Source organism: Centroberyx gerrardi, chromosome 19, assembly GCF_048128805.1.
Source record: "Centroberyx gerrardi isolate f3 chromosome 19, fCenGer3.hap1.cur.20231027, whole genome shotgun sequence".
NCBI lineage: Eukaryota > Metazoa > Chordata > Actinopteri > Beryciformes > Berycidae > Centroberyx > Centroberyx gerrardi.
The window spans coordinates 12,636,263-12,702,795 of NC_136015.1; the positions used below are offsets into that span (position 1 = coordinate 12,636,263).

General features: G+C 40.5%; 3 protein-coding genes across 4 annotated transcripts in view; all 3 read left to right on the forward strand.

Annotated features, from left to right (window-relative positions):
- Positions 1-7,266, forward strand: part of fkbp9 (FKBP prolyl isomerase 9) — a 10,084-nt gene extending 2,818 nt beyond the window's left edge. The window contains exons 3-10 of the mRNA XM_071904606.2: positions 1,294-1,483; positions 1,593-1,738; positions 2,401-2,590; positions 3,838-3,983; positions 4,117-4,306; positions 5,829-5,974; positions 6,718-6,881; positions 7,062-7,266. Of these exons, the coding sequence (XP_071760707.1) occupies positions 1,294-1,483; positions 1,593-1,738; positions 2,401-2,590; positions 3,838-3,983; positions 4,117-4,306; positions 5,829-5,974; positions 6,718-6,881; positions 7,062-7,241 (1,352 nt within the window). The 3' untranslated portion in view covers positions 7,242-7,266. The remainder of the gene's footprint in view (positions 1-1,293; positions 1,484-1,592; positions 1,739-2,400; positions 2,591-3,837; positions 3,984-4,116; positions 4,307-5,828; positions 5,975-6,717; positions 6,882-7,061) is intronic.
- An 8,521-nt stretch (positions 7,267-15,787) lies between these two features.
- LOC139915865 (uncharacterized) lies at positions 15,788-43,093 on the forward strand. The gene is made up of 33 exons (XM_078290541.1): positions 15,788-15,921; positions 18,235-18,303; positions 19,793-19,817; positions 19,981-19,998; positions 20,137-20,202; positions 22,426-22,562; positions 22,654-22,770; positions 23,202-23,259; positions 23,586-23,654; positions 24,183-24,322; positions 24,985-25,113; positions 25,243-25,300; positions 25,418-25,498; positions 28,138-28,178; positions 28,291-28,359; positions 28,463-28,487; positions 28,582-28,602; positions 30,032-30,100; positions 30,219-30,358; positions 30,541-30,660; positions 30,879-30,936; positions 31,405-31,449; positions 31,564-31,620; positions 31,918-32,066; positions 33,417-33,521; positions 33,608-33,656; positions 33,761-33,841; positions 37,274-38,119; positions 38,211-38,288; positions 39,472-39,608; positions 40,234-40,335; positions 42,423-42,480; positions 42,654-43,093. Exons 1-33 carry the CDS (start codon positions 15,895-15,897, stop codon positions 43,091-43,093), a joined length of 3,684 nt encoding a protein of 1,227 aa, XP_078146667.1. The 5' UTR covers positions 15,788-15,894.
- An 870-nt stretch (positions 43,094-43,963) lies between these two features.
- On the forward strand, positions 43,964-57,449 carry LOC139915849 (uncharacterized). Of its 2 annotated transcripts, XM_078290591.1 has the most exons (20): positions 43,964-44,075; positions 44,169-44,303; positions 46,379-46,865; positions 46,971-47,092; positions 47,190-47,300; positions 48,045-48,102; positions 49,693-49,833; positions 50,137-50,238; positions 50,348-50,536; positions 50,635-50,715; positions 50,985-51,251; positions 51,340-51,420; positions 51,524-51,657; positions 51,779-51,919; positions 52,135-52,192; positions 52,304-52,384; positions 52,528-52,623; positions 52,950-53,021; positions 54,390-56,262; positions 57,097-57,449. In XM_078290591.1, the coding sequence occupies exons 1-19, from the start codon at positions 44,016-44,018 to the stop codon at positions 56,219-56,221; spliced, it is 4,248 nt and encodes a 1,415-aa protein (XP_078146717.1). In that variant the 5' UTR covers positions 43,964-44,015; the 3' UTR covers positions 56,222-56,262; positions 57,097-57,449. The 2 variants fall into 2 exon arrangements, with proteins under 2 accessions (XP_078146717.1, XP_078146718.1); XM_078290592.1 differs by lacking the exons at positions 54,390-56,262; positions 57,097-57,449 and adding an exon at positions 53,809-54,209.
- Positions 57,450-66,533: the final 9,084 nt, after the last annotated feature.

Sequence of the window (66,533 nt, forward strand, 5' to 3'; positions counted from 1 at the left end):
TTTCTCTGGACAGGGAGCTGCTCGCTGCTGTTTGTATTTCACTCAGAGGTTTTGATTTGTCTCTTCCTGTGGGCTGAGAAGTGACCGCACTCAACACCATTCACTATTTCATTTGGGCAAATAGAGTGAATCTACAGGGTCTCAGTTAGGGGGGATGGGATGCTCCTCTCTGTTTCAGGCAGCCCCACTTTGTGATTTAGGCTGATAAGACGGGTGTGTTTTTACATAAAAGTCTTGCATAGTGTAGTTGTAAGTTCAGGGAACAAGTCACACTGATGTTCTTATTTTGATGTGGGCCTGGGAAGTCCTTGAAAGTTTGTAGGTTTGAAAATAAAATAAAATAAGGCCTTGCAAGTTTTTGAAAATGAATGGATGGCCTTGAAAGTACTTGATTTTTTAATAAATTATAGAACCCAAATTTATCAATATGTCCCAGCTCTCTGAACCTGTGTCCTAGCATCAGCACTTTACATCCTGAGGGAAACCCTATGATAGATTTATTTCTCATGATGCAGCAGTTTTGATGAACGATTTCACCATGATATCTTGACAAGATCATGGATAAAACTACAAGGCCCAAACCTCCGCCAACGCTGAACAATTCTCCAACTTACTGTTACACACAAAGACATAATATCTGTCACTCAGATTAGATGTAAAATTTCTCGACCCTGCAAACATCCCCTTAGGATTTTGAATCAAGTCTCTGTCTCCATTAGTTTCTTAGGCAAAGGCTGATCTGTCCACCAAATTTAATGGAAATCAGTTCATAAGTTTCTGAGATATCCTGACAGACAAAATAACCGGGGTGAAAACATATCCTCCTTGGCACAGGTAAAAATGAGGCCTCTATGATGTCTAATGTCATGTCATCTAATGTCAAGTCTTACCCCAGAACTTGCCGATTTGATTCCTTGAATTTCACCAAACAAGACCTTGAAAGTCATTGAAAAGCCCTTGAATTTGACATCCGAGTGAGTGTGGGAACCCGGTTTTCTTTCGAACTGCACGCCAAAGTCGTTTCCAAGCTTCTTTGTAATATAACTCAAATACGGTTCCTCAAACAGCGGTGGTTTGTGGTTTGGGTTGTGATCAGATTGTAAACAAGAAGACAAAGCGGACTGGCCAGGGAGGGAGCGCAGAGAAACGGGAAATAACGAGAAACTGAAAGAGACCGAAACGATGTGCGGAGATGTAGGTGTGTAGAGAGACTGTTTTCACCTGTGTGTGAGAGAGAGGGAGATTGAAAGTCCAGAATTGAAAGGAATGGCCCGTTCTCCTCTCCTCCCCCAGGCGACATCATCCCCCCTGACTCCATCCTCCACTTTGACGTTCTGCTGCTGGACGTGTGGAACCCGGACGACGGCGTTCAGATCAACACCTACTACACCCCTCCCATCTGCTCTAGGAAGGTGGAGGTGTCCGACTACGTGCGCTACCACTACAACGGGACCCTGCTGGACGGGACGCTCTTTGATTCCAGGTGTGACGCATGGAAACACACATGCACGTACACCCTAAACAAACATATACACACAAGCATCACATTGCACATGACTGATATCTGTATTCCTGTCCCCTCTCTCCTCCAGCCACACCCGTCTGCGTACCTACGACACTTACGTTGGGATCGGCTGGCTGATCGCTGGTATGGACCAGGGACTGCTGGGAATGTGTGTCGGAGAGAGACGCATCGTCACTATGCCTCCGTCACTTGGATATGGCGAGAATGGAGACGGTGGGTGTTTACGAGTCCTTTCTTAATCTCTTCCAGTGGGCGTTTTAACACTAAGGAAGTCTTAAGTGTGTTCACAGTCCTTAAACAAAGACGTTCACGAGTAAAAAGCCTTCAGGAATTCCCAAGGCCTCGATGCTGCGGTGGAAAGCAACAGGTGCTGCAGTTGCACACTTGGAGCACATGGGAGCAGCACATCACACACATAGGCAGTGAAACCATACCATGTCACTTTTTTCACTCTTTCTCACTCTTCTTATGTATAGAGAATAGAGAGTTTCCTAGAGGTATTTTCATTTTCTCTAAAAAAAACAGCAAGGTTTTAGCTCATAAACTTTGACAAATTCGGTTTTCATGATTGTCTTTACTTTTACATCCATTTTCCAGCGCACCACACTTTCATTCAGTGGCATGCTGTTTGATTCAGAGACTCCTGTTAACTTGCTCACCAGATTTTAACCCATTCATGAAAGCAGGAAGAGTGTGTTTTTTAGATTAGTGACCAAAAAAGTCATTGTACATCTGTGATTCTGTCTTACCTCTTTCTCTAACCCTCCCTCTCTTTCCCTCTCTGTCTGTTTGTCCCATCTCTACACTCTCCCCCTTCTCTAATAGTAATATACTCTAATCTGTCTCCCATTTCCCCTCCCTCCTTTACTCTCCAGGCAGCGACATCCCAGGACAGGCGTCTCTGGTGTTCGACGTTGTGCTGCTGGACCTCCACAACCCCAGAGACGGGATCACAGTGACCAATCAGAAGGTGCCTGAGTCCTGCACCAGGAAGAGTGTCGCCGGAGACTTTGTACGCTACCACTACAACGGTTCACTCCTCGATGGAACGTTCTTCGACTCCAGGTGTGTGTGTGTGTGTGTTTTCTCTCATATTCATTATGTTTCTTAATAGTGCAGAATGGCTTAAGGGTGAAGCTTTGGATTATTCAATCTTTTTACCTGTTTTATGTCTGATATTCCTCAAGTATCCTGAGGGTGGCAGCATCTTTCCATGAACTAAATAGACAAGTTCTGAGAGATGACCTGAAACTTGAAAAACCACAACTGGAAACTTCCTGATTCCATTGTGTAATATCACAACTTCCTTTGCATAATATTGCAGTATCTTCTCTGGCCTGTTATTTTCAATTGCAAAAATGAAATGTTCAGAGTGCCATGTGACCAGGTATAAACATCAACTGCCAATTTGCATTTGCGAACAGATTTTTGTTTTAAACAAAAAGTACAGTCGAGACAAGGGTTCAAAGGGTGAATGTTCTCCTGTGAAACCCACAAGAGGAAGTGTCACTGTTATTTCCTTTTCCATCCTTTGTTTAGACAATTCACTAAGAGGGGGTGGGGGGTGGTGGTGGGGTTTGAGTTTGGTAGAAGATATGATTTGTGGAAGTTAGTTCTGAAGAAAAGGAAACGAAAATTATTAGAGTTATCTTTATAGACTTACCTTGCCTACCATGTGAGCACATGGTTCTCTTATACCTGGTTTGATCCTTTAGGGCCCTGGAAGTTTCCCATAGATTACTGAACACCAGCTGGACTTTCAATGCACATGTCTGATCGGCACACAAAGGGTGGTGATTTATAACCTCCATAACCTTGTGGAGTAAACCAATGTAGCCTCACTTGTTACTTTGCAAAAATTCTTCCAAACATTCTGTCTGAGCCTCAAGGATGTTCCCTTTGCACACAGATAAGACCCAGTCTGTTTTCCTCGGGGTCGCCTCCTCCCACTGACAGTTCCCAGCTTTTAAGAAAACCATAAATTAGCAAGAATCAGTGTTTACTTTCACCAAGTTAATTTGACTGTCTCTCACAACTGCTTTGAAATTCTGAAACTCAATAGATATTCATGTAACTCCTAACATACACACAAACACATGTGCTTGGGAGCAAGAATTTCTGAGTCTCTACTCTATAACTGAGTATGTACTGTGTATTGTAAGCAAATAGCAAACTTAGCAGATTGACTGTGATTGTTTCTGAAATGAAATGAATCATGTCCTATCATTTGTTGAATTACTGAACCCAGGATAAGCCAAACAGCTGTATGGTGCAGCTGAATAATGTTTGTCATAACGCTGTCTATTCTACAGCTACTCTCGTAATCGTACCTATGACACCTATGTGGGTCGGGGCTATGTGATCGCCGGCATGGACGAGGGTCTGATCGGAGTCTGCATCGGAGAGACGCGCACCATCACCATCCCCCCACACCTCGCCTATGGAGAGGAGGGCACAGGTGTGTGTGTGGAAAGTTTACATATTCTTGTGTGTACTAGCATTGTGATCCTTTCACATTTTATACTCCTTTGGGCTGCTGCCTTTTTGATATTGGATCCTTTTTTGTGTTTTTCTTGCCCTCTTCGTCTCAGGTTCTAAGATCCCAGGTTCGGCTGTGCTGGTGTTTGACGTTCACATCATAGACTTCCACAACCCATCGGACAATACTGAGGTCACCATCACTTACAAGCCGGAGGTCTGTGACAAGCAAACCAAGAAGGGAGACTTTGTCAAATATCACTACAACGCATCTCTGATGGACGGCTCGCCCATCGACTCAACGTGAGTAAAACTGCATGTCTGTGAGTTGTTGATCGGTCGGACCGGAGGGAAATGTCCCAGGAGACCGAAGAAACGTACAGAGAAATACTTTAAGAGATTTCCGCCAAAATTCAAGTAGCCGACCTCACCTCTTGGCACAAAATCACAGCAAACAAGCAAGGAGCATTTCGCAGAGAGACTAGCAGAGGAGAGCCGCCACTACCGGCACCTCAATGATTCAGTCTCCTCCAAACTTTTTCACGCAGCCATTCTCGTAGCGATCAAGTTCAAGTCGACTGCATTTTCCTCTGTGGGTTAAATACAATATATGGACCTTGTTCTATCTAGTGTCCTAATGATGTGCCCTGTGCAACCTGCTACACACGTATAAACAGGGGTTGCAAATTGGGACAGGGGTTGCAAATAAGCTCTGGTTAGAAACCCTCAAGCAATGCATGTGTTTCTTGTTTTTAACCTGTAACAATGTCTATTTGCATTGTCCCTGACAAATAAACAAATAAATGAATAAATATCTGGCACGCCCGCAAGTGCTGCACACAATGCAAACCACACAGTCGCAGTCCGCAAGTTCAACACAGTCTTTGCTGTTAAAGGTTGTACTTCCTCCCCACTCACCCTTCACCCCACCATCAGCTACCAGGCTGCCAGGCTGTTCATTTCCTCTGCAGGTGCAGTCTGTTGATTTTTCTCCATAAAAGGTTGTAGTCCTTTCTTGTTCTCCTCAGCTGACGGCGAGTCACAAGACCCGCTCCTCGTTGCGTCAGAAGGCCTTGAAGGCCTGCACACATCATGTAGGAGTGACACCAGTTTCACTCACACAAATATCTTACTATTTGAAGTTTCTGGAATCTGGATTTGGCACACTAACCCAATTTCCCCAAAGGGATTATTAAAAATATAATTAGATCTTTATGCATTCCTACCAAGCTATGGCTGCCTGACTCGTTTACAGCTGACCCATTCACTTGATGAAATGTCACCAGAGTGTTCTAGTGATGCCTAAACTCCTTTAATGTGCCATCACAAGTCGTCATCCTGACCGTGAGAAAGTGATCAGATGTTTACAAGGGAAGACGACCTTGTATCAAGCCTCCTGATGTAAATCACTTTGGGAAGACAGCTGAACAAACCTGTCCCATTCTCACTCGGGAAAACCAATGAATATGTAAAAAAAAAAAAGCATTTACTCAGTTATCTATCATCTGAAGGTTTGACATATTTATACAGGTGTGTTTATGTTGAGAACACACACACAATTTATGAAAAATGTGAACTTTATGCTAATTTATTTGTAAAACTGGTCTTACACTTCTTCTGTTTAACAGGATCTACAGGAGAAATAAGGAATAGGTTTTAAAGAGCACTATGAGAAGAAACATAATCTGTTGTGTCATGACAGGATGTTTGGTTGCTTCATAACAGATACTTCGATAAGAAACTGAAATGATACAATCATTGCTAATCTCTCTCTCTCTCTCTCTCTCTCTCTCTGTCATTCTCTCTCTATCTCACTTTATTTCAGGCATAATTATGGAAAGACATACAACATCGTCCTGGGAGCCAACCAGGTGGTGCCGGGGATGGAGGAGGGACTGAAGGACATGTGTGTGGGGGAGAGGAGACACCTTATCATCCCCCCTCACCTGGGCTATGGGGAGAGAGGAGTCAGTAAGTCACTCTCTCACACACACACACACACACACACACAAATACACATGGAGTATACTGTGATTGCGAGACTTGAGACACTTTCATCACACAAATACATGATGGCCAGATTGACAGCGGAGCAACAACACAACCTGAATTTGAATATATGAGTACTATCTCAACTCAACCCCAAAGATTTTGTGCAATAATAATACAGAATATATGTGGTTAAGGACATTAAAACAAAAACATCCATATAGCTCCATAAAGCTGAGATGGGTTCTTACTGATGAGGGGGACATGGGGTGTTAAGAGTAGTCTTATGTGTTTATTTCTTCCTCTGCTGGGCTCCTCTTTTCGTCTTGTGTTTGTCAAATATAGAATTCAAAAATAGGATTCCTCTCTTTTCTTGCACCTAGGCATGTATAAAATATGTGTAAATATGACCATGGGCAGCTGAAATGAACACAACCAGCAGGGGTGCTGCTGATCACTTTCCCTCGCTAGATGTCCATAGACATTCTTGCTCCCAGCTCGTTTGTGTGTGTGTGTGTGTGTGTGTGTGTGTGTGCGCTTGTGTGTTCTTGTCCCTGCTTTTTATCATAGTTTGTGTGGGGAGGGCAATGTATCCACCATTTTTAGTCAAGGTTCAACTAAAACCAAAATGGCAGAGAAGCGCAATTCTTGCTCAAAGTATAAAAATAATCTTTTAATTTGTTTCAACATTGCTCAAATTAAGGATGTCTTGTGTGTGTGTGTAGCTGATGAGGTTCCAGGTAGCGCTGTGCTGGTGTTTGACATTGAGCTGATGGAGATGGAGGAGGGGCTTCCTGAAGGCTACATGTTCATCTGGAACGAGGACGTCTCCCCCGACCTCTTCACTGAGATGGACAAGGACAACAACAAGCAGGTGGAGCCGTCTGAGGTACGCCTGCTTCCCCTCCTGATCCCTTGTTTCCATCTTCCATACAGCCATACTTTGAAATACCTGGATGTGCATCTGAACAACTTTCCCATTTGTGCCTTCTTCCATCTCTCTCCTCCATTTTCTCTCTTATCTTTTCCTCCCCTTCCTGTTTCCCCTTCCCTCCCTCCGCTCCCACAGTTCACCGACTACATCTTGCTGCAGGTGAACGAGGGCAAAGGTCGCCTGGCGCCCGGCTTCGATCCCTACCGCATCATCGACAACATGTTCTCCAACCAGGACCGCGACGGAGACGGAAAGATCACAGAGGCGGAGTTCAAACTCAAAGCAGACGAAGCTGCCACCCACGACGAGCTATGACGGGGTGCAAGACTTGGGTCAGGGAGTGGGGTGAGGGGTGCACGGGGAGGGAGAGGGGGAGTTAGAGGGTAGATTTTGTGGGTGGTATGGGGGTAACAGTAGAAGGAGATGGCACAGGGTTTTATGTGTACAGTAAGCCAAAAAGAAATGTGCTGAGAGGGATTTCTAATGTTGAAAACTGATGCGAGGATGCAGAATGAGATGAGAGTCAAAGGGCGTCTTGTCCTTTTAAGTATAGAGTCTGAGAAGAAAGTACGAAATCGAAGAAGAATGTAAGAATGACATTCAGAACTAAATGTTTAATGAAAAAAAAAAGAAAAAACACCTATTTTGAGGACATTGATGATGGTGATTGCCTTCTGTTTACCTCCTCTCACATCAAGTTCTTTATGTCTTTTGTGTCGTGTTATTTTTTGTGTGACATTTTTATATTGAAGGGTACAAAAGTGCTCGCATCTGAGAGAACAAATCAGTGCCTCACTCCATGCTCTCTGCGTTTGACACTCCTTGGGTCATTTGCCCCTCCGTCTAACTTTTATTGTTCTTAACATTTTGTGGTTGCGTGAAACTTTCATTCCACTTCATCGAGTCTCCAACTGTTTCTAAAAAGTCGTGACAGTCTCTTGGGTCTCACTTAGTCTCGTTACTCCAGACTATCAGTATATCACTCATTTATTTTAGTAGTGAAAACAAACAGGACAGATTGATCATTTAACATGAATTCCATATTTTCTCCAATCAGCTTTGTGCAAGTTGGGATAACATTTCATTCAGATGGTTTACAGCTGAAACTCACTACTGTTTTCACTTTTTATCTGTTCAGATGCCTTCTGTGTTTTCTGCTGTCAAAACCGACCTCCCACCTGACACTGAAACTCCCTAAATCCTGAAATATTATTGTGGCTATCTAGTTTTTAATTGCTAGTTTTTCTATCACTCGTCTTTGCCTCCACCCAAAACTCAACACCCGACCCCTGTTTAGGATTGTGTGTGTTTGTGTGTGTGTGTGTGTGTGTGTTTGTGAGAGAAAGAGAAAAGAGAGAGAGCGAGCGAGAGAGAGAGTAGGTTAGTGTGGTTTTTTTTTTTACTTTTTCATGCACGAGAATACTGAGGCTTGATGATAATGATGTCAACACAAAAGTTCCATTTGAATAAATGACCAGATCTACCTATATATGCTTTGATTGTGCCTGTTCTTTTCTTGAATGCATCTCTGTAGCACCTGTGTCTCCTGCCTGCTTCACTCCCCTGCCTGTCTGGTAGTAAACAGACTAGAGAGAGTTATCAATGACAGGCTGAGTCAGTCTCTTGCAGTTGAGTAGTGTTTATTGCGTGCACACGGAGACAATACAGTTCATCATAGCATCCCAAGGAGGAGAAAGTGATTTCTCCTTTTACACAGTGATACAAACAAGTTGATGTACATGAGCTAAACAGAGAAGTGATTATTTTTAATCATGCACTGTCTGGTTCTAACTGATTTCCAAGAACTGCTGACCTTTGAAATATACCTTGTCAGCAAATAATTACTAAATCAAGTTAACCAGCAGGAAGAAGTTGTTTTTAGGGACAGTTACAACTGTGTCAGCAAAAACGTTATAGGAGAAGTTAAAACAGTCAGTAGAAAGGTCACTTATGGGGCTATTTCATTAAATGTTATCAAAATATTACATTAGATATTAGTAAACTATGCATTATATATAGCAATTTTCGGTAACACTTTATTTGAAGGGGGGTGAATAAAGCTGACATAACACTGTCATAACTATGTCATGACAACTGACATGAACATGAATTAGACGTCATTAAGTGTCATTCGGTTGAGAATGTCACTTTCAATGCAAAGTTGACACTGTTCTAGATGTCTGCATTGAAAGTGACATTATCAACCGAATGACACTTAATGACAACAGTCGTAAACATTCATAACGTCTAATTCATATTCATGTCAGTTGTCATGTCATAGTTATGACAGTGTTATGTCAGCCTTATTCACCCCCCTTCAAATAAAGTGTTACCCAATTTTCTCTAACAGCCGGTGACAGTGAGGAGGGATCGGATCTGTCTAACTGAAAACCTGCTTTTTTTTCTTTTTTCTGTCATTTGACTCTCTATTGGGTAAAGCGACTCATCTTTTATGTGCTTTTATTACAACTTGTTTCTGAGTCAATGTCACTGTTTCTGAGGATGAAATGTAAAATGTGTAGGATAATCATCTGGACTCCAGCCTGTTGGACTTCAAATAGCCCAGAGATGGAGCTCAATCTGCCACTGATTAAGCTGCGATGGTTGAGTCACTCTTGTCTCATGAGCAGACATGGTTTTAACAAATAAAAAGTAGGTCCGAACACAGAAATATGCTCCACCAAAAGTCTGCAAATTCTGTGCACCAAGACCAATTCAGGATGAAACACTGTTTGTTTATACAGAATGAACTTATGTTGGAGTTTATTTCTGTGTCTGGGCCTACTTGGGTCTCCAGAGTCTGGCATTGTAAGAGTCCTGCTATCAGCCTACCCACTCCACTGGAAGCACTCTCACTCAAATTCCCTAAGTGTCACTAACCTGCAACTCTGTACCCCGACCCGGGACAACAGCTTTTATACCCTTCGCTGGGCCCTCACCAACAATGTCAATTATCACTAATCACTTCCAGTACATAACATATGTTGTGGATACAAGTTTCTAGATAGATAGATATAAGATAGATATAATTGTATTAATGTGGCACTCCTCAACAAACAAGTCAAACAAAGCAACAAACACAATAACCCCCCAAAAAAAGGAAGTTGAGGACCACTCATCAAGAGTTACGAGACACAGGCTAAAAACAATACACATAAAAAAGATACTAGAATATATATATACATATGTATATACATACATACACACAAATATACACACACATAAGTACATACATTCGTACAGATACATTGATACACATATACATACATACACACACACACGAAAAAAATAAAATAAAATAAAATAAAGGTCATATTACACACACATAAACACAAAGGATATAAAACAATCTTAATATTGCATTATAAAATTTAGACACATGAATGAATGTCTTCTGTTGAGAATGAGGTGGCAAGCTTTGGCACATTCATGGATACAATATTTACCAGCTAAAACTACACACAATTTATTTAAATCATCATACTCATTAAAATTTGCAACATGGTTTGAAAGTTGAAAAATTGATTCAGAACGAATGTCTGTAGTTCACAGTGTAAGAGTACATGGGCTTCTGATTCAATAGAAGCATTATTACACAGGGCACAGAACCGTCTATCAGCTGGGTGTTTGTGTACCTACCAGTTTCTAAAGGTGCAACTCCACATCTGAATTTAGCAAAGGCGCTTCTGTGCTGCCTTGATAAGATACTTTGTACATATGGTTCTGTATCAAAAGCACTTTTAAATAGGCAATAAGTGCGCAGTTTGTTACCCTCAGGTTTATTTATTAACTGAAACCATTTCTGTTCATCACTCTCTGATACTGCAATGTCAAAATTCTTTAAGTCATTTCTTGAATAGACTCTATCTGTGCGGGCAAGGTGGGACATATGCAAGGAGCTAAAAAAAGTTCTCACAGTGTACATATAATTTTTTACATTAGTCAATTGGGAACCCCACAGAAACACACGTTTACGGAGTCGACTATCAGGCATGCTACAAAGCCTCTGCCAATTCTTAAAAAAACATGACCACTGGCGTTGCCATAGAGTTTTCCAACCCATATCACCCTGTATGGCAGCAGTTGGGGTGTATTTACCAACTCCTATGTAAAATCTGCATGCTCGGTTAAAGACGGTATTAACATTTCTAGGTCAAACATTTAGATTAGCTTTCTCAGCAGATGAAGGCTGGCAGATGAAGTCATTCTGCCACAAGTTAACCACAAGCTGTTCCATTTCCTCTGTGGGTGTACTCATGTCTTCCTTTCAAGAAGTTTATTGTCTTCCATAAGCAGTGTTTTGCTTGGTCACCCAGACTGAAGTCTCACTCCAACCTTATTCACTTTTACCCTGACAGTGAAGTGACCAAGGCCTTTCAACCTAGCTTGTGCCCTCGAGCCAAATGTAGGGAGGTCACCCCTGTTTCAACTTGGTTCTTGTAAATGAGAACCTTTAGAAAACTAATTCTACCATAATTAGTCAGCTACTTCGCTCTTCTCATTCGATGGCCCCCCCTGAACTCTGTTGATGGTTTTTACGCACAAGTAATTTTGGTCTGGGGAATTAACACTCAGACTCAGGATGATTTGACTACACTACCATTTCACTTGTGTGCAGAGCTGAGGAGGGCGAACACTTGCCTACACAGGAAACTGCACTTCTTGTAACTTGCGGTTGACACACACAAGAGTATAAAATAAGTAAGAGTATATTTTAATTTACTTTTAATTTACTTTTTTAATTCATCTCCCTCTCTTTCACCATCTTCCCGGGGGGAATCGCCTCCTCCTCTCTCTCCCTACTCCCCCTGTGGGAGAAAAACCTTCAGTTGGGCCAGATGTCTTCAGGTCCTCAACCACACTTCTTCATTACCATTAATTAAATAATTCAGACAAATTCAGTAGAGTTCAATATAAGATAGGTTTACCGCAAAATCACAAAGGGTACATGTAAACCAAGCTGATCCATGGAGCAACTGGCTTTATTTCAAAATACATCTTCTTTTATGCCCTTTTACATTCTCCTCCCATTATGGGCTTTAGTGGTGAGTTTACCTCATACCGGTCTTCCCTTAAACTTTCATCTTCTTTGATACACCATTGTTTACCTATCACAGGGTTTTCTTATCGTTCACCTTAATTAACGGTGTCTACTCCCTCAACCATCTCTGTGTCTAGAATGGTCAGGTGGAGATAAAATATTTCCAGTTTAAACAAGGACCAATTAAACTAGCCACTGTCTTATCTGTTTCAGGTCAGGTCAAAGGCATGAGAGATGTGCTGAACAGCAGTTTGTAAATTTCCACACAGAGATGAGCTTCTCATAATAGGATTAAAGACATAAAATAGTATTCTTAAAAATAATAACTTTATACAAACGAATGTCATCATATAACTAATATGTGAAGGGTCTGACAAAGGATTCACATCTTCAGGTCCTTTTTCCACCTTCTGACCCCCCCTCACATCATGGTCCACCTAGACAGATGATCTGCTTCAAATCATTAAATGCAAATATGTGCAAATATATATATTTCTGTTTGATTATATTGGTCAAGTATAGATTATGCATTGATTATGGAAATAACATACTTTCCTTTAAAGGTGAAGATAACATAACCCAATGCTATAAAATGGCACATAAATTTCCCACACCCCTCTAGCCTCTCCTCTCCTCTGCCATCGCCCGACACCACCGGAGCTGACATGGTGTAGGCTTCCAGTCAAGCCCTTGTGCAAAGCCCTCTGTGTGGCCTGAAACTTGCCTGTACAAGCTGCTTCTATTCCCCCCCCCCCCCCCCCCCCCATCACAACCAACGAAAGCGAGAACAAGAAACCACACGGTTGAACTGAACTGGTAATACATATCGACTGAGTCAACACGTACTGGAAAAAATGTCACACTTGTCTTAACATGAGGTAAATCTTGTGTGTGGTGCATGAGACTCATTTGTGTGTAAATCCTTCACAAAGTTCAGTATGAAGATATGTGTGTGTGTTTTATGCATGACATGTGAAACCTGTTTTGTGTGTAACCTGGACAGTATAAGAAACTGGAGAAGTTAATGTACGGGGCCTTTTTGGACAACTGCAGTGGAGCTCTTTGTCTCTCCGTAGAAAGATAATATTTTCTTAAATTCTTGCTAGTGTTAGTAGAGCAGAGCTCAAAAAAGCCATTTTACTGTAATTTCGAAGGCTTTTTATACTGCCCAGGCTCAAGAAGTTACACAGAAAAGTAATTTTTTTTTTTTTTATCCAAACTTCACACAAACTTTATGCAAATGAGTTACACACAAACAGTCACACACCTCACACACACCTTACCTCACATGGAACTTCAGTCTTTTGGCCACAAGTGTGTGTTTTCTCCCACAGCGTGTCCATTCAGTTCAAGTTTATTACAGTTCAGTCTCTTTTTTATGATAATTCAGTGCAATGTTTATGTTCATTAATCTTGCTTTTGTCGTCTGTAATGAATAATAAGGGGTGAATTTGAAGCAGCTGTGCAAGAAGCGTTTCAGATTACAAAGAGAGCATGCACCAGGCGCAGCAGAAGAGAAGAGGAGAGGAGAGGAGAGGAGAGAAGAGAAGAGAAGAGAAGAGAAGAGAAGAGAAGAGAAGAGAAGACTAGAGAAGACTAGAGAAGAGAAGAGAAGAGATTTTGTAGAGGGCCTGTTGCTTGTAGACTGGAAGCCTTACACCATGTTAGGCTTGGTGGCATCAATCCCACTTTCTCCAACAGCAGCTCTATTCATTTGTCATTCTTCTCAGCTGACAGAGGGTCACTGTCCTCCTTGTCGTGCAGTTTGTTCGACAGCTGCACTCTCGTTTGAAGCCCTACTGCGAGGCCGAGGATGACCTCTGGGTATATTTAGGGTATACAGAGTAAGAAGGGCTCTTAGGAGAAACCCAGAGCATCAGTGTAATTGGGTGTTTCCCATGGATGATGTTCTGCTCAGACAGGAAGAATCAGGCGTGGACCACAGAGTAGCTTTCTTAATGCAGGTTTAATATGGCCGGTTTAATTCAGTGTCACAGACAAGCATGTAACAATGAAATGACAAAAAGGAGTAGGGGAAGGCCAGTTATATAGATCAGAGTAAGCAACCTCTGTTCCCTCTCTCAGTTCCAAAGTACATACCTTAACCTTACATGGTGCCGAAACACATATGGATAATATAAGCAATGATCCTCAGGTAAGACGGTCTAACATCGACAATGTTCCAGACGTGCTGGCTCCATGTCCACACGCCAGAAAACTCATGTTCGTACATGGATATATGCATACATGAATGTAAAAATATAATATCAATCAGATTATTAGCCTGATAGGGAATATGAGGGAAATGTGCTTGTAGTAACGACATGGTGACGAGGGTGTGCAGGGGAAGTAAATGAAAATGATCAAAGACCTTGAAAAGATCTTGTTCAACAAATCAAAATGCCGACTGATGATAAATTACCCAAGGAGTCCTCCAGGCTGGTGGGAAACATGAGAGAGCACAATTAAATTCATAAGAAAATTATATTGGAAAGGAATTATAATATATCTTCAAAACTTTTTTCAGTAACACTTTAGATTAGGGAACACATATTAACTATTAATAAGCTGCTTATTAACATGCATATTAGTAGTGTATTGGTTCATTATTAGTCATTGCAAACCACTTATTAGCACCTTATTCTGCATCATATTCTACAAGTATAGCCCATAAACTATGAGTTTTCCCTCAATAGCCTCCTAATTACTGCTTATAGCAGTCAATAAGGCTTTTAGTGTGCTTTGTTTAGTATGGGGCTTATAAGGTGCTAATATTCTTATTGAGATAAATTATTAAACTATTGAGGGAAAACCCATAGTTAGAGTTATGTGTTCCCTAATGTAAAGTGTTACCCTTTTTTCAACAAACTATGGACTGTCATGGCATTTTCATGACTAATTTTAGGCTACTTGGTTTAGGCTTGAGTTAAAATCAACCTTTTGCTGTTTTTAGGATTGTGCATTGCAGTGTCAGTCGGTCGCTCTGTTCACCACTTTTGGTCACGTGGGTGAAAGTGTGCCGCAGGGAGTTCAATTGCGGGAGACCCGAGTTCGATTCCCGGCAGGGACGCTTCCACAAAATTCAATGTCGCGAGGCTGGTCGACTCTCAGTCTTGTTCAGGAATATCTCTGTGTCCTTGTTTACATATGGATATCAAAGAAGAAGACACATTTTGATTAAAATTTCATAATTTATTTGCGTCACTTAGGCTACTTTACCCATAAAACTAACGGTTAAGTCAACCCTAGGGTTGGCGAAAGTGCCGTCAAATAAGTGAAGAGGAAGTTACATCATTTCAGCCTTTGGGGGATGGTTGGATAATATCTGATATTGATAACTTGTTGTTTTTTCATGTTAGATGGGGTCCACCAAGCTGAACCTGTCCATCCCGTCACTCAAAGTAGATTTGGAAAACAAACAAACCAACTTGATTTTTACTATTAAATGCACACACACAACGTAGGCCTAACATTACCGTGACGGGTGGAACAAGAGTGGCTTCGATGTCTGAAATGAATTTCTGAGAGGATTTACACCTCTATGTTGTGAAATATTAAAAACTATGCCTGCTTGTGATGACAGCTTTATGAATGTGGAAAGGAGGAGGAGCCAGCTGGCCTGCCGCCGCCTTTCGCTTCATGCTGCTTGTAGTGCAGAGCAGGTGCAGACAGAGGAGAGGAGACACATGGAGACTTCTGCGACACTGGAAAAAAGTTATTTTACTTTTCTGGAGATACCTTGAATTGGATGCAAGGACATCTACAAATCAACCATATAACGGCATCTCCTCTACCGACGTGAACTAATGTTGCGCTGTACTGTGTGTTCACCTCTAACGGAAATAACATGACGAACGACGAATAAGTTTTTGGACAGAACTTCCTGCCTGAAAGTAATTTCTGTGCTGCACAGCGGTGACTGTCGTCATGGGCTACCACGGCATTGCCTGCCAGGTGGGTGGATTTGCTTTATAGTCGTAATTGTGCTCTTCCAAATTGTTTTTGAGGCTTGATTTAAGCAATAATAAACTACGAGAAGCGCGCCGACCACAGGCAAAGCAGGTGTAAACAAGACGCGGTGGCTGGGCCATTTATTTGGTGGGAATGATTCAGACCATTAAGTCTATGGTTCATCTGGGGACAATTGTACCCTTTTTGGTTACACTCTCTAGTGTGTGTGTGTGTGTGTGTGTGTGTGTGTGTGTGTGTGTGTGTGTGTGTGACATGTGCGCTTCTTTCTCCCTTTGTTCAATTCTGCTTATAGCCTATGACATTTGCTGATAAATATGAGTGCAAAAGTTCTCACAAGTTCTATAGCCAGTGGTTCTTAATCCTGGTACTGGTGGTTTTCTATTGTACCAGCTAGGTAATTGCTAGCCTCAACAGAGACTAAGATTGATTGGTTTTTATCGATTCTGATATCTGTAGCTACTATCAATTAGTCTCAGTCGCGGAGGGTCTAAAACACTGGGAGCTCCCTTTATAGCGAACCTACTTCTCCATACATATAACAATTAAACATATAATGAAAGGCACAAGTGGCTTTCAGGGTGTAGAGAAAACTACGTTGGAAACAGCTAACTTGCTCAACGCGCATTTTTGAGTGAGCAGCAAGTTATTTGATTGGTCTTCATGCCGCCGTATTGTTCTGTTGAGGAAGTCAGAAGTCAGACTGGAGTTTCCAAGAGTATGGTCTTCTCTATGTGTGGAGCATTGTACAGAGCGAGAGGGTCTCACCAACTAGACTGCTGCTCTTCTTGGGTAGTGCAGTCACATTTATACAGTGAAACAAACAAGAGCATCGCCTGACCGCCTGACCTTGAGACAGAGAGATAATTTCTAACGCTGAACAACACTGAATTGTGCTTCATATGTTTACAACCCGCACTGGTGCACTGAACAAAACTGGAGCAGCCAAGGACAGCATGTGAATGCTTGAGTTTCCCTTGGAGATGTATCCCTACCCCCCTGCTGTGTGGTTAGCATATCTATGGGGAGCATGGAATTAGCTATTGTCCTATTCTCCTTTTTAGTCAAAAGGGTAGTACAACCCCCAACACCCTGATCGACCTGCTATGGAACCAATGTAAGACCCTAAATACCCTTCTCTAGGTTTGCTACTCTAATAGAATGTAAGAAGAGAAAACTTGCATACAGTGGTTTATTCTCTTCAAGGCTCTTCTCTCAAACTATGAAGAACAATAATAAAAAATGCAAAAATCTCAAAAATGAAAAAGAACCTCAAAATGTTTAAAAAGAAAAAGAAGCCTTTCCTAATGCATTAATTCAGAGCTGAGGGCATATTCAGGCTCAGTCAGTCAGTCAGGTAATGGTTAGTGAGATGTCGCTTTGTGAGACCCTCTAGAGTGTCTTTGACTAAGAGAGATGGTACCATACATATGCAAATTCATTCTCATTCATAAATTCGGTTGTCACTATTTATTTTGCACCGAGCCCCACTCCCGTTAATTTACATACACCCACGTCTTCCGTTGCCCTATAAACTTCATGGTTAGGTAACGTTAAGTGACGCAAGTGGAATTATTTAACTGATAACCTCTCCACTTTCCACTATCTAATAAAGGCAAAAAAAAATCTTTTCTACCTCTTAGTCTTCTCCTTTTGTCTTTGTCATAGTTTTTTCCCTCTGATTGGCCTCATTAGGTATTGCTGTGGAGGATTCAGTGTGCAACCAGCGGCTTAAGACTCGTCTCTTTACCTTGTATTTGGGATCCGTCCCTGAACCAGATGGATGTGGGTCTGGGTTAGGGCTGAACGATTTTGAAAAAATATCTAATTGCGATTATTTTGACTGATATTGCAATTGCGATATGATTTGCGATATTAGAGGGAATGATAATTTTTACATCATTCTCATTTTCATTGAAAAACGTATTAAAATGATTATGGTGTGATTTTTGCGGGGATCTGTACCAAACAAAGATGTTTTCTTAAGTCTGTAGAATATGATGTGTAGGCCAGGACGTCTCTGCAGCACAACAATATTTAATTTAAAATGGTATTTTGACACACATTTCGCCTTTAACAAATATTGCGCCTCCTGCGATTTGAAAATTGCAGTAGGCCATATTGCGATTTCGATAAAATTTTGATTAATTGTTCAGCCCTAGTCTGGGTCACATCCAGCTATCCTCACACCTTGAATCTTGGCTCATTTAAATGGCCACAGAATGTTCTGTGTTTTATTCAATATCTGTGTAGCTGATGTACTATAGTTTGTTTATTTTGTATTTTTTTCTATTGTAGGTCTGCAATGTAAAATTTCGCAGTGTCCCTGAGTTCAAGAAACACATGCACACGAAGGTGCATCAGCAGGTGGGCATAAAACTGCACTTGTTTAAAGGATAATTCCAGTTATTTCCAGTCTGGGCCTTGTTTGCCTAGTTTTTACCATCATGCCATTTCTGGTCCAAATGTGTCCGTTTCTTCACTGTAGAGCTTATGGACCTCTAGTTCTCAGGGAGCAGTCTAACCCAGAAGCACCCAACACATGTCCTTTTCAACACAATAACACTCACACTGCAATGTTTGCGATTTTCTGATTGTCCATGGCCTGAAACTTGTGTAAGGGAGGTTAGCAATAGCAAATATTTATATAAATATTAAAATATATAATTATTCTAATTAGCAAATAGGTTAGCAAATATTAAAATATTGAATGGAATAGAGTGAATCATGCCTTTTTAAAAGGGAACATTGAGTGTGTTTGAGCCCAGCAGGTGGTCTGAACCATATGGGGAATCATTAGCATGCCAATGTACAGGAAGTACAATCAGGGAGGAATATACAGATCTTCTTAATAATGTAACCAGAGAGTATGTGAGATGGTGTCAGCAAACTTTTCCATAATGGGACAAAACATGACATGGATGCTATTTTGGAAGAGGGATCCTTCGATATGAAGAGGTCCCATCTCAGCTTTGGTCTATGTTATAGTAACATCTTAATGTTTCTTATAACGGGTGATCTGTATAAGTTGAAGTAATGAAATTTGCTTTTTACGATATGACCTGAATGTGGCAGAAGACTGACAGACATCACAGTAAACATGGAAGTGTGTGAGCTTAACAATGCCAAAAACTATCAAACAGACTACTATAACTGAAATGTTGTGCGGTAATAGTTTAATCATTGCTATTTAAAGACGTGGAACAGCAGTAGTGTGTTGTGTTGAAAAGCTTTTTTGGTAACTTGCTTGTTGGGTTTCCATTGGCCCAGTTGGAGAGGTACAGTAGGTAAAGCTCTACAGTGAAGTAACTGACACAATTCTTATCAGAATCAATCTGTATTCTATGATGGAAAAAGCAAGGAAAATAAGGCCCCACTGATTTGAGATCCTGGCACAAAAACTTTGTTTCTGTGCTGCTCAGCAGTGAGTTTACAGTAACCTTATCGTACTTTGTTTTCCTCCTGTGATATCAAGATAGGATTTATTGGGGTTTCACTTTTTGACCTAATGGTAGCTGCATAATTGAAAGTTTTACTGTGACATTTGTATACTATCCCTCTAAAATGTATTATCAGATTACTAAAGGCCTGTTTCCTGAGAGATGGGTGGGGCATTCCACACAGGACAATGGAGTGAAAGTGTTGAAAATCAATTTAGTATACTTTAGTGTGAGTGACCCCTTAATTGAAAAGGCACTTTCTGAATTGTCCAGCTGTGGTAAACGTCACCCATATGGTACCCCAGAAGATCAAACCAAAGAATTATTTGCAATCACCAATCAACTCTGGTTACTATGTTTGCAGTGGCATAAATAAACCACTTCTACATCTATCCATCTATGTTCTTTACCCACAGCAAATGACAGAAGTCTTCCAGAAAGGTAGTGTTTTCCCCTTTCCATTTGTGCACATTCATCTCTTTGTGTTTAGTGCATGAGGACGTATCTCCTAGTCGGACTTAATGTTGTGTTCAGTTGTGGTCTCTTCTGTCTTCCTGTTTTCCATCTTAACTTGAAACATCATTTCTCTTTTCCCCGCTTTTAGATGTGTTCAAGGATCCAGGTAAGCTCGTTTCTTCCCTCTCGACTTGTTCTGTCAGTGTTGGTTTGGACTTAGCTGATTCAACGAGGTAACAAAGCAAGGTGTTTAAGTCAAAGCTCATTTATAATCTTTTATCTGTCTGACTTGATTGCTCTACAGGCTACTTTCCCCGCATTGTTGTTTTGGATCGGTTTTCCAAACGTGACCTCCAAAACCCCATCATAGGTCAGTAAAGTGTGTATATGTGCGCATAATGATACAGATCTGTAATGTCAAAAAATATATTGCAAGGAAATGGTGTCCATCCAAATTATTGATGATGGGGAAAAATGTGATTGACATGCCTAAGTTAATTTCTTTGAATGGAAATGATAACACACAGAAATAAAATCTAAGGGCTTCATAAAAACAACAATAAAGCAACAATAGTTGTAAGTGACAAGTAAAGAAAATTAAATGATTTCAATTAGCTCTGATGCAGAAAAATGAAAACTTGGGCAAAATGAGTGTGGTAGAGGGTGGGAGGGTGTCTCAGTGTTGTTTTCTACTGGATGATGGTGTGACACCACTGGTGAAGCGTAGGGAAGTTGAGTGTTAGTTGTCACAGGAGGAGCATGGTCAGCTTCGCCTAGCTTTACCACTGAAGTCTTGGCAGACAAACTTTGTTCCTTTTTACATCAATGTTTTCCTCATTCACTGAACCTTCTACTAAATAAGCTATCATGTCAAGACAGTTTCCCCTTTCTTGGCCGGCCTGCCTGGTGTAGAAGTGATAGTTGCAGGCCTGGTGGTCCTCTAACCCTTTGCAAGTCTGGATTACAGATTTCTTGAAAATGCACAACATTCAAAAAATAGGGCCAACCTACTTGATTCCTGAATAGAGTGGTGGTCATGTGATTGATTGATTTATTTTTACCTTATTTATTGTAGTCCTTGGTATATGATAATGCTGTGGAACAAGTTTGTTGTTCTATGTCTCCTGATCCTTTTTTAGTCGGTGACGAGCAGCGCTGTAACGACTCATTCTGTGGCATCATCGGTTAACTTTCTTTTGACGTAGACATACAATGCCCAAATGTGGCATTACTTTCCAAGGTGGGACAGCTAGGAGCTATAATATGGTGGAGTTTGAAGTGTGCCAAAGCTTCTTTGAGTTGGACTTGGTGTACATGTCTTGCCCTTGCAACCGACTACAAAGTTTTGACCTCAAAAGCACCAAAACATAGGATTTAAGATAAAGATAAGATAAGATATCACTTTATTAATCCCCTTGGGGAAATTCGTCCTTTGGCTTTATTACAAAACCCTCTCCTAGTCAACTCTGTACACATGCTGTGTGTATATACCACTCTCCTCCAAACCTATGTAGGAACATCCGATCAGGACTGAAACAGTCCTTTTTACTTGTCACATATAGGGCATTTGGCAATTACTATATATCAACTGTACATCAATAGTGTCATATCAATAAAGCCTCATTGATTCGAATAAAGCTCCTTTGAGTTGACATCTGGGCATTGGAACGAAGTCAGGAAAGGGACAGGATGTTGAGATGGGGTCAGGAATAGGACAAGGGTTTTCTACCATATTTCTCCGGATCAGATGCTTCTGCTGTATTTTTCCATTACAGCTTCTTTGGGACAATACACTACCAGTAAAAAGTGTGGACACACACTTTTTTCTTTATTTTTACAATTTTTCACTTTTTAGAATAATAGTAAAGACATCAAAACTATGAAATAACACAAATGGAATTATGCAGTGACCAAAAAATCAATCATGTTAAATCAAAACATATATTTTAGATTCTTTAAAGTAGCCACCCTTTGCCTTGATGGAAACCCAAAGGCTTTGGAAAGAAATTCATACATAAATCAACTCACTATTTATATTTGTTTAAGAAACAAATTTCAAGCATTTAAGCATAAGCCTTTAGATCAAAATGGCTTTAAGAGAATGAAAAACATAGTACATTCAATCAGGTGTGTCCAAACTTTTGACTGGTAGTGTAGTTCATTACCTCATTCTAATCTGTGCGAACTGGATTTGAAGTGTCCTCAAATCCATCATCAGGAATCTTGTAATTGTCATTGTAATTACATAAGTTATATGAAGCCACTGGCTGAAACCCAGCTCACACTACGGTACCTTATCTGGAGGAGAATTATGTGTCACCAAACTACTATATGTCATGATGTAAGCATCATGTTATTGTCATGCCTGATTTAGACCAGGCAGGGAAAATTCAAAATTACTGTTAGCAAACTATAACTTCTAGAGGTGCTGACTCGGGGTTCAGATGGTCATAATCTTATGTTGGGGTCATTCTCATTAGTAGCCAATGTAATGAGCCAGGAGAACCACTAGTGACACAGTATGAAAATGTATGAAAGGTACATGCTGTTTTAGAGTAATTTCCCTTTTATTTTGTATTTTGCTTCCTCCTAGGCCTGTCTCTGTTGACTCTGTGTTTTAGTCCAGAAGTGCCGAACATGTTCTACCTGTGCCACGTGTGTGAGGAGAAGTGTTCACAGGAACAGATACTGTGCCACCTCTTCTCTGCTGACCATTACAGCAACTACTATGTAAGTGTTGGACATCATTCACTTAGAGATTCTGTGTGGAGTTTGGGAATGCATCACTATGTTTGTTTGTGTTTTTGTGTTTGGATTTTAGAACTACACAGACCCCAATGTGTTGCGTTTCTCCTGGCTTCCCAGCATGGATATGAGGCGCATTCTGAGGCCCGAGGCCCTCAAGGACACGCGGGATAGAGGGGCTGAACAGCTACAGGTTTGTATCTGGAGGTGTGGAATCACAGAGTGGACTTTGCAACAAATGTATTTTGAGAAGTTTAGATATTTATTTTATATATTCATACCTATGTTGGGGAAGTCAATGATTAATTGCAGGTACCAGATCACTAGAACAGGAGGAAGGGGCAATTTCACCAGAGCAGGTTAAGAATTCCAAACATGCGTAAAGGTGTTATCCAGTGAAAACAATGTTGTTCACATTACTTCATGTGAAAAACATTACATTAAGTCCATGTAATGTATCCAAGTTGAAAGTAGATAAAAACAAAAATAAGTGTCCTGTCTCCCTCAAGTCTGTGATTCTTCTCCTGCTTGTCTTTATGGATTGCACATTGATGGAAATAGGATGAGACCCTTTTAAATTATAGGGGCTGTTATGTGTTTTCCTCACATTTTGTCTGTGTGCAGATGTTGGACTTGCCTGAAAAACTGTTTGCGGCGGTTGAAGCAAGCAGCTACTCAGAAGGTACATGGTGGTCACATGATTTCTCTTTCTTGTGTAATATTTGTTCTGTATAGTGAAAATAACCTGATGATCCTTCTCCTAGCGATGCACACGCTCAATGAAAATGAAAAGCTTCTCCAGCTGCTCAGAGGTCAGTTGATGTTTTCATCCTTCTCTTTCTTCTCACTAATCTGGTTTCTGCTAACGAGTTAGCCAGGACTGATCTTTGTTGAGTTTGATGTACCCCTTTACCAAAATTGGTGACTCATTTCTCACCCTATTACCTGCAGTCAGAGAGAACTTGTTGGGTAGGATGTATGCACTTACACTGCTGTCTGTTGTTCTAGCTGGCAAGACAGAGAGGAGGACGATACAAACATACCAGAGAGATCCCAAAAGGAAGCATCCACTTCTCGGTCAGTAGATGAACCTTAAAATGACACTTGATGATATTTTAACCAATAGACATAATACTTTTTTGCATCTTCTGAATTATAGCAAAGGCACAACATTTAAGACACTACACTACACTCTGTACAGTAGATGTTTATAAAATATGAGCTGATGGGGGGGGGGGGGCATAAGAACATTTCAAGTTAGACCAGGAGACATGAGGAAGGGAGAAATTGCAATCAATACTGTGATGGATATATGAATATAAACATTTACATTAGAATCAATTTATAGGAAAATGTTTACTGTCTCAGACTTTCCTCTGTCATTGCTCTACAGTGAGTCTGTAGTGTCAGGGCCAGAGTTGAGTTGATCCAAGGAAGTGGATTTTACTATTCCAAGACATGAAACGCAGAGAACCTGATTAGACAACTCTAGTCTCACTTGTGCTGGAGAGTTTGTGTAATTGTTAGACCTCCTCAGCTTTCCTTTGTGGGCCAAGTATTGTTCCACGTGTTGCATCCTCTGATCTCTGAACCTTGTCCCTGCAGGTTTGCAGCACCTAGTGGAATGTATTTGTGCTGAGCAGACTGAGAAACGGTACTACCTCTGCACCCTCTGCCACCTAACTCTGGCCACCCACAAGATCATCAAACATCTCCTCAGCTTTGACCACATCTTTTGTTACTTTGTAAGTAGCTATGACACTACATACGTTAGGTAATGGCATTTTGATGTGTAAAATCTAAGACTGAGTAATTGGAACGTATTCATAAATATACCATTGCAGTGATGCTGTGGAGGAGTCAGATTACTGTTGCCCTATTCTGAGCGGTGGTACACTGATAATTCCCACATTACATACCATAATGTGTCGAAACGTTTGTAATATTGAATTTTTTTCATTTTTTTCGTTTGTTTGGGAAAATGTGATAATATTCTGACTTAAACAGGCGAGCAGTAGTGTGGTGTTATTTCCTAATATGCAAATGTTGTAGTGAATGTCTGTGTTTATTAATTAGAAAACGTTAAAATGTGACTGTCAGCCCTTAAAATCACAATAACCCTGCCAGTGTGTTTAATGAATAACCACTTCTATCTGCAAACACAGATGCACACACATTTTCCACATTGAGATTTTGATGTATCCACTTAGTTACTTACATGTGTTTACTTAAGTAAGTGAATGAAATGGAACAGCATTAACAGCGTAACCTAACCATATTGTAATTGTTATTTAGTAAATGGTTTCTTGACCTCCTTCCATGGTCTTGAAGCAGTTTTATTTATTTTATTTCAATAATGGAGTAATTATTGAAATAGTTTAATTGACGTCAGTTTTAATTTGTGCAGAACGCGTGGCACCCCTCTACTCTGCTGTCGAAGGAATGCTACACGAATTACACCAGCTTCTTCATCTTCATGATGCTTGATTTTGCAAAGCAGACAGAGGAAATCCATGGAGCCTTTACTGATATAAAGGTAACATTAAGCAGCTAAACTCCAGAAGAAAAAAACCATTGGACGCTTTTTTTTCTGCAACAATTTCACTGTTCTCAAGTTGATGTTTTGGTGCATATTGAAGTGAAACTGTATGGCTTTCTGTTAAAGCAAGTGACTCTGGACCCTGCCTTGTTCACATCAGTGGATATTTCTTGCTATGCAGAGGGTGGGTCTCTATTTTTTATGTTTCATTTATATAATATTTTTCTAAATGTACTATACCCCTAGGGGCATCCAGAATGTGGAGGTTTTACTTATTGATTCTATGGTGTGTTTTTTTTAGCATTGAATAAACTGGAATCCATCAGGAAGGAACGCAATGAGAGCAGTTTGATTACGAGCATCAAACCAGGGAACAAACTTGGTAAGTGCTGGTTCAGTGTACCCAACTGACCAACTGACCAACTGACCAGGGGCTCATTAGCTGACTGGATTATATAACAGACAGGGTTCGAAATAACAATCTGCCCTGCGTGAAATGCTGGCAAAATTTGTCTTTGGTGGATAAATCGCTAAGGGTCACCTGCTGCACCGGCCGATAACTTCTTCAGAGGATAACATTTGAGTGTCTTGGTTATATACAGTCTTTGGTCTTTGCCTCAAACTTTGTCGCTGCAAATCAAAGCAAAGCAATGATGGCTCTGTATCAAACAGGCTCCTGATTGGCTGTCTGTTACGCTGCTCTACACAAAGCCTCAGGGAAATGTAGGCTATGGTTCTGTGCCTGCAGCCCAGGCAATAAAAAAACAACACAATTGGAAAAGAGGAAGATTGAAGTTGAATGCTCGATTTTATGCTCTGATTGAGGGAGAGTAGCTGGTATTAGGACAATCTGCCAAAGATTATTAAGACACTGGAAATCTGTAAGATGCTGAAATTGGGAATAGATGATGAATAACAGCAGGTGATACAGTGTTTTTCACAAGTGACTGCCGTCTAGATAGCTGAACACTCATGCTTTATCCAGGCCATTCCCTTGTAGGAAATCATAGCTCAAAGATTATATTATTTTATAAGGGAAATTATGAGTTATTAGACATATGCCAAATACCCAATTATTCATCCAGCGAACCAATTTCTACAAAGGGAGGGATAATAACACAAGGGAAAAGCCCTCTAGGTTGGTCAAACACAAGAAGTTAAGTTGTTATTATAGTTATAACTATTATTGTTATGATTATTATTATTACTACTGTAGAATATGTATTTATAAAAGGGCAGCATGGATCTTTTCCGGTTTAGTGATTGATATTGTGAGCAAGCAAACACAGAACAAGTTACTTTTAGTATCAAACACATTTATTTCTACCGTTATATCTACAACTACAACTAAACAGTACTACAGGAAACACAAAAGGGAAAAACACAACAGTCTAGACAAGAGGGCAAGGGAAAAATGTCAACAAAGCAGTAGGCTATAACTTTGGGAGAGTTATAGACTGGAAATGACATCAGATTATGGATAGACTGAGATAACCAGGCCAGGGGACCAATGGGGGACCAAACCAATGCAGTTTCGGTCCGGGCAATTACACATTTGAAATCGTATGATTCCTTATTATTTTCACCAAAACTGTACACTCAGTCATAATACATTTCTGGTGGCAGAATTGAAAAGTTAAGATCAAAAGAAATAAGTTGATACCAAACTTGGGACCTGTAGTGTCCAGATTGGTGAAGTAACAGTGTTTTGTTCATTAACTTAATAAATCATAACTTTATGAGCTTACAACTAGGACAAGATGCTGACTGTCACATCCACAGAGTAAAACAACATAAAATAATCATGTTCCTGTGTGGAAAAGAAGTTAAGTGATGGGACTCCTGAGGGTCCCCAGTCACGCAGGGAGAGTGTGTGTCCCTGGGTCACATGTTTATGGTAGTTTATTGCCAGTGGTGAGTGTCTGGTGACCGAATGTTAATTAGTCATGGGCTGGCTAAACGCTTATCAGCCATTGATCAGGAGAACCGGCGTTGGAGAGGGGAAATGTCCCTGTCCTTTTGGGATGAACAAAAGTTCAGTTGCTTTTATGAGACCTTGCGCGTTTAGCGTGACATGAGGTTGTTGTAACCGGTGCCTTGCCCAGGTGTGGATGTGGTCTCTCCGGGGGAGGGGTGCGTATTTGTCACGGCAGGCCACTGTACTACTTCAGGAATGTGGGTGTCCTGCTCTGGAAACAGAGGGGGTTGCTCCTACCCCCTTAATGGTCATTTTTGTTTAAAACAGGATATTCTCCTCAGTCTGATCATCGAATTGATGATAGGAGGATTGTAGTTCTATATTTATATTTGCTATATTTGCTGTATTTGCTATATTTTCTGTCGCTGCAAGTTCAAATCAGCTCTATGTGTTCTGCATGTGGTTTTGACTGTGATTTGCATTCGTAGTATATTAGGAATATTAACATAAGCACTCTCCAGTATAATAAGAATTCCTATGTACTTGTTACAGATGGCCAGTAAGCCTTCTTTCCCTCAAATTGTTGAATTGAAAAGTAGTTAGCCTGGACAAATTACTTTTTTTTTTTTAATATATATATATTTTGCACTCTGCTGTGATGGCCAAGTATGCTTGTCTTGACTTAACAAAAAAACTAAATTACTGTAGTTGTAAACTTAAGTCCTTTTGTTGAGAAAATGCACCTAAGACACTCTTACAGACTGGATCATATATATATCGAATGGGCAACGTAAGGGAATTAAGTGATTTATAAAATGGATACATAGAGTTGTGGAATTGAACTCTTCATATCTATGCTATTCTGACTTCTTCTGTTTTATTCTATTTTAAAGATACTGCTGAATAGTAAAGCTATTGCTGCATCAGGATATCATCCCATCAAACCTCTGTGTAGAATCTCTAAGCCTCAACCTTTTTGTGTGTTCCTCCGTTGTGTTAAACATGGTTTTTTTTGTGTGTATTGTTTTACAAGCAACAGTATGCTTTTAACAGCCAAATACTTGTTTTTTTATGTGTTTTTTTTTTTTTGTATCTTTTTGTAGCCGGTCATGCTGTAATAACATCTTACAGACTACGCTGCCAGGTGAGTAGAAGTTTTATTCTCGAGACTATCCTCATGTTTTAAAGAAAATGTTGAGATTATCCAATGCACTGAACATGTTGTGCATTTGTTTCACCTTTGTGTCTTTTGGCAGGGCTGCAATTTGATCTTTGGAACTGTGTCGCAGTATGTCATGCATGTGCGGCAAGACAGACACAAGCAGGTGGGGCAACATTTTCATATTTTCAGAAATAAAACCTCATCAGAAATATTTACATTATTCATGACTTACAAAAATATTTCCGTGTGTGTATGTCTGTCACCAGATGTCGATGAAAATCTTTGGGCAAGGTACCGTTCACTTTTGTCTCTTGGTCTGATGTTAATCTCATCTATATATGACATGTTGTACATTGATTTCACCCTCTTACCCTTTTACTTACAGATGCAGTAGGTGACCGAAAAGGTATTCTTTATTCCTCTCTCAATTTTATAGTCTCAAAACGCATCTAAAACTTATTGAGCTGGAACATCCTATTGGTCGTTGAGTCGAAAAGAGTAGAAAAAAAACTCACATTAGTCTTTTAACACAGATGCTATATGAAATCAGACTAGAGTTTTAAGCTAGCGATAGTGTTGTATGTGATATTGATACTGGAGCACAGGAACAGACAGGAGTCGATCTGATCAATTAGTAGATTAGAAGTTTAATGATGCATCATTGGAGAGGAACAACATGAACAAAGTCAGTGATGTCAGTCTCTCCCTGCACTGTGATCTGTATAGTCTCCAGTTACATAAATAACAGACTCTTTGTCGCCACATGACACATGAAATCGTACGACTGGCCCTGAGGCGGTACATGTGGTGTTTGGTTATCTGTCCCTAAGGCCTGACCAAGGTCAACCAACACAAAGAGTTTTGGGTGTGGGACGTTTCAGTGGCAGCTACAGTCTTGTTCTGACATTTATTGGTTGCCAATCTCTTACTAACAAGGGTATAAGTCCATGGATCATCATGTAGTGCAAGTGTGTCTCGTTTTGTCCATTTCTGGAGATTCTGGACAATTATATAAACTATGTATACTTAAAAACAACAAAATTCAAAAATGTAAGACAGTTATTTAGATGCTATCTTATAGTTCACACAAATGGATACTCAGATTGTGATTGAACATTATTTATGCTACAAACTGTATTGTGCTTTTGTACGTCATAATACCACACTGTGATGCTGAGCTTGTGGGTCACAGCAGGGGTTTTTTCTAACATTTTCCATTCCCTCATTAATAGTATCAAAAGTTCCAAAAATTGTCCTGTGTTCCCTAATAACAGTGATGATCCACTGAACGTGATGAATTTGCCTGGCATCACCTGTGTGTGGCGGATTGGGTGTTTGTGGGTGTGTAAAATCCTGCTGTCAATCATATTGATTCGACTGACAAGTATTTTTGATATTCGGTATTGGTAAACTCATTAAATTAAACAAATATAGCAGTTCTGCCACCTTCCTCCTGGCAGCATTTCTCTCGTCAGTGTCCCTATATGTTGAGAGAGAGGGATCATACAAAATAGGAAATCCTGACACTGCAATAATTAAACTGTCTTCAAAAGACGTGTACAGCTTGGCTGTCCTGGTGGACAGAGAAAGGAAAGAATGCAAGAAAATCTATTGGTTCTCGCCTTTTAAACACAAATCACATTCAATGGAACATCACCATACCACCTCCAGTAGATCGAACAAGTCATTTCCATGTTTTTTAGTGTTACTTCATGTCTGCTGTATAAAAGGTTATCAAAAATGTGATAATTGATTTTGCAATTTAACAATGAAGAATTCCTATGTGTTGTGATATTTCTCCTGACTCTCCTTACCCTCTTTCATTTCAATGTTAGGATGCATCCCACTCTTGGACTTGTGCAGGTACCTCAAGGGGAGCTCAATCCGAACTGAGCCAGTTATAGGTGAGGGGATGTAATCATTATGGTTATTTTTGTTAAAGGTAACACTGTTCCACAATGTCACAAAAATGAGTCCTGCCCTTTCACATCATCTGACTGGAGACTTTATTTTTTCCCCCAGGTGTTCCCCTGATTGTGATGTGCCTCTGCACCCAGGCTGATGTCACACCGATTTACGTGTGCTTCGTTTGTGAGGACAGTTTCCCTGAGTCCTGCATCAGAGGACACCTGAACTCTCCAAAACATCTCATACACACACTGGTGAGCGTCACCTTCAACTGCTGATTTTGTTTGTTTTTGTTTAGGTTATTTACATTAATGGATTTATTTGGCCACTATAACTTATGTCCTGTTGTGAATAACAATTCAAACCCAACATGTGCAATTCACTCCACAGAATATGCCATAACTTGTGGTAACCCGTCTGTGTGTTTGTTCCATAGATGCACCAGAATCCGTGGCTGTTGCCTTTTGCTTGGGAGAAACATCCGGATGTGCAAGTCCTACAGACACTTGCATGGGAGGAGGAGAGGGCTAGAGGACAAAACGATATGATGCTGAAGGTAAAACGCCAACTGAAAGAAGAGAAGTTGAACGAGTTGACTAGTTGCACAGCATGCCAGCCTTATAGTGGTAAACAAAATTCAACTTAAAAAGCAACCCTATAATAAGATACATATACAGATGGGCAATTACTGTAATAGGTGAATGAAAAGGTTAATCCTCTGCAGACTCGATCATTTTCTTTAGTCTTATTGATTGGGCCTCCCTTCTCTCTCAGATACTTGATGTCCCATACCACATACTGCAAAGCCTTAACCCACTCTACTATCCAAATGGTAAGTATTGGCCCTGCCACAAACTAATCAGGGCTGCTCAGAGAGACACTAACTGAAACTCGCTGCATTTTTTTTCTCCTCCGTATTTTAACTGTACGTTTAGACAGAACAGGGAAAAAATATTTAGAGGTGCAATGAATGCATTCAAAGTCAATGGAGGGAAGTGAATGAAGCACTAAATTCACCTGACGCAGTGAAGTGAAAGCCAGTAAGCTTCAAACAAGACTCTATGCAGGCGCCTGCAAATTTCTTCACCCGCCTATTTACAAAGGGAAAACTTTATACAACGTTTATACAAGCTAGATTTCCCAAAGGAGGTGTTGATTGTGCTAGCTGCCAAGCCTGCTGCAAAAAGATGCAATACAATGCAAACATGATAGAATAAAGAAATATAATGCTGAAGCATCCTTTCAAGTAATTTACATAGTGTCATCATTCTTCATCATTGTTCTTTGACATTGTCTGCAGTGTTGGAGACACTTGAGGCCTTCGGACATCACTTGAAACGTGAAGGTTAGTGATGAATATGCTGCTGAGCTATTGCTTCTCTTTAATTAGCTGAATGATGTTCTGTATTTCTGATCACTTTTGTCTAACTTGTGCACATGTCTCTGTGCGCCTGTTCAGTTCCAAAGTGCGACACAATCTGCAAACCTGGAAAAAGCCAGAGATTTCCTGTGCTGGGTGAGTACCACTGCAGGGGAAACGCCATGTTATGCCAGACTACAGAGATCAGCTCTGTACATTACACATCACACTCTGATACCTGGACGATTGCTCACCTATATGCATTCCTTCTCTGCACACATAACCTTACAGACGCAGTGGATGTTTTTGTTACGCACATACCTTCCTTCTCCTCCTCCAAATAAGAATATATGTATGTATATGTGTATGCAATATATATTTAAAGGCAACTGAATATTGTGTTCTTGTCATGGAAATGTCTATATTTCCTCTTCCCTTACCTCTTCTGTCCAGGCCAGCAGTTTCTGGTTGCGCACAGTATTGCTACCAAATGGCGTCAGCCCACAGACTGGGGATTCCTGTGTTTGCTTTGTCAGAGGAGGCTGTCGGAAGATGAGAGTCGTGCTCATGTGTTCAGTCGTGAACATGTGGAAATGTTTCTGGTGAGTGTGTGTATATATACAAATCATGTCAATTCAGAAGTAGTAACATTACTGTACTGATTCCATGAAAGCAGTAATTCATTACACTACTCACTGCATTACTTAATTGGTGATCGCATGCTCTCTTATCTTCAAAAGTCTGAATAGCTCACTTACTTCACCTGTGCACTCTTGTGTGAATGATCCAGGTAACAGCGCAGAGCTGTAGGCAGACAAACCGCATAGTCAGAGGCAAGAATTGACTGTTGAATGAAGAATACAGATTACTGTATTCTGATATAGAATTAAAAGACATTGTTTTTAGATCAGGGCACTGGTTCCTTACGGGAATAATTTTGAAAGAAGAGTCTCTACATCTCAGATCATTCTTATAGTCCAGCAGGTCATGTTGAATTCTCCATAGAAATTCTCTCATTTCGTTCATTCCCAAACACACAAATTCACATGAATTGTCACTTTATCAGTGAGGTGGTTTATTCACTTATAAAATGGATACAAATCAAACCGATAAATTCAAACTAATGCAAATATGAATGATAACTTGAAAACACATCCAGCAAAATTATAACTGTCCAGTCAATGATGAATCAGTCCTTGACCCCTTTCTCATGGCAGAGTCTTGCCCAGCAGTGGCTTATCTGACCTTTTTATCTCAGTGTGAAGGGGTCTGTGTCAGAAGGGCTTAGACCAGCTGACATACTCGGACACTGTATTGCTTTGGCACCTGAGTCTGTTTTTGCTCACACTTGCAAATGTTGATTGGACTGGCTTGTTGGGAGGCAAGATGTAGAGATTTAATGGATGGTTTTCATTTGTTGGTGGGTTCTTGCGTTCTTTCACTTCCGGCTCTGGATCTGCTGCTGTGACTTTTCGGTCAAGGAGAAGATCTGTGAAAGACCCCACCCAGTGTGTGCCAGCGTCAACTTAGAGGAAGATGACTAATGACATCAACTTCAGTCTGATATTTAGAGGGGGTGATAACACAAGTAGCAACTATTTTGTTTTTTATAAGAAACTATTATTACTGAAGTGTCGATAGTAATTCCTACACCACTCATTAATGGTAAAAGTAATAAATTACTGCATTCAGTAATGTGTTAACACCCAATACTAGTTATCATATGACTTGTCTACCTGTTTTAAGATGTTTGTCATTGTTTTTAATAATGGCAAGAAATAAAGAATGATGTCTGATGATATATGGCACATTAGGTATTGTTTGCACATGTTGTCACACAATTCTAACACCATAAACCACATCTTTGACTTTCAAAGAGTTATCTACTGGACAATGAAGGCCGTAGACTGTAAATCTGTGTGTTTGTGCTTTGTGTGTGTGTGTGTGTGTAGGAGCGTGCCCACCCAGGCTCACTGCATTCCAGCACTAAGAATACAGAGACACTGCTGGACTTGGCAAAACAGGCAGCGGATATTCACCCTTTAATACCGAAACAGGTAAGAGAAACCAGACATCCCATACATGAACTTTATGTAACGTCTCCTGCAACCATCCTCTCATATTTCCATTATCTGTCTTACAGACAATAAAGCTGCCCAAGCCCATCTGGGAGCCATGTAGCTATGAAAAAGGTGAGTACGTGTGCATGTATCCACATGGATCTTCTGTTTTGGAGTCTGTACCATTTGCGACTGTGAATTGGTTTCTTGACTATACTTACACCTGTTTATTCCAGCCATTGCCATCCTGACAACTGTATACAGGAAACAGAGGAGAGGAGAGCTTGTACCCACACTAGCACTTAGAAAGAAACTGGGTAAGCCATGTATCATTAAACTTTTTTCTTTTTTTTATCGAAGTTATACTGTGCTCCCCTAAGATGTGCTGATTTCTAAGAATCTAACGTTAGATTCATGTTGAAAAGCTTTAGCATTGAAATGCGTCAACTAATGCAACACCTCCATCAACACCGTGCCTCCCTGCATGCGTTGGGTCTTCGTCGCGATTGGTGTTCCTACTCGCGTTTACCTGCATCTCTTCAGTTGGCTATTTGAAGAAGAGGGAAATACAAATACATTGCCTTTCTAAGTGTGTGTTTTACACAGTTTAATTGCGCCCTCTCGCCTGGTGTTTCCCCTGTTCCCAAACGCGCGCATTCATATGAAAAACAGGTAACGGAACTACTTTCAAAATGTAAAAGTTTATAACCTGATATTGTCGTTCTGATAATGTAACTTTGCGCGATTATCGGCTTCTTCTCACTCACACTGACGGACTAACTTTACCTTTACCGACTGAATTGTTTTCATTATCATCATCGACATTTCGTTTTCTATGCTGTTTGATATTGAATGAGAGGGACTGAGTATGAGAGGTATGGCAAGAGTGATTTAAAAAATATCTTAAATTATGGCACGTGCTTGTAAAAACAAGCAGAATTAACATTCATGGGATAACGTTAGAAAACGTGCAAATGTCCGTTCGCCGTAAGTTAGCGTTTATGGCTTAAGCTTTGTTCACTGAAAAAACACGTTATTGCGATAAATTACGTTACGTTACTTTATCCCCAACAGTCACTGCCACAGATATGCATGGCTTTTAAATTTATCTTATACGCAGATGCTAATAATTAGTGCATAACCAGCTAACGTTAGCCAGTATAGCTGGTTAGCTAGTTAGCTCCTAATGTTATTTGATGTGCTTGTTGCAGATCTGACATCAGAAATTATTCCTAAAACTTTGCTGTCTAGCAATGCGATACTTACTGTCCCAAATTTAAGTTTTAAATCTCCTGTCACACATGCAACTTAAATGTTATCAACTGTCACAACACAGTTAGAAACAATAATTTAATAAACGCCACATTGCATGGTCAGATTAAAATTCACGACTTTAATCTAGACATCAAATATACTTAGATTTAATTAATAACATAAATCCAGGTGTGGGTCAATGCCACATGGTCAGAAAACTGATGAGGTCATGTTGTCCTCATATAGGTCCATGGATGAAAGAAACCCATGTTTATGCCTTACTTACAAGGTGTGTAGAGCTAACTGGTGGAAGTTTTCTGTAACAAAAGAGACTTGAGAAACGAGAGAGTTTCCTTCCTGGTTTATTCGTACGATACACCTTCAGGCGGGCACAAACAACCTTCAACAGAGTTTCAGGCTGAGTGAGCAACTTCCTCTTTCTCTCAGTTCCCTCTTATACATTTCACTGTTCCTTGACATCATTCTCCACGCCTATTACATCTTCAGAAGTACAAAACAACCCCATTCATATCACAATACAACTCTATTCATATGGCGAGTTCAAGGCATGGTCAAACACGTAATAAAATCTAATAAAATCTAAAAGTGTAATAAAGTCTTTGTCACACATCATATGTAGGAACATCTATTCAAAGACAGGAACAAAGATTCACTTGTCACATATAGGGACATTTTGACAGTTACCGTACATCAATTCTACATCAATAGAGTCATATCAATAAAGCCTCATTGATTTGAATAAAGCTCCTTTGAATTGACATCACTTGAGACAGGGTCAGGAAAGGGACAAGGTTTCCTGCCGTATTTCTCCGTTACAATTTAAGTTCTTGCTGTATTTTTCCATTACACTAACCATACATCTGTATTTAATCAGGAATATTTGTTAGCAACGTCAATTATTTGCAGTGGTCAAACTATGGCTGAAACGATTCCTCGAGAAACTCGAGTAACTCGATTACTAAAAATCATCGATGCAAATTCTTTGCATCGAAGCTTCGTTTAATCCATATAACTATATACACACTCAGTGTTTCGCACGGATGATTATTACTGTTGCACAACGCGCTGGAGAAAGAGAGAGAAAATAGCGAGGGGCGAAGAGAAGAGACAGGCCAGAGAAAACGACAGAAAGTGTCCAAAGTTTCGGATCCAGTGTTGCCAACTTGGCGACTTTGTCGCTAGACTTAGCGACTTTTCAGACCCCCCTGGCGACTTTATTTCTCAAGAGCGACTAGCGACAAATCTGCCGACTTTTTCTGACCATGGGAAGCAATGTTAATGTGTTGAATCCCAAAGCATTTGGCAATAAATTGGTTCGGCTGATGCCGGTTTTCTCTACTTGCTTGTCTAATCCAGAGAGGTCTGACGGTCACAGCGCTTCCCACACACAGCGTAGCTCCCTCCCTCCGCTGAGAGCAGGGACTGTAGGATAGGGTCCACTTGTAATTGCTACCGGCGTACGCCGAAACTGGCCCGGGTGGGCGGAGTCAGCACTTAATATTAAAACGGGATGAGATGAAGGCTAGTAAAGAATGCACGTTAATTATGGCTATATGTAATGGCTAGTTAAGAACGTAAATCAATATGGTGGCTAGTTATGATGTCCCTAAGTTAGCTAAGTTTTGCTCAAGAAAATAACCACAGAAAATAAAATGCTGCAGTCAATTTGTGAAAGCCTGAGCTTCATTCATGTTATTATTATGATAGTCACACACACATACACACACACACACATACACACACACACACACACACACACACACACACACACACACACACACCTACTCCCCTCACAGTGATGCATAAAATACCCCAGAAAGCAAAATATCAGGTGGTGTAAGTAGCAATTGGAGCCTAAAATGCACCAGTCCAATACAGCAGGTATATTCAGTTTAGTTTGATTGCAGTGAGTAGGGTCAGCAGGTGTAGGGCAACCCTTCAACATAGCAAATAAATGTACATTAGCCAGTCTTATGAACTTGTATGATATTTAGGCCTAGTAATAAATATCAATAATAATAATTATTTCACCTCGTTTTCAGTAAATCACAGTGTTGTATGGACAGCTTCGTGCGGACAGCTTTTCTCTTTTGTATATTTACTATTGCTCTTTAATAAAGCAAAAGTATTTCTTATCCGATTACTCGATTAATCGATGGAATAATCGGTAGAATACTCGATTACTAAAATAATCGATAGCTGCAGCCCTAGGTCAAACCATGTATTTAATATCTGAAACTGGGCTTCTGTGTTGATGCTCATGAATCATGGAGTAGGCTACTAATAGGCACGCACATCCAAAACAAGTACTTGTTGATAAGCTATGTAGGTCTGTTTTTTATTTGTTGGCATGAACCTACATAAGATCAGTATTATGTTTAAACCTAAGTAGACCTAGTGAGTAGGACTTTGCATGCTGCTGTCGAACATGGCTGAACTATTCCCCCGAATAGTCATGTCTTTCTGTTTCTCAGTCCCTACAGAAACTCTGAAAGAGGTTGACAAAGACCATGTGAGAGACGCGAATCAAGAGAACAGTGGGTTGACCAAGAAGACTGAGAAAGAGAAAGAGACTGGCAACGAATCTGCAGACAAAAGTGAGACCAGCTCACAGCCTGTTCCAGTGGAAAAGGAGGCAGAGTCTGAAGAACACTCACAGAACAAGACTAGTGACCGTGTATCTGATAGGGTGACCAATAGACCAGGTTCAGAGACTGAAATAGAGACAAGGAAGGAGTGTCCTGAAATAACCCGTAAACTCTGTGTGGAAGGAGGAACGGATGCAGGAAAGGGAGCTGATAAGGAGACACTTGAACAAAGTGAAAACAAGTCAGAAACGAGGAGAGAGGCAATCTCTGAAACGAGTCCAGAGCAGATAAAGAGTCCAGGTTGTGAAAAATACCAAGTGATAGGGGGAGAGAAGAGAGAAGTGGCTGTGAAGTTGACAGTGAGAGAGCCAAGTTTTGAGACCCCAGAAAGACGCCAACAAACGGAGACAGATGATGGAAGTGAGACTGGAATAGAAAGGACCAAAAGCAGCCAAGATGCCCTGATGAACAATTACGTCTGCAAAGAAATTGAAAAAAAGCGGCAAAGCAGCATGTCTGACAGAGCACCAGAGAAAAGACGTCCTAGTGAAAATACTTGCAGAGAAATCGGCGACAAAAGGCGGCGGCTCTGCTCTGAAGGAGAAAAAACCCCTTCTACAATATCCCCAAAAATGCCAGAAGAGGGACGGGTTGAAATGGATTTAAAGAAAATGATGACAACAAACATGGGAGATAGTGGCAAATCAAGTGATCAGAGCACAATGGATAAAGGTATGTATGTGCCAATTTTAGTTTGTTCAAGTTTTTCTTCACTGTTTCTGTTAAATTGTTTAATCTGTGGTTGTCTATGGTTTTCTTACAGCGACGGTTCGCTATAACCGCTCGCAAAGAGATGAATTATGGAGCTATCTCAAGATGAAGTGCCGAGAGCCTGTGATTGGTCAGTGTTGCATCTTTCGTTCTCTGAAACTAACCCCTTAAAGAAATAGTTGACTATTATCTCCACAATGTCGAGTCTGCCTTCGTCATATGGTTGTTTATACAACAGGTAGTTCCGACCAAGCAATCTGATTGGTCAACTAGATATTTAGAACGTGATCAAATCAGCATGACAGCACAGCACACCTAGCCGTGCTCATCACTAATAATATAACTCCGCCATTCGGTTGTTAACTCTGTTCAGCCTTGATGTTACTAGACGCTCTGGCATCCTCCATCAGCTGTGCCGGTGAGTCGGTGACATGGCGCTACTAGCTTAAAAATACATGTGAAGTTCGCGGACGTAGTAGCTAAATCTGTCCATGGAAAAAATATTTTTTTCAGCAGATATCTTAGTTACAACAAGATTGAGCTAGCAAGACAGTTTTGTGTTTATATGTGTGGTATTTATTCAGTTTGGGAAATCCCACGATCTCTAGAAAGCATTAGCTCAAGTTGGCTGGCTGACTCAACAGGGACTAGAAATCGTCTCTGTTGCTAGGTCGTTACTAAGGCTCGGCCTACTTGCTGGAATAGTAAACTAGGTTTCATTACATAAGAGTCTACTGACGTGACTGATTGTTTTCCAGTTATTAGTCAGACCCCATGTATTTCCAGGGAAACGGAGATAACACTAGCAAAAAGTTTTTTATTTTGAGAGCGAATTGCCCCACAATATGAATACATTTTGATTTTATCTTTTGTTTTGTTGTTAACCGTTGTATAATCGCAATATTGCACTCGAGGGTGAGCTTTACCGTCATTATTGGCACTTCAGTGATGCTTCCAATAATGACGGTAAAGCTCACACTCGAGTGTAATATTGCTTAAAGAAAGCATTGTTAATAATGAAGTCCACTGTCTGTGCTGTGTTTTGCCTGGTGGCTCTGGTTGTTTGATCCAACCAAACTGTCTGGTTCAGGACCTAATAATCTGAAATGATCATCTGAGTCTTTTTGCAAGTCTTGACTTCATTTATTGTGTGTTTTTACTTTTATCATTTTTCATTTTATTACATTTATTCACGTTTACATAAGCTGTGCTTTTTACAACCTTTTCTGTACTAATTTTGTGTGAATGGAAATATTCATATCAAATTGAAAGATTCAGTCAGTAATATTACTAATAAACTCCTTGTCCCCTAGGTTTAAATGCTCTGTTTGAATGCCACTGTGATCAGTATGATCCTCTGTACCTCTGTGAGTGCTGCTGTTTGATGATCCTGGAGAAGAATATCGTCAGCCATGTGACTGGATTTGCCCACCGAACTACGCATCTGATGGTGAGTAGATGTTATGATGACACTTAACTTTTCCATATATATGAGGTATATGTTAACTCATTGAAGTCATCAATATTTCCACCTTTATTTGGCAAGTACACTATATACTTGAGGAATATGACTTGTGTAATTGATGCTGGGATAAAATATTACACTAAAGTGATACATGTTACAAGGGATATACTGTATGTAGCACAGCAGAAAATATTTTAAGTTGAATGAAAAAAGAACAGATATTGATGTAGATGAACAGAGATTTTGACAGGGTTTTGGCATGATGTTCACATTATTGTATGCATGCCCCATTAAGTGTGATTTCTTTTCAATTTCGCCATCATTAGTATCATCTTTTGAGATAAAAATATGAAAAAAGTAATTTAGTCCACATGACATTGTAAGTGTAGTATTTCATTTTCAGTTACATAAATAGACAAGTGAAAACTGTCCTGTTTACATGCTTGACAGCTGTGAGCGTCCTGGCAAACAAGCCGTCTAAATTACTACAAAGCAAAGATGACCAAAACCTTATATATAATGTGAGATGAATAATATAATTGGTCAGATTTAGAAAGCCTTGACGTGTGTAGTAATGTCTTCTCCTGTGTATGGCTTTTACTGACATTAGGGGCTCCAGAAAGTCACTACTCCACCTGGGAAGAAACAGAGACGGGCGATCAGACGTGTGGCTGCTCTGCGTGAACAGGAAAAAGGATATGGGGAAGCTCAGGTTTGATCCAGGACAAAATTCTTTCACTTGTGTAAATGGTTTAAACGGTTCAAATAAGAATGTGACCTCTTTTCTTTTGGTCAGTCGACTCGTGGGCAACTAGTGGTTCTCAGACCCTTTCCTCTGCATTTAGCCCCCAACACATTTCTCGCCCCATGTGTGCAGTAATAAACCACTTTTATCACAGTTTTGTGATCCTAATGAATCTCTGAACATGAATGTGTTTGGTATAATTGAAAAGCTTCTTATCTTTCATTAAAGCATATCATTTATGTAGTTGCTCCTTTTTAAAATAAACAGTGGTCACTGGATGTTCAACATCAAACATATTTTTATGGGTTTACTATGACCTCTAGAAACCATTAATTCCCAAGACTGGAATATTTCCGGGAAAGTCAGTAATGCTGCAAAGAATGTCTACGAACACTGTTTATTCACGTTAGGGCTGGCAGCATATACTGTGTAAGAGAGTAAAGGAGGTGTTTAGTGGCTTTGATATTACAAAGGTCAAAGGTGTTGTGATTCAAAAATTTTCATTTTTTTTCAGCACTGTAAATGCAATGTCCTCAACCTGCCACACCTTTCCCTATATATTCTGTGTTAAAATGCCTGTGTTTCTGAAATTTTAAAAAAATCGAATTGGAAAATGAACACAGTATTGATGGTTTCTCTACAGTACCCTCATTAGAGCCACAGTGGCTGTTGGTATGAAGGTCTCTCCCTCTTATCCTCCAGCAGCACTTCAGCCATCAGTTGGCTGTTAACATTTATCCATTGAGACAGTGAGCACCATCAAAACTACTGAAATTATTGCAATTTAATGTGATTACTCACCTGGCCTCAAAACAGTAAACTGCCTTCATGTAATATTGTCACAGAGACAGCAGGTCTGACGCCTCTGAACAGAACAGGGATCAAAGGCCTGGCCTTTGTGTGTTCAAGTCTTCATATGATAAAGACAATATTGTGTTGAAGAAAACTCAGTAACGAGAGAGTTGGCAGTTCGACAGTTTATTCAAGTTGTAGTTTGGGAGCTAAGAAACTCAAACTCTAAGAGAATACACAGAATTTTATAGTGTTGAATATTCAGGTTTATGATAATACAGGTCATTTCTATTACTATCATTGGTTAAAGGCTGCTTCTTCATTATGCTACCAATAATAATTGTTAAACATGCACATTAAGAACATTATTATTATTATTATTATTATTATTATTATTATTATTATTATTATTATTATATCATTATTTTCCAAGGACTCCTAGCCTCCCATTATCTAAGAGATAGGGACAGCTGCACATCTGAACTCCTCCGTGCTTCTGAAGTCCCCCAACACTTCAGCCTCAGAAAAGAAAGAAAGACTCTTATGCTTATAAATATATCAACTATATCAAAAGGCATCTTGAATTACATAATCTTTGATTGGTATAGCAAGCATATGATACTGGGTGGCAGTCTGGTGCTAAGCACATTGTCTCCAAACTGGATAATATATAGATATAAGGTCAAGGTTACAAAATGAATACACTGTCAGAAGAAGAGGAAAGTTGTTATCACATCTGTAGTTGTTCAGCAGAACTTGTCCCTCTCTCCAGCACTTCTGCTTCCACACATGCAGTTTAAATTACACTGTATTCAGTGTTACATAAATATTTGGGGCAACTGTGGCATTTGTTATTTCTACCCAATGACTTAGCATCAGCAGAAGCTAAGTTTTTCAGATTTTTATTTATTTATTTTTTTTGTATGGGAACAGAAGCTAAACCATGCAGTTAATTTCACCAGGGTCATAGCCTACCCTCAAAGACAACAACAACAACAACAACAACAACAACAACAACAACTCTGTCAACCTGGCCTACTTTTACAACTTTGTGTATTGTAGACATTTGTATATGCAATGTATTCACACAGTCTGCCTGTCTGTCACCACTAGTTTCTGTGGTTTCTGATTTTGGTAAAATTGTGTGACTGAAATATTTTGTCACCTAGAAGCAATCCCCGGTTCAATCAATTCCAGAAAAAAGTATATGAAAGGGTTTCAAACAGTAGTTATATGTGTGTGTGTCTGTGTTTTGACTGCAGGTTGTTGATCTGGATCCAGAGCTTTACAATGACATTGCAAAACAAAACTTTGAATGTGGTAAGAGCATCCATCCATGCACGATCATATTCCATACAATGGTTATTCTAAGAAGAACCCCTTGGGAATGGATGTTTTTGCTCATACTGCTTTTGTTTTATTTCAATTTGCTTAACTGGTGAGTTAAAAAGTCTGAACTTCTACCATATTTCTATGTTGGATTATCTTCACAGCCATAAAGAAAGTGAAAGAGCTTCATGCTCAGCAGGACATTTCGCGTAGTCTCCCTCCTACCTCAGTTCTTGCCGGTGTTCAACCCTGGGACACCTCAGCCATCTCTAACGCTCAACATGAGGTCACCTCTGTGACACAGGACACCCAGGTCAGCCAAGTGCGTCCTCTGGTCCATCAAACCGCTCCACTCACTTCCAACCCTCAGTGCCAAGGCACTTCATCTACCTTTGACCTCCAGCCTCAGGTAAACCCATCAATAGCTGAGCTCCAACCCCAGGTCGTCCCGTCAACCAGTAATTGTCCGCCCCAGGCCACTCGAGGGTCAGAGGACAAGGACCCCGCTGAGACATCAACAGACCTGTGGGCCTACCTGAAGAACAGTACCAGGACACAGCCCATCATTGGTGAGTACATGCTCTCTGTTTGGTGTTTTCTTTAAGAGCAACTCCCCAGACACCAGCTTTGTCTTATTGGACTTGGTTTTAACGTCTTTATGCAGCAAGATTAACAGTTGAGATGGGTATTTTTCAAGTCAACTTGACATTTCGTAGTGATTTGAGCAGATAGACTGAAGTAAAGGGGGTTAATGGGAAATAGAATTACCTCTTAGTGTATCACAATATACAATAGAACACACAAAAAGTGTCTATGGTTGAACTGAGAGTGAAGAGTAATTAAACCCGGGGCACCAATACAGCGATGTCTATATAAACCAAAATCAGTGTTATCCACAGGTTAAATAAATTCTTAACCTTGCAGGGTTGCTTAATATTTTGCAGGTACAGAACACAGAAAACAGTTATTTATAAATAAGAAGTGTATTGATTCATATAAACAAAGCACGCTTAGAAAAAATTAAGATAAGCTAGAACAGCTTATCAAAACAACAGATGACTTGAAAAGTTTCTGCATATAGCTTCTGAATAGTACAGTTAAGTTAAGCAATGAATGGGCCTTGGCAAAATTCATATAACTACAGTTGAAATTGTACAGAGGGGTGTGGACGGTAGATCTGGTAGATGCGAGCGTTTCTCTTACAGGTCCACCTACGGCAAAATCCTTCCTTTAGAGCTCTATTTTCAATACAGCATTTTTTTTTACACCGTAATAATAGATGGATGGATTTTGACTAAAGATCTAAAGAAACAAAAAATGCCCAGCATGCCCCTCAGTAGGACGCTTGCAATACAAATTGCGAACAATAAATTATTAATTAGTGAAAAGAGATGTTTCCCTCTTAAACAAATTTATTCTACCATCTCTTTGTTCTCCTGTCCCCTCCCTTTTCAGGTCTGAAAATGTTGTTTCGTTCAGCAGACAGACAGAAGAGCTACTATTTTTGTAAGTGCTGTTCTGTCAAGATGCCCATCTCCTCCAGCGTGGGACACCTCATATCCTCTCAACATCGCTACAACTATATAGTGAGTTGACTGCCAATCCAGGGACACACACATCATCCTCTAATAGAGTAAAAGCTGTTAAGTAATGAAGCTTCTTCTTTCCCTCTCAATTAGAAACTCATGTACCCTGAGCAGGCTTGTAATTGGGTGAAGGACCCTGAGCTGACTGCAAAGGAGGGACCTCTCCATGAGGAGCTGAGAGAGAGAGCAGCACAGCTGGAGAAATTGGAAGGGTGTAAAACACTCAAGGTACCCAGACAGTGTCTGTCCATTTAATTAATACTTCTATGAGCCAGAGCCTTGAGGATAACGGAAGCTTTTCCTTATTAATGTGTTACTGTAAAATTAGTACAGAGGATTCATTGTAACAGTAGCTAAATAATCATTTCCAACAGTAGTCCTACTGATCTGCCTCATGCTTTCATTTCTGGGGGAGGTTGGAGCCCAGTATTACATGAAATCACATTAATTTCCAATAGAATGGGAAGTTGCATTAAAATAACTGAGTTTGTACTAGTGTTGACCTACTGTGACATTTTCTGACAGAAAACGACTCATAAGGGCTACACATCATAGAATAGTTGATCATACATTCAATGAATGGTGATGCATTTAGTGGAAATCCTACATGTAGGATCTTAAATGAAACAGCTGTATGTTCATACATACCCAAATGACAATTTGTTAAAATGTATATCACAATTTATGGTATATAATTGACCAAATTGGAATAATTTAATACTGAACAAAATATCTTTATTGATCTTTAAACAACATTCAGACATGGATCTGATGTGTTTAGTGCAGTGTAAACAGAAGAACAACACATGGAATGTAATCTTTTAAATTCTGGTGTGAACCACATTCATATGAACACAACAGAATGGAATATAGCATAAATTGTTTGTTTATGACAGATTCCAATGTGTTCCTAGTTTTCACTTTTATTCTGGCTGGCTTGACTCTAACCGTCTAGCAGGTTCAATACAATACGAATAATATTCAGAACAATAACAATACTGGGTCAGATACCAGGTGTTGCCTGGCAGACCCAATACAGGGTCCCAGATCAGCCCTCACTCTAAAGTGGCCTATTAGCCTGTCCAATCTTCTAATAGCACAGGTTTCTAATGGATAACAGGCTGAAGTCGAGATATATACATCCAGCGGCTGACTGTCTTCTTTCCCAAAGTCTACCCTACTTCCACTCCCGAAGCACCCCTAGTGGCCTACTTAGGGATACTTGTGAGGAGCCACTTTGGTTAACGACAGCTACTCTCTAATGCATCAGTTGGTGGTGTTGCTGGAAAGTAGTTTAAGCAATAAGTATACTATTATTGCTAAGGGCATGTAAGTTAGTAAATCAAGAACATAACAGGAAATTATTACGATTGTACAAAGTATTGTGCAGCTTTTGCTGTCTCATTTGGTTTGTTCATGATTTACAGTTAATCTAACAACTAGCCTGTGGCTGGATGGTAATTTGACAGATAGTATTTACTGACATTAAGTATTTACTATCAGTGTGGTGAGTTGGATCATAACCGGTGAAAATTTCTCTACGATCTGCCATTACAGAGAGATTGTAAGAATCATGCTCCATTGTAACACAATCCAGGTATATTTTGCAGTGCATTCATTCATTATTGTTGCGCAGACACCACTCACACACACATTGATTGACTGCTAATTGGTGTGAGAGAATTTCCCTGGCAAGTTACTTTTTTTCCCATTATCCACTGGGGTGGATTTGATTTTTATTACATGAAATTACCCAGGTTACTTGAATGTGTCATCTGTTCTGCTGACAAATCATCTGCTCAATGAAGCCTAATTTCATATGTCAGTGAAAAATGACTTTATAATGTGAGCATTATATGGTGTTATCATAGAGCTATAAAAAGAAATACTTCACCGTGTTGCCTGCACTTAAATTAACAAGATGTCAAAGTAACTGCACTGTTGAAACCCCAGGTAAAAAACAGACATTTGTACTTAACATTTTTCAAATTATATTACCAGAAAAACCAGTAGATGAACAACACCTGGAAATCGTGGTCAATATCGTGGATAGTGATACTGCCTGAAATCATTGTGATATGATATTTTGGCCATATCGCCCTCCCCTAAATGCAGAAAATAAAATTACCATCGTAGAACGTAGCCTCATTATCATCAGTTGGTCATAAAATTACCAAAAAGTCTGAATAGGTTATGTTGCCGTTACGTAATGTGTTCGGTGGGTAGTAACTGTTTTGGTGTGCAGGTCTTTGAAAGCTGTTAAATAAGCAATCCATTGTATACTATTGTGTTTCATTTCAAAGATGGTGGAGACGGAGCTTGATGATTCCAGAAACTCTGAGGCACCGCCATCCTCAGCAACTGCAGCCATGTCTGTAGTTGCTGCAACCACCTCCAAAACAGCTGCAGCCACCTCTAACACAGGAGCCGCACTGGTGTGTGCAGCCACCTGTAAGACCGCAGCTGCCTCCAAAAGTAAAATGACCTCCAAAACTTCTGAAACTGCATCCAAAACTACCGTCACTTCCAAAAATCTGGTGACAACTGTGGCCACTGCTGAAACTCGTAAACCGTCGACCATCTGTGAAAACGCTGATGGCACTGCCAAAACTCTACATATCAAGAATAATGGGGGATCATACGCTGATGGTGTTCACAACAGTGCAACACCCGTTTCTCCCTCCCTGACCACACCCATGCCTGGTAGTTCTGTCTGTAAGACGCCGCCCACAGAAACATCAGATTCCTCCAGGAGTAAGATGCGACCAAGTAAAAGCCAACCTACGGTTGGTCAGTATTCTTTTTTATATTAAACGTCATTTGATTAGCCTCTATTACTTTCGCTCCTTTTGGTTTAATCGTAACTGTTTGTTTTTGTGTGTATTCACTTTCCAGGCGTAAACCTCCTGGTTGCGGTTGTGTGTGAAGCAAAGAAGCAATTCTACTGTCAACTGTGCTCCGTCAGGCTGACACGGTCCAATCACATGAAGTGCTTCGACCACCAGTATAACTACGTGGTGTGTATTAAAAGGTCTTGTGCAGGACAATTTGGGAACCTTGTATGGCAGGACGGTATTATACATGTTAACAGTATGTTTTGAATTTTGTAAATAGAGATATAAGTTCCCTGGGTGGACTGCTACCCCCTCAGAGATGGATAAGAAGTTGCTGAAGATGGTGACCTACTTGGCCAAGGCTGATAGAGATGCAGGCCTCACAATCCAGGTGACCCACCCAACTCACTCACTCACGCAATTAATTCAATTGACCGTTTGCAAAATAATGATTGACATGGCGATCCACCAATCCGTGCTTAGCATCCGTCTACTTGACCGTCCGTTGACTCTGACAAGGACATAACATGGTAAAAATGTGTTTTTGGGGAACCACTGAGTCAGGTTGTAGCGTCTATGTTAACGTCCATCTTCAAAGTTTGTCAGACATAGCAACAGTAACTAAGGGGGGCGGGAGTTAACAGAAATGTTGCAAACGGTCAATTCAATGAGCTCAGGTCAGGAGTCACAACCACTGCTTTGTTTGACTTGCTGTCAAACTGTCAACGCTCACTGAGGTGGTCTTGTATCGTTTTACCGGTCGGATTTGAGATGTTTTGCCAAATTTTACTTGAACTTTACTGTTTTTGACTTGGATCTTACTTGTACTGACTGACTGTACCCGATCTACAACTATGGTTAACACTACAGTGGACAGATCACCGGCACTCTCTCCGTCTCCCTTTCTCTCTCTCACTCACACACACACACACACACAAAAACACACACACACACACAAACTGTTCAGTCATAAAACACGCATACATGAGAGCATACACCAATAAAGCAAGATGGCAACATCCACAACTTGCATTCATGCACAGACATATGCAACATCATTATTTCGTTATTTAACATGTCATGCTTTTTCTTCACCTTCTATGTTTTTTCTGTCTTTTCTTTTCCTCCCTCCTAGAGAGTAGAAGTGAATTATGATCAGTACACAGAGCTGGCTGCTCTTCCAGGGAAAGAAGGTAAAGATATCCTATCTAATTCTATGCAATTGATTTTTACTAAGAGGAAAGGTTAGCAAGAACAGCTAGCTTTGTGCTTTTGGAAGTTCATTTTTTTTGTTATTTTCTGCTTCCATCAGCATTTAGTATTTTGTCGAGTTGTACGTTGGTCTGCTCAGAGTCCAGACAGAAAATAACATGTTTCTTTTTTTGCTGTTCTAGTCAGTGAGGGAAAAGAGGGAATTTCTTCTCTTCTCTGCCAGCAACACTGTTTTCCTCAAATGTTTGTGTAATCATTGTCGTTCTGATGCACAGGGTTTGAATGACTCCTGATACCAAGAGTCCTGTAATTCTCCCTGCTATCTCTGATTGCTTTCAGTTTGCTTAGAGCTGCCGCCACAGGTGACCATCTGTTCCACTGATGGGATCTAGATTGTACCAGCGGCACAAAGCAGTAGAACAGAGTTGGGTTTTTTTTTCCAGCAGTTTGACATCCTCATGCTACAATCAGAATTTCCATTCATATAAACTAAGTGGCACTTGGCTTCATCTCGATGCCCTAACACTTGCAAGAACATGGCAGTCATCCATTTGTCCCCTAGACCAAGCAGGATGCGCTGAGCCTTTTTCTTTTGTTATTCATTTCTAGATATTTGCCAAAGAGGATAAACAGACCTTTGTCCACGTTAAACTGTTCATATCAAAATATATGAAAACACACACACACACTCTCCCTTTTTTAAATACTGCCCCCACTCCCCGCCCACAGCTTGACCTTTTCACCCTCTTGACATTTCAGACTTGTCAGACTTGTGGTATCTCCTGGTTGATGGCTGTCTTGATAAGATCTTCTCTGGGTCTGTGGTTTGTTTAGAGGAAAAGCAGAACTGGTGTCAGTTGTGATGAAAGCAAACCACTTATAAATAAGTTTCAGAGTAGAGTCTCGAGATCATTCATAGTTTGTCTCTGCTCTTCATTTAGTACACTGAAAGTTTGGGAGAAAATTTAGCTTGATGTGGTTTGACATCAAATTCACTTCACTGTAGCTTGAGGTATAACTATGAGTGCTTAAGATGCTTCAAAATAAATATGAGTGCTTAAGATGCTTCAAAATACAAGCGATCTATCCCAAGTTGTCAACAGGCCAAGGGAATTATGCAATGAGGGGTTGCCATGGTAACTAGAACCCAATTTCTGTATCATGCCTGAAATTACCTTAAAACATCAAATATAAAACTTTGGCTAAAGACATGAATTATCAGGTTTTATGTAACAATCAAAAAATCCTTAAATAGTAAATGATAGTAGAAGCTTGAGATATTTAGTTCAAGTGGGCACTCACTTACCCTCAAGTGTTAATAGGGGAGTAGTAATTATTATTTTTTGCCTAGGCTTATTCGTACACATTTGTCAAATTTGTGCTGTGTATTTGGTAAGCCATGGTGTAAATGGGAAAATTATAAATTTTCATGCATTTCACATTCTAAATTCTTGTGGAAGAACATTGTCTGCAGCAGAGAATTGGCTTCTGGTCCATTTTTCCTTAATTTCCATGAGGATGTGTTATGTTTGATATTTTAGTTTGGTTATTGTTTTGGTCTTTCTCCTCAGCTCTAGGCAAACTGAAGACGATTATGAGACAGCAGAGAGAATTACGGGACTCTTCATCTTCCACAACCAGCCCAGAACCAGAAGACCCGAGACAGCAAGTTCCCTCAACCGGTCCACATAAAGCTTTGCACCTGGATGATGGTAAATTTACCTATCATCCCTGTGTTTTGAGCACCAAGTATGACATGTCTGTGCAGGCCAGCTCAAGACAATTCAACTCAATTTGCATGCTGTTGAAAACCAGACTGCTGCCCAGAGTGGATATTGTTGACTTCAGACATGTTGCTCTACCATGCCTGTTACTTTCTGGACCATCATTTTCGCTGACTTCAGAAACTCATCCTGTGTCTCCATGGTATCTTAAGGCACGTTTTCATGTGAATGAGACACAGAGGTATGAAATATCACTCTAGACCGATGATTGCATTGTCTCTTCTCTCCCAGGTGTGTACAGGCCAAAGAGAGAGGTCGCAGGGCTTTCTTCTAATTGTGAATCAAAGCAGGAAAACACACACAAGCCCAAAAAACAGCTGGTCCAGATCCCAGGTGAGAACCTAAATGCTTGCACACAAAATCCCACAGTCTTCGGTCCCTGCCAGAAAATATTACTTCTCAAAGTGCACACTGTTGAAGATTATTGATTTTCCTAATTTAGAAATGGAGCCCAGCTCCAGAGAGGATGAAAAGGTGACCCTGAGTAAGTCTGAGAGCACTCTGAGCCTGACTAGCATAGGCGCAGGAGGAGTTGAGCTGAGCCCAGACCAGCTTCTGTCATGTCAGAGCTCAGATGGAAATGATCCACAGCCCATCAGAGCGCCAAGCATTCAGAACTCAGACATTACAGGTATGTGAAATGAAAAAGTCTCCAACACAAATTAATCGAGCTGTAATGAACATAACAGATATACAGCTGTTCTAATTGTGTATCCCCACATTGCTCAGTCACTGTGAAACAGGAGGTTGTTGAGCCTGAAGTGGAAGCCCAGATTCAGGTTAAAGTCACACCTGCGCCTGGATATCCTGGTAAATAGCCAACCTTACCTGTCAGACAACTTCTGTGTTTTGTTTTCCTGTAATGCAAAGCTTTATTGGCAATATTCACGCAACAGTAACCTGAAAGAGGTTGGCTCTTACAGTCATTAATATTTCCTCCTTGAACGCTGTGTCTACTTTACCTCCCATTCCCCTCATTTCACATTTCCCACCCTTGTGTGACTCCATCTATCTTGCCCATCATCACTCGTTCACACAAACCCACTAACTCTCCCATCCCTCCCTCCCTGCGTCTATAGGGGAGGAACCACACGTGAGCCCAGATCCTCTTGCCTCTGACTCAGAAGCTCTGGTCCCAACCCCCGACACGCTGGAGGGTCAAGAGAGACGGTCACCTTTAGTATCTTTGGACTCAGACCCACCCTCTCCAGTTGCTTCAATCAAGACTGAACCACACAGTCCTGCAGGACCCAGCCAGACTGGAGAAGATGCATTGAAACACTCGGGGCACAGTCTAGGACACGGGCAGCGCAATGTATCCCAAGAGCTCCCAGCCATTTCAACAGGTAAGTGTTCAGCGTTTATGAGTCAGTGGCTTTATGTGTTGGTCATTTTATATACTGGTTTATATTGACTGGTTAACTTGTGTGGTAGTCACAGGGGAAAGAACTGTGGGCTGCAGCCGTTTGTCCACATACCTGACTGTGATGGGACGGGACACTGAACCAATCATAGGTGTGTGTGTGCATCCTTGCACTGTAAACTCTTTTCACTCTTATGATTTGATGTTGACGCGAAGAAGCATACGCTAAAATTTGTGTGTGTGTGTTCTCCCCAGGTCTGGGCTTTGTGTTCGAGTGTCAAGGGATAGCTCGGGATCCGTTCTTCTTGTGTGGGAGCTGCAGCAAGACACTGTTTTTCAAACACATCTGTGAACACATGGTCAGCACTGAGCACCAGCTCTGCTATATCGTGAGTGGCGTCTTCTGTATGTATGGAACACATTTGTTTTCTTAATTTTCTCAATAACAAGTCTATTTAATACTGAGCTGTGTTTTAATGTGGTTTGTCTGTTGTCATATTTGTCTTCCAGCTGAAACAATTCCCTCATTTCCTGTCTTCGTGGTGGGAGCGGGATCTGCCTCATCTCTGCCTAGAGAAGAAGATGCAGCTCTTAAAGGAAATTGCCTTGAAACTCTCGGACCGGGAGAAGTACGACAAGATGGATGTTCAGGTAACCTATCTGGTCCAAGTTGTGTGATATTCAAGCACATTGATTGGCCTAGAAGGGGACAAGACGTTTACTTTTGCCTTGTTTGTTAAGGTTTCACCATTGTGTTACATTTGGATTGTGCTACATTTGGTTTTAAAATCAAGTCAAAATGCAGAATAGAAGTATATATTCATTATGCTTATTGTTATAAACAGTTTGTCTCTTCTCTTACCAAGGTCACACTGCTGGACCAGGACTGGTATAAACGTGTGCAGACAGCTCCGTACTGTGAAGGTAGCTGTTAGTGTTTCGTTTGTTATCGGGGTTTTTTGCATCTATTTAAAGAGTTTATGGTGTATGGATTATGATGATTAGTGTTAACTGTGAGTTGATTGTGTTCTGTAGCTGTGAACATGCTGCAGATCATCAGGAGAAGGAAGAACCTGAGCCCCCTCTGCCTGCCCAACACTGCTCCACAACAGATGAGTGAGTCCCACTAGCCTAGTCACTCAGTCAGAAAAGTTTGTCTTGCTCTCCCACTTTTTTTCTCACACTCACACAGCTAAAATTAAATGAGTAATGCGGACAGCATATGGGCATGAGCTGTGATTATGACTCTTGTTGAACAGGCCAGCAGCCTCAGGGCCGGCAGAGTCCAGAGGAACCTCTTCCCGCGGAGCCACAGTCAGCCAGGGCACCTGAAACAGACAAGAGCGGATTCAATGGTATGCAGCGTTAATATTGTGTACAATGTTGAGGTTTTTCCCACAGACTTCAGTCCACTCCAGAATCAAACACTTTCTGGAACTCCACTTTACTGTTGACAGTTATCCTCTAGTTATGATTGTTGACCCTAATTTTAAAAAATGAGCCCAACTCGAGAGAGGATGGAACTTTGTTAATAAAGGTGACAAAGGTGCAAGGACGGCTTGTTGATCAAAACTAGATGTCTAGTTGCAGTTGATGACTGATCAAGTCCACACTATTGTGTGTTGTGTAAAATATTGTTACAGTTTTTGCTTCATACTCATTTCATCATTTCTGTCCTCAGCTATGTCGAGCCCCGAGGCTATGTGCAAGAGTCAGAACCAGTTGGATCTTGGGACCAGAAAACCAGAACCTGGTATGACTGTCTTATTATGTGTTGGGCTTTCTTGATGATCCTCAATATTACTTGTGATTTTTAGAATGGATCAATGGATATTGATGATGATAAGTAGTTTGAATGTGGTCTTTAGCAGTCTGAGAGACTTGATTGTGTTTCGGCCCAGGGTGTTTGACAGTGCGATATGTACTGTGTCTTAACCTATGTGGTATCATGTTCATAGTGGCCGTCAACAAGGGGTCTTTTGAAGATGATGTGAACTCTGATGATAAAAAGAGAGAACCTGCGCCACCACAGAGAGGTGGCGCAGGGTGAAATACTGCTTCACCCTGTGCATCTGACACCATTGGAAATAATTGTCTTGAGATTTATCGTGGACTCGAAGTAGGGGCTTATCATTTGCTTATCACTAAACCACACGTAAAAAACCTTGGTGTGTTGTTCGACTCGGCCCTCAAATTCGATAGACAGATCGACTCTGTTGTAAAGGGAAGCTTCTTCCAACTCAGACTGAAGCAAAAATCAAGTCCTTTCTCTCTGTCCATGATCTTGAGAAAGTAATTTATGCTCTCATTTCATCCCGGCTGGACTACTGCAACTCACTGTATACAGGACTTGCTAGCTCCTCCCTCTCCCGGCTGCAGCTTGTCCAGAATGCTGCCGCTAGACTCCTGACTGGCACACGTAAGCGGGACCACATCACCCCCATACTGGCCTCCCTTCATTGGCTCCCAGTCAGACTTAGAATTGATATTAAAGTTTTATTTGTTTTCTCTGACCTCCTGTGCCCCCATTCCACTTCTAGGTCACTTAGATCCTCTGACCAGATGCTTCTCACTGTCCCGCGAACCCGGTTGAAGCAAAAGGGTGCCCGTGCTTTTTCTGCTGCTGCCCCAAAACTGTGGAATAGCCTGCCCTTCCTTGTTAGGTCTGCCCCTTCTTTGGACACTTTTAAGTCCAGACTAAAAACATACCTTTTCTCCCTGGCCTTTGAATCTTATTAAAATCGCTCTGCGTATCATGCACGTCTTTTTATCTTCTGTTCTCTGGGTTATTGTCTGTCTGTTATATTTTATGCTGTTTTAACTCACATACTGTTAACGCATATGCTTTGAATTCTTCTTATAATGTTATGCGTATCATGCACGTCTTTTATCTTCTGTTCTCTGTATTATTGTCTGTCTGTTATTTTTTTATGCTGTTTTAACTCACATGCTGTACAGCACTTTGGTCAACTCTGGTTGTTTTTAAATGTGCTCTATAAATATAATTGACTTGACTTGCTTTCTCTAAACTGACTACACTGAAGCTCTTTTTTCTTGTGTCCTCTCACTCCCTTTTCTGTTGCTCATCACTTTCTATCCCACTCCCCCTTCCCCCTCTCAGAAGTTGGACAAGAAGCAAAACATAATTTGGAGGAGATCCCATTGACTGGAGATATGGAGGGGGTCAAACGGAGAAGAATAATGGGCCCTCCAGATGTTAACGGTGGCAACTCAAACTCTTATTCTGATGTCTCACCACACCCTGCTTCCAGCACATGTCTCATTCGTCAAACGACTAGCAGGAACCTAGCCACCAAACCAGCACACACAGTGCTGGTGTCTCAGGCCCAACACCCTCCATCACAAACACAGCCCCAGTTGAATATGAAACAGTCGGAGGAGCTCTCCAAATGCTCATCTTCCTCTACGTTTTGGCCTCAACCCAGTCAAACCTCCTCAGTGTCTTCCAGAGATGAAGGACCTCCAGCCAAGCCAAACCCAGCACCGGAATCGACTGAATCATTGGCCAGACCTCACACCCATAACCCCCAACTCAAGTATCCTTTGCCAGCCGAATCCACACACAGCTCACTGCAACCCAGCAGTCAGCCTACCTCCAGCCCTAAACCAGCCTTCCTTTCCTCTGAGTCTACTCCTGTTACCCCTGCTGTGACCTCTTCTCCCCTGTCTCCCAAAGACAAAGGACCATTCTCTGATAGACCAGTACCATCCATCGTGGACAGGAACAGGTTTGAACACATAATAGCTGTGCTGAGACAGATGAAATCTCTGACAAATATGCCCCCTAGCCAAGCAAGCCCAGAAAATCCTGAGACTACTACCTCCAGCACTAGAAAAGCATCCAAAAGTTGTGCACAGGACAAAGAAATATGGGATTCAAGGTGTGAGCCGATTCAATCTATGATACATAGTGCATCTGTCCCATTGAAGAGGAAATGTTCACCTACAGGGCCCGTGGACAACGTCTTCAACTATGAAAACCGACAGTTCATCCCTAATCCCAACTCTGGCCTCTCTACTGCCAACCAGTCTCTGGAGGGCTATTTTGACACAGGTATCAGTCAGTCGAAACCTAGTCCCTTTCCCTCTATAGCCACTAACCCAAACCCCAGTCAGTCACAGCAGCCAACGGGCTACAATGCCACTGACCCTTCTTTACCTATTGCGTCTAGTCAATTCACCCCCAATCCCATTAGAACTGCCAGCCCAGACCCCGCTAACCAGCAGTTTACGGATGGCCATAAAGGATTGGACCACACTGGGAGGAACAGGGTCAGCCAGGTCGATCACAGCTGCCCCACAGCTGCAGCAGCAGGCCCCAGTGACCCTCTGTCAACTTCAAGCTACAACACAACAGGCTACTACTTTCCTTGGGTCAAAAATAGACATTCAGGTTACAGTTCCTCTGAGGCTATGGCGGGATACACAGTGTCAGACAATCATCCTGCCTACTTAGAGATTTTATGCCAATTTGATCCTAGGGGACTTTATCCAAGCCAGATTTGCCCTCAGCAGGGAGCAGGACAGGTCCCAGCACTGTCACCTGAAGGCAGCTCCACAGCTCCAGTGCCACCAGGATGGGTGTGCCTTCAAAGGCCACCACAGCAGGAATACCGCTCTTGGACAAGTGTTGCCCCAGCCGCTGGAGTTGGCGAAGGATCCAGTGATACAACCTACTCAGGCTTTGGTCCACTCAGCACTTCAGCCAATGATATCCATTCACAAAGGTTGATGCAGGCGAACAGATACAGCAACAACAACATAGTTATTCCACTGCAGAACACTCAAAGTGTCTTCAACCCTCCTGTCACTCGCTGTGCTCCTACAGCTAAAGATAATGTTATATCCCATGCGACTGCAAACAACTTTCCCTCCACCAGCACCATAGCTACTGCTCCAGCTGAGGTTGACAGCTATCGTTTCTTCTGTTAAACCATGTAACGGATAGTTCCGTGCTTCACAACGATCGTATGGTGAGTGATTTTAGCAGTGCTCCAGTATCTGCTGCGGCTCCCTCTTAAAGGTTCATGTATGCTTTATACTGTATACTACACACCTGGACTCATTACACACTATATCAGCTCTCCCCTTTGACCTACATGTACTGTAGTTTAAACAGATGAAAGTAATAGCAATAAAGGCCATTTCCAGTTGAATCATTACAAAAAGCAAACCACCATTTGCATGTACCATTCAAATATATTTCCCCATATTTGACCACAGATTCAGACCTTGTTAACAATTGGATCTTGATATTCTGGGACTTAGGAGCAGGGAGTAACGCAAATTTATAAATACTCATGGTATTAAAGGGAGTATTTTTACAGGCCTACCTTATTGATCAAAGGAGGAACTTGTGGTGATATCTTCTTCTTGCAGCTTAAGCCTAATCTAGGTAGAGAGAAGAGAGAATGAAACTTCAGGGTATATAGAGGCCCAACGATAATGCAGTGATGAATAAGGAACACTTCACTGAGACATATTAGATAGATATAGATGATATAGATTGTGTGGAAACATCAAAATAGGATGTTTGAGATCCAGCCGTGTTACAGTTGTCGGTTATCCCAATAAATAAGCGCACACCACTGACACCAACTTCAGTGCAGTTTGCAAGGAGAGGAAAGGCATCACACACAGGCGATGGATTTGTCTCAGAGACAGTGGGGGTGAGACACAAGGTCGTTGGCATTCCATTGCTCAAATTAGGGGGGAGCTTGGCGCTGTAGATAAGGGCATAACAGAACGGTTTGTGAATAACAGAAGAGTTATTCCCCTTTAAATGTCATTTTATCTGTCCATTGCAGGATTCAAAGAAGCTTCTCAACATCTTCCTTCTCTCGGAAGATGGATCAATCAGTTGGAACTTCCAAGACACCCTAAAAAACCTTTGTTCATGACTAATATTTCAGAGATTTATTCATTTTAAAAGAGATTTGCTGATTTTCCGTTCCATTCATAGCAATGACAAGGTCAAGATACTGTCAAGATACTCTTTTAAAATTCTTCACAAGTATCCAAAGGATGAGTCAATAGACCCATTTGAAAATAAGCTATTAAAGTTCCTTTCAATTGTTTTTAACATTTCTAGTTTGATATTTTCAGTACTCACCTACTTGAATTGTTTTTGTTCTTGAAGAATGTTTTAAGAAAATTGCTGTAAAATGGATGTCTGTATTCTGTTGAAGTATTTTGTATATTTTTTGTGCATTTTTCAGCACTGTTTTCAGTATTTTTTCTAAGTAAAAAGTAGACATGTCTCTACCTAAACTTTGTCTTGTTTGATGTTTTATTTTGTGCATTTGTGTAATAGAAAAATTGCTGAGGGACTAAAGTTAATCTCATTCTTGGTCAGTAAAAGCCTGTGGTTTTATCGCAGTGTTCTGGGAATGTCTCTGATTATATTCCCAGAGCAGCTTGACCTCGTTGTGTACAGATCTACTGGCTCTGTGTGCTCCACTTATCTTTTCCCTGTTGCCTTTGAAAAGTGTTCACTTGACTGACACATTACTCAGCACTAAACAGCTTCCTCCTCTGTGTGGACCTGGCTTTGGAGTTTACATGATTTCATTAGCTGTTATCCCAGAGCAAGATATCTGTTAAGGCCTGGTGAAATAGAAGGTAAACTTTGGAAATTGCCTGTCAGCAGAAGAAATGGGTATATAAGATGAGCCAGGGAACATGAGTTAGACTTTTAGAGCTTCTCCCAGTCTTGCCGACAGAAGAGAAAGATATTGGCTGAAGAGGAAGAAGAGAAAGATATTGGCTGAAGAGGAAGACATTAGAGTAGTTACTTTTTCTCTTTTGTCTTTCTTTCGTGTTTAATGACTGTGTGCACTTTATACTACTATAGCTAATTAATCAGTTATTTGTAATCTACTTTTGAGCTTTTATTAAACCAGCCATTTCTGCATAGACATTCAACTCTCAGCATCTCCATTCTCCAAGACATGAAGGCTTCACAACAAAGTATCATGTAGGTCTGTGTGGATCTAGCAGGGCCATTTGACATGAGGAGCTCACGAGGGAGCAGATATTAGTTGCTGTGGACTCTTATTCAGCTGACACTGTGTGCAGGCCACTGTAAGAGGGTGTATGCGTAGGTGTTGTATGAATATAATGTCACCAAGGACCCTTCAAGGGCTCTGACCCGTACCCGAAGGAATATTTTGGCTGGTATATCCAGTCATGGTTGTGTTATCAGCCATACTGTCTTTTCGAGAGTCTGGGCTGGGACAAAGCTGGATGGATCATGACAAGGACACTATTTTGGTGTAAGAGGAGAACTGAGAAGTGGAGAGGGAGAGTAAGACCCAAGGAGAAGAGAAGACTGCGTAAAGACCCCCCCTTCGTCAAGAAGAGATCCCATCTCAGTGCTTCAGCTGCAGCCACATTAAGTTTAAAATCAAATACTACCGAAGTAGAAAATGGGACAGCTCAGAGAAGTGAACAACTTACTGAAACAAGAACTTTCTGATTGTCAAGCTGTCATCATACACATGATGAGTGTAATTGGGTGTTTCCCAGGGATGATATTCTGCTCAGACAGGAAGAATCAGACGATGACCACAGAGTAGCTTCTTCCATGCAGGTTTAATACGGCTGGTTCAAGTCATTGTTACAGACAAGCCAATAGCAATGAAATGACAAAGAAAGGAGTGGCGTGAGGCTACTTATATAGACCCGAGTAAACAACATCTGTTTCTACTCTCAGTTCTTGAGTCCATATATTAATCTGACATGGTGCCAAAACACATAAAAAGTATAAGCAGTCCCCAGGTCTGAGAGGGTCTGCCATAACAATGTCCCAGACTTTCTGGTGCCTTACCACATATCAGAAAACTCCTGTCCAAACATAGATACATACATACATGAATGTAAAAACATAATATCAATGAGTTAACCAACAGAGTGTATACAGTAGTCGTGTCGACAGAAGATCAAAGCTCTGAAGGAAGAGATTCGTCAACAGAAAGCGGTGAGGAAAGTGACTCAGGTTATTGTTCCTTATAACTGGTGATCTGTAACCCAATGTCGACTTGATAAGCATTTTGTGACTACTCTAGGCAAGGCTAAGATTGATTAAGATAGATGATGAGAGATTGTAATTGACTTCATTCTGGTAGAACTGTTATCCAAGCTGAAGAATTAGGAAATAAACTAACATTTAAGAATTGAAAATAACTAGAGTGAGATTAATGATTAGGTTTCAACTGAACAGGTAGGAACTATGTTACAAGAGTCATATTTTCTTCTGATGTAAACTATTCACAATAGGCCAAACATGTAGGTTCCATGTCAGCACTAAGACTGCAAATGTTAGAGACATAATCTTTCTAACTGCCTTTGAGTGGTTGATAGCAGAAAAAGAGGAACCTGTGTGTTTGGGTCGGCCTGTATCTGACTCTGTATTAGAAAGATATAAAAGGTTAGAGTTAATGCATTAAAAAAAGGCTTCTTTTTCTTTTTCCTTTCAAAAAAGGTCTTGAGGTCCTTTTTCATTTTTGAGATTTTTGCATTTTTGATCATTTTTCTTCAGTTTTCTCCTTATATTCTATTAGAGTGGCAAACCTAGAGAAGGGTATTTAGGTTCATATACTAATTGTACTTTAATCTTTGTATTATGGATGTATTTCAATAAAGGGTGAGTCCTAGGGGTTGGGGTATTGGTGGGAGTAGGTCAGCATTGGAAAAACAGCATGTAAGGTTGTATATGATTCCTGTCGAATTCAGAGTCCTTTAACACCCCTCACAAATGTGGATGGAGTCATTAAGTGTCCACCAGTATTCCTCCAGCTCTTCTGAGGATCCATAAAGTCTCTGTTATCTCCCTCCACCCACCCCCCATGGAGTAATGGCTTGGCCGATTCTTTTGTTAACGCTAGATAACAGGGTCTATTTAATTTAGAAAGTCCTTAACGTTATACTGTCTGGATCTTCACATTCCTTAGACAAGGTGTGACGGGGGTGAGAAGAGGATTTGCATTCCTCCTCAGTTGAGAAGGTGTTTCTTGGGATTCAGAAGCATTTTAGGTTAGGCAGGGCACTTGTGGCAGTTCAACATAGATGAAGAATTTCACGTGGAGGGGAGAGAGGAAAAGCTTTGAAGACCCCCGTAAAGCGATGGAGCTTATTACACAGAAGCCACAAGAATGAGTATCTACATCTGGATAACACGAGCATGTTATGTCATGAACAGGTGTGTCTGATATGTCCTTCACTAGCGGCTACGGCTGGGATATGACCACCTACAACTGGATTTGTTCTTTAGGGGGATTTGATGGAAAATTACTGAAATTAATAAATTGAAATGTTTCACAACTACACTGCCTTTAAAGGTCATGAAGTTCTGCTCAAAAAAAAGGAACACGCCTGAGGACAGACAGTCTCACCCACGAACTTCCTTTTTTATGAGCCGTTATCTCTTTTGTACAGAGGTTACTGTGTAACCGCCATTGGGCCGAGGCTCGTTTGTATGACTGTATAAAACTCACATGTTGGCTGACAGTAGTCAATCAAAACTTGTACTCTTGTAATGCCTGTCTTGATTCCTTGCTGCAAGTAAATACTATTGAACTGTGAATCCAGTGACTCTGTCGTTCTTGGTAGAAATTTTCTTAACAGGATTATAACTCCCTGTGCTGCTTAGCGTAAACAACTGGAGCTCTGACTTCTATGGTGAACACTGGGAATTATGCAGTCACTGGAACTGAGTTAGCAGGCTCAAAAACAGACAAAACTCTGATAAATGGGATTACGGCCCTCTGTGTGTAGGTTGGTCTATCCTTCTATTTCTTTCTTGCCCTTTTTGGACTTAAAGATGGTACAAAAACCATCCAGGTTTCAGTAGTAATCTATGATTAATATTGCAGAGCGATAATATATAAAGGTAATAACATTTTTTGTGTGGGGATTTGGGAGGTTTGTGGGGATTGCCTAAGATGGGCACTGTTTGGTTTTGGGTTGGAGACGGGGAGGTGACGGTCTCAAAGTTTTCATATTGTTGTTCGTTTTTTTTATTTGTGTTTCTTCTGGAAAGTTTGATTAAGTTCTGTTTTGGTGTTTTGCGCAGACTTGAGTTTCATAACAGCATACAGGTATTGTGTTTTAGGTTTGACAGCACAGGATTGTATTCACAATGTATTGCTTGGATTAGCCTACTCATACAATATCCTCATGTGGAAAGCAAAACTTCTGTTAGTAGATAAGTAAAGGAATAAGAATGGCTAACAGTATGAAGATAATTACTTGGAATGTGAATGGTCTGTTAAACCCTGTTAAGCTTTCATTAGAGGTAAAAATCATTGCATATTCGAGCAAAAAGAAAAAAGATAATAGCGCGAAAGTGATAATGTTAGAATCCCAACTCAAAAGGAAAGAAAAAAAGCTGTCACTTAACTATAGTGACATGTTGTTAAAGGAAGTTTGTAAATTGAAATTAGATATAAAGGAGATTTATAATAAAAAGGCGGAATATGCCCTCTTTAGGGCAAAGGCAAATTTCTTTGAGAATGGGGATAAAGCTAGTAAGTTATTGGCCAGGCAACTAAAACAATGAGATGCTAATCATATCATCCTGGGAATTAGAAATGAACAGGGAGAAGTACTCATTAAGGCACGTGAGATTAATCAGACATTTCAAAGGTTTTATTCAAATCTCTACTCTTCAGATACAGAGATAGACACAAGCAAAATGAAAGCATTTGTCTCTAAGATTGAACTTCCTCAGCTTTCTTCAGACCAGGCACAGGAGAGTGATGCACCAATCACTGAATCAGAGGTTAGGACTGCCATTCAGTCTATGAAAACAGGGAAATCTCCAGGAATAGACGGCTTCCCTATAGACTATTATAGAAATAACATAGATGTATTAGCGCCTATCTTAACAGAGCTTTACAGTGAAGCAAGCACTTTGGGTTGCCTCCCTGACACTTTCAATGAAGCTCTCATTTCACTGATCCTTAAAAAAGACAAGGATCCATTGGACCCTGGTAGCTTCAGACCGATTAGTTTAGTGAATGTTGACTGTAAGGTCCTTACTAAAGTTCTGTCTATGAGGCTAGAGAATAACTTGTCGACAATTATCCATTCAGATCAAGTGGGTTTTATTAAGGGGAGGTCTTCCTCTGACAATCTTAGACGGCTACTTCACTTGATGTGGTTAAATCATAATAATGATATACCGGTTGCTGCCTTCTCACTTGATGCCAAGAAGGCATTTGATTGGGTTGAGTGGGTTTTTTTATTCAGTGTCTTAGAAAAGTTTGGGTTTGGGAGGGAGTTTCTTAATTGGGTCAAGGTAATTTATGTGAAACCTAGTGCAGCCGTTGTCACAAATGGTCTGATTTCCCCATTTTTTGGGCTTTCCAGAGGCACAAAGCAGGGGGATCCTCTTTCCCCTCTTCTGTTTACATTATTTATCGAACCGTTAGCGATAGCTATAAGAAAAGAGGCAAGAATTAAGGGAGTACAGGCGGGTGGAAGAGAACATAAACTTTTTCTGTATGCTGATGACATTCTTTGCCTGGTTTCAGATCCAGCATCCTCTACCCAGGCTCTTCTTGATATAATTGAAACATTTTCTCAGATTTCTGGCTACACTGGCTGTGATATTTTTGATGGTAAATATGTTATCATAGGTTGCATTTACAAGCCTCCAGACACAAACATTGAAAACTTTAATTCTAGTCTTGCTTGTGTCTTGGACAAAATTAACCGAGAAGGTAAAGTATGTTTCCTTCTAGGTGACTTCAACATCAATCTGTTTAACAGTGAGTTTCATTCACTCACCGCAGACTTTCTGAATACACTGTTTGCTAATTCCCTATACCCCTTACTGTAATGACCTGGCTGCAGCTTTGTCCTCCTTGTTCCCAGTACTTTTTGCTGATGATACCAATTTATGTCTCTCACATACTAATTTCTCTGTACTTATGGCCAAAGCTAATTCTGATTTAGGAAATATTTCCAAATGGTTCAAATTAAACAAATTATCTCTCAATGTCAAAAAAATCAAATTTTATCATATTTACACCAAAAAATAAAAAATATTGTAAATCTAACTCTTGTCTCTCCATTGGAAATAACCCAATTACCCAGGTCTCATCCACAAGTTTCCTTGGAGTCCTGATTGATGAAACTCTAAGCTGGAAGAGTCATATTCGTTTTGTTTGCAATAAAATGTCCAAATCTATTGGCATCATCGGCAAATTTTGAAGTTTGGTTCATCAGAAGTGTCTATTAACTCTTTATTATAGCTTAATTTATCCGTACCTCATATAGCCTTTTGCAATATCATTTGGGGAGCTACTTATCCCACCCACCTTCGTAAGCTTTATATTTTGCAAAAAAAGTTGCAGAATTGCCACATTTAGCAGTAGGGCTGACCACTCAGCCCCTCTCTGCAGTCAGCTCAAGATCCTATCAATTTTTAACATAAATAAATACCAAACTTGTGTTTTTATTTTCAAAATTTTGCATCAGCATGCTTCGCTTCCCTTGCCTTGTAAAGCATTTTTCCAGCCGAACGGTGATGTACACAACTTTAATACGAGACATGCCAAATGGTTACACCTCCCAAAGTTCTGTACTGGGCTCTGTCAATTCTCTATTAGATATAGGGGGGCTCAGCTATGGAACAGTTATATTCAAATTGCATTTCAGTCTACTTCTCTCAAGAATTTCAAATATAGGCTTAGGACCTGTCTAATGAACCAAACTTAACTATCCGAACTGATCATATTTGACTATCTATCTTTGACTATCTTTCTCTCTCTCTCTCTCTTGTAAGGAGTTGTCTGAACACAAGTGTGCTTCAGTACACGCTCGCTCATACTCGCATGCACGCACACACACTCACACACACTCACACATACGCCAAAGCACCCACCCCCTCACTACATTATTTTTATTATTTTATGTCTTTGCTTGTTTTATCCGGCCTACTTTATGTTTGCGTTTTGATCTTATGGTTGCTTGTTTGCTTATTTTTGTTGGATTACATGACTTTTGTATTTGCTTATAATGCGTATTGAGGTGAGATTCCTTCTATAAGCCTCAAGGGGTTTTCTAAATCTCACCTGCACAATTTGCTTCTTCTCTTTTGTTGTTGTGTTTTTGCTGCTTTGTTTTATTGTGCAAAATAAATAAATAAAAAATAAATAAATAAATAAAGTCAATTGGTACAAATCAGAGGCTATGCCTGTATCCAAGGTATGTCATCCAGCTATGGTTATAGCTGGCCGATTTAAGTGGATCTCATCTGGTATGAAGTATTTAAGGGTCAAATTGTGCGCCGATATTGCAGATATAATACATATTAATGTGACTCCCCTCCTTACAAAGATAAAGCACAGTCTAGAGAAGTGGAAGGCACTCAATCTAACCCTTTGGGGCGAGATTAACACCATTAAAATGGTGATTGCCCCACAGTTTAACTACCTGTCAATGATGCTACCGATAACAATACCTGGAGAATTTTTCAGACAATACAACCAAATTATAAAGGATTATCTATGGAATGGGAAGAAGCCAAGGATAAACTTACAAAAACTTTATACAACAAGAAGTAATGGTGGGCTTTCCCTGCCCAATGTAGAGCTGTACAGTATTGCCTTCAAGCTGGCTAAATTGGCAAGACACTGGATGAATGAGAGTAATCACCTAGGATGGACGGGAATAGAACAAGAATTTACTGCCCCCTTCAGTCCAGTTGAGGCTCTATCACAAAATACCCCATCTCTGAATAAGCCTGGGAGCAAAGAGACTAATCCAATTTTACAACACTCGAAGAATGTCTGGACTAAACTTCACAAATTGTTAAAGATTTCACATTATAAGCAGGTATATTCTTCACCTTGGAATAACCCAGGAGTGAAAGGCCCAGACCAGGGATTTCCTCCTGCTCCTCCTCCCCCATCATCATCATCTGTACAATATCTGATTTGTGTATATAATATATAATATTTATTCCAGCATTTATTCCAGCATCTTTGCACTCTGCACCATTGCACTATTGCCCTAGTGTTGTTTACATATGCGTATATATATATATACTTTTTAAAAAAAAATTTAATACTTTTTTATGCATATTTGTACATAGTAGTTAGATGTTTAGGTTTACCTCTGTTCATTTTGTTGTCCTTGTTTTTAGCTGTATATTTATTCTGTGTAAGTACATTGAGAGCAAAGGAAAAACCGGAGTCAAATTCCTGTACATACTTGGCCAATAAAGCTGATTCTGATTCTGATTCTGATTCTGATTCTGATTCTGATAAGAGTGGGGAAAAAGGTAATTTTTTGGCATTCCTGGTTGTCTAGTGGTCCTATAAGAAATATAGCTGACCTGGTTACTGATAAAACATTCAAATCTTATCAAGAACTCTGTGCACAGTTCAACCTAAAAGATAAATCTAACTTCTGGAGATATTTGCAAATAAGAAGTAGTTTGGGGAGTGTAGTTAAGCAGTTACATGGGGAGGATAATATGGTACAGCTCTATTTTAAATTACCTAAAAATAACCATTCAGCTTCCACCCTTTATAAAGTAACTGCTAATGCAATATATGGCAACTGTGAGAACCTTAGGCTTATCTGGCAGAAGGATTTGAATTTGAATATTGATAAGGAGTCTTGGGCAAAGATAATTTCCAGCGCAGGCTGGTTTACAAGAGAAGCTCGGGGAAAATGTACACACTATAAGATACTTCATCGATATTATTTTACACCTGTCCGTCTTCATAAAATGGATTTACTAGAAAATAATTTGTGCTGGAAATGTAAAAGGCGTGAAGGCACTTTTCTCCATGCAATGTGGGCCTGCCCTCTGGTTCTGCCTTTCTGGAGAGAGATAATCAAAATAATACAGGAGTGGCTAGGTCTACCTGTGCCTGAATCAATTTAACTTTGCCTCTTGGGGGACAGATCGTGTTTAACCAAGATTTCCAAACCAGCATTTGCTCTAGCCCTAACAGGCTTTATCTCAGCTGCTAGGGTTATCCTCCGTAACTGGAAAAGCCAAGTTAGACCTGACTATAGAGAGTGGGTTAAGTTAATGACAGAGAACGATCATTTGAGTTAATGATAGCCAACCTGCATAACTGTAAAGAATAGTATCTGCTTGTCTGGAATCAGTTTTTGTCTTTCATAAAAGGAGAAAACATGTCATAGGAGTCAGACACTATACTTTTGAGGAATTTATTTGCCTTTTGAATGTATGTCTCATGTTTCATTAATATTATGAATA

What these genes read in the sequence shown, in the direction of transcription:
- LOC139915865 (XM_078290541.1), top strand. Translation starts at nt 15,895, where the DNA reads ATGGGCTACCACGGCATTGCCTGCCAG. An exon ending in GAGGGGCTGAACAGCTACAG is followed by an intron (nt 22,771 to 23,201) that starts GTTTGTATCTGG and finishes GTCTGTGTGCAG; the next exon opens with ATGTTGGACTTGCCTGAAAA. An exon ending in ACCCTTTAATACCGAAACAG is followed by an intron (nt 33,522 to 33,607) that starts GTAAGAGAAACC and finishes TCTGTCTTACAG; the next exon opens with ACAATAAAGCTGCCCAAGCC.
- LOC139915849 (XM_078290591.1), top strand. Translation starts at nt 44,016, where the DNA reads ATGCCCATCTCCTCCAGCGTGGGACACCTCATATCCTCTCAACATCGC. An exon ending in TAAAAGCCAACCTACGGTTG is followed by an intron (nt 46,866 to 46,970) that starts GTCAGTATTCTT and finishes TTCACTTTCCAG; the next exon opens with GCGTAAACCTCCTGGTTGCG. An exon ending in ACCACCAGTATAACTACGTG is followed by an intron (nt 47,093 to 47,189) that starts GTGTGTATTAAA and finishes TTTTGTAAATAG; the next exon opens with AGATATAAGTTCCCTGGGTG.